Here is a 72,089-nt window from a genome sequence, read left to right on the forward strand (position 1 = left end):
ACGGATTATGGTCGAAAACTGAGGTATCGCTGTATATAATTCACTGTCAGACGTCCCAAGCAAAAAAACACAATACATTATTTTTTTTCTGAAAATGTTAATGTTGATGTGAAAATAAAACATATGTTTCTTTTTATAGGATTTTACAAATGCCGTGCTCTATTATTACATGTTTATCCAGTTTATCTTGTAAAATAGTTAAAAGGACTTTACAGAAGTTGTTTGGAACAGATTAAAAACGTTTACATTGATTATAATGGAAAGTGCTGTTTCAGTTTTCGAACACGTCGGTTTTCGAATAGGTTTTTGGAACGGATTATGGTCGAAAACTGAGGTATCACTGTATATAATTCACTGTCAGACGTCCCAAGCAGAAAACACAATAGCAATAATGCAATGGAGGTAACAACGAAAAATGTATTTTCTTTCAGTGTCCACTTAATGGCCAGAAATTAAAGCAGAAATATTGCTTCCAATAGCTTTTAAAATCATGCGGATGATACTTATGGGAAGAGTGAGTGGGGCGTTGCCACGGCAACCGTGGATCACCCGCTTTCGGGGACTATAATGATACTCGGTCAAGTCGGAATGGGATATGTATGTTAACATACATATGTTAAGGAATGATAAGTTGGAGTGTTCTATTAAATGTTTTATGGAATGTGGGAGGAAAACCGGAGTACCTGGAGAAAACCCACGTGGGCACATGAAGAACATGCAAACTTCACACGGGAAAGCCGGGATCGAACCTCGCGCTGCTGCAACGTGAAGTCAACCAGTTGCCCACCGTGCCACCTAAAATTGTTTAGTCTGCAGAAAAACGTTATAAAAGTGGCTTTAACAACAGTGCATGAAAAGATTGGAAACGTTTGGACAAAATGTACATAGTCAAACCTCAGTTTTCGAACGTCTTGGTTCTTGTACAATTGAGTTTTAAACCAAAAATGTCGGTTTTTTTATGCCCTGGTATACAAACGACTACAGTCCGCTTCCTTATCCGTCACATCCTCGTGTTGTTCTAATGTTAAAATTGGTGCAAATAAAACATATTACACTTTCTTTTTATAGTATTTTACAAATTACCTGCTCTATTATTACATATTTATCCAATTTATCTTGTAAAATAGTTAAAAAGTGCTTGAAAAAGAATGTTTGGAACGGATTAAAAATGGTTACATTGATTATAATGGAAAGTGCTGTTTTGGTTTTCAAAGAAATCCGTTTTTGAACCGGTTTCTGGAACGGATTATGGTCGAAAACCGAGTTATCACTGTATAATATATAAAAAACGAAAAAATCTTCCATTTTTACACCAGGAGTGATGCCATTTTAATTATTTATTTTTGCTGTGTCCCATTAACAGAAAGCAACGATGGTATGAACCTTTTTTTTAACTAAGTTGGTAACTGAAACAAACACATTTGCAAAGATAGCATAATGCAAACATTGTTCCCTTCATTAAAGCCTTGAAACCAAAACATGATTATTCTTCCACATTTGACCTATCCAAACTGTTTTTTTAACCCCCCCCCATCCCCCTATTTGTTTCTTTCGCCTTCTTCCTTTTCAATTCTGTCATAACATTAGACAGAACTCCCATTAACGAAAAACGAGACCATGAAAGCGCTTTACAAAGGCGAATAAAACACGCCATCATACAGCACACAAAATGTTTCAAAGAGTTACTTATGAAAACAAAACAAAAATACATAAAATGATGACAACTGATTATACATCACTCAATACATTAAGGCACCTGAAACAAACGAAAAAAAAGGTTTTGTAATGGGCTTAGAAACGGTTCGTGTAGCGCCTGTAAACCATTTTTAAGGCTGCCATGTTGGGTCAAATCATAACAGAAAAAACATATGGAAAAAAAGACAATAAAATAATCAGTTTTAAACGTTAAATTGGAATAAATTAACATGAGTCATTCGACCAAGCAAAATACAGCACAGGATGGGACATTCCGAGATGACAAAACTGCAACGATTTGGCCTGACATTCAATAATTATTCGCCGCGTTTCAGCGCAAAAAAAAACAAAAAAGGATCGAGCACTTTTAAATTAAAAAAAAAGTAAAAATCCAGAGGAAAAGGTCACGTCAAAAGCAAAAGTTCCCTGCAACAATCCTTTTTTAAATTTTTCTTTTTTTTTTTTTACACCCCTTCAAAAAGTCCTTCATCACTGGTACCTCGTTGTTAAAGGTGTTTGACTCTGAATATGACATCTTATAAAACCTGCCGATTTGGACTGGCATAAATAAAAGGAATGGCGTTGTAAAAAAAAAACAAAAAAGCGACAAAATTATTAAAAATAATATTAACAATAATAATAATAATAAAAATGTGTGTCTTATCTTAACTTACTTCAAATATACACAGCGACTTTTTTTTCTTTTTTCTTTTTTTTAGTATTTACATAATATGTACAGAGTTAGCATTTCTATTTGGATCATTGAATGGCGTTGCTGATGAAAAGGGAACTATTTCGCCGCAACACGCGTCGACTTTTTTTTTGTTTGACGTTAAAAAAAAAAAAAAAAAAAAGAAAGGTCAAACTGGGGCAGCGTGACCCGAGAAGTCCCGCCCCGGTTAGGAGCGAGCTCGCAGAAAGGCACTTGCTACCAACTCACCAATACTGCAAAAGAAATCCTCAAATGAAAATAAAATAAAATAAAATAAAATAAAATAAAATAAAATAAAATAAAATAAAGTCTCGTTATATCGATATCCAAGGGAGTCCGAAAAAATATAGATATAACCGGGACTATCGATATATCCGATATCGATATAACGAGACTTTACTGTAAAATAAAATAAAATAAAATAAAATAAAAAAATACATAATAGTAAAATAAAATAAAGCAAAATAAAATACAGTAAAATTAAAAAAACTTCAATTAAAGCAAAATAAAAAAAAATCAAAATAAAACAAAACAAAAATAAACTAAAATTAAATAAAATATAAAATAAAACATAAAATAATAAAACAAAACAACAAAATATAAAATAAAATAAAACAAAATATAATATAATATAAAATAAAACAAAACAACAAAACAAAATATAATATAAAATAAAATATAGTGAAATTAAAAAAAAATGGCATTAAAACAAAATAAAATAAAACAAAATGTAATATAAAAGAAAACAAAATAAAAAAAAACACAACAAAATATAATGTAATATAAAATAAAATACAGTAAAATAAAAAAAAATAACAACAACAAAAAAAATATATATATAAAACTAAACAAAATAAAACAAAATATAAAATAAACAAAACAAAAACAATAAATAAAATAAAATAAGAGCTTTCAGCCAAGACAATTGAGAAACAAACAAAATTAGTCAAGGCCACATTGTAGGCACTGGGGTTTCTGTACCCCCCCCCCAAAAAAAAAAAAAGGCTGGCGTGTGATGGCCCTTAGGGATGTTCTACAGTAGAACCGAAAAGGTTGTTACGGCCCAATTCTTTGAAATTTACACCCCCCCTCCCCGTCCCCTGCACGCCATGGACGCCTACGTCTGTAAAAATAAGCAAATTACACAGACCCCTCCCTCCTTCCCTTGAATTTTCTGTATTTCTTAAACTGTATTTTTTCTTCTTTAATCAACAGAAAGTGCAGCAGGTTTCTATCACCTCCTGAAAACGCATCCATTTTTCACTACGGCAGATCATAAAGAACAAAAAAAAATAATCAAAAACGGCTGACAAATATATATATAATATATACGATCGCAAAAGCAAATGATGGCTTATTGAAATAAAAAGCCGTTTTTTTCCTCTTCCTAAAGGTAGTCAGTCCCCCCTAAAAAACTGAAATAAAAAAAGGGGACGTTAGCAGAGGGGGGGGGGGTGCGCTGCCTCCTCGCCACGTCGCAGCATCTCGCTTCCCCCTCAAGCAAGTCTTTGATTGAAATGTCTTATACACAATGATCTCGGACGTCTTTCTGGCCCGTCGTGACGGCGCTGACGTTTTTCCAGCGGTTGTCTTTGGGACTGTAGCCTGGGGTCCGGTGAGGCGCCTTCAGGGGCGGACTTGAAGTGCGCGTGGTGCAGACGACCACTCCGCCCGACGACACCGCGCCCTTTGAGTACTTATAAACCGGGTGTTTTCCCGCCTGCGCCCGGCAAAGCTCTTCCTCCAGCTCCAGCTCGCCTTCCGTCTCCTCGTCGCCGTCCTCTTCGTCCCTTGTCCGATAGGACGAAGGCGCCATGAGCTTTTTGCGCTCCTGCTCGGCCTCCCGGTTGCTTTCTTTCAGCTGCTGCTGTTGCTGCTGCTGCTGCTGCTGCTGACGTCCCGTCACCAGCCGGAGTGGATTCCAATGGTTGTTGACGCTGTCGTCGGACGCTACGTTCCTTTCGCGCTCTTTTCTCCGTTTGCGCGTCCACCAGACGGAGACGACGATGCAGAAGAGGCAGAGTAAACCGAAGAGGACGCAGAGGACGGGGACCAGGTAATCTGAAGGACGGACCACGGATGTTTTAGAATCGCCAGGACTGTGTCTCGGTCAAAAAACATGTCGCCGGGTACTCACCCGAAGAACGGGATGTGACCTGCGTTTCTACTTTGACCTCGATGACGGCCAACATGATGCTGCTGTTGTTCCTCTTGGACAAGGCGCTCACGACGGTGTTGGCCGTCTCCTGTATCAGGCTGTTATCTGCCAGATCTTCGGGTTGGAAGGACTACGAAAAAAAGAAGGAATATTTTGTGAGTCCCCCCCCCAAAAACTGCAGTTACAACATTCAATTTTGGTCCACCATTTTCAGACGAATAAGCTCCTGTTTGCGACGCCATTTTGAGCTCACTTGACTTAAAATGGCCGTTTATCCATAAGTGATTGTCTTTAAAGAGCTTGCTTTTCAATAAGGGAGCGTAGAATATCGTTAATGTAATGAAAGCGACATTTGAACTGCCAAATTTTCTGGTGTATAAGCCGCACTCCAATAAATGGTGTATTTTCAAACAATTTCCATATATAAGGCGCACCAATGTATAAGCCGCACTATAATAAATGGTGTGCTTTCAAACTGTTTCCATATATAAGACGCACCGGCGTATAAGGCGCATCGGAGTATAAGCCAATGAATGGTGTATTTTCAAACTTTTTCCATATATACGCCGATGTATACGCATCGGAGTATAAGGCGCACCACAATAAACTGCATTTTCAAACTTTTTCCATATAAAAGGCGCACCGGAGTATAAGCCGCACTCCAATGAATGGTGTATTTTCGAACTTTTTCCACACATAAGGCGCACCGGAGTATAAGCCGCACTTCAATTGTGTATTTTCAAAACCTTTTTCCATATACAAGGTGCACCAGTGTATAAGGCGCACCGGAGTATAAGCCGCACTCCAATAAATGGTGTATTTTCAAACAATTTCCATATATAAGGCGCACCAATGTATAAGCCGCACTACAATCAATATATGGTGTGCTTTCAAACTGTTTCCATATATAAGACGCACCGGCGTATAAGGCGCATCGGAGTATAAGCCAATGAATGGTGTATTTTCAAACTTTTTCCATATATACGCCAATGTATACGCACCGGAGTATAAGGCGCACCAGTGTATAAGGTGCATCGGTGTATAAGGCGCACCACAATAAACTCTGCATTTTCACACTTTTTCCATACATAAGGGGCACCAGAGTATAAGCCGCACTTCAATTGTGTATTTTCAAAACCTTTTTCCATATACAAGGTGCACCAGTGTATAAGGCGCACCGGAGTATAAGGCGCACCAGTGTATAAGGCGCACCACAATAAACTCTGCATTTTCACACTTTTTCCATACATAAGGGGCACCGGAGTATAAGCCGCACTCCAATAAATAGTGTATTTTCAAACTTTTTTCATATATAAGGCGCACCTTTCAACGAATGAAAGATGTTATCCAAAAATAATATCTAAATCTATAAAGTTTTTTCAAACCACAAGCACCACATTATACGGTGCTGCAGTAGAAGCTGGGGGTACGCGATACCTCTTCTACTAAGGAAAATGGAGTCGTGGTGGCTGACAGGAGTTGCGAGACCCGTTGTGGCTCAATATGACTTCACAGAAAAGTCACATAAGGCGCAGGCTCATCATCTTTTGAAGAAAATCAAGGCTTTTGGGTGCGCCTTATACGGTGGAAAATACGTGACTTGCAAGCATAGAATTGGTATTTTGACTAGGGTAGTGAATGAAGTGCTGTATTCGCAAGTGAAAATGCCAACTTTTTTTCCAATCTTGTTATTTCTTCCCTCTTGTGTGTTTTAAATGTATTTTTTTTATCGTCTACAGTCCAGTAGACATGCTGAAAATTTGGTTTGAGAGATACAGCGTTATAATTAATAATAAAAAAAAACACCTTATATGATGATGAGTGATTAGGATTCATTGACTTACAATGGCCACTTCCACGGCGTCCTGAGTGGAGTGGGACAAGTCACAAAGCAGGACGAGGGTGTGGTCTTTCGCCAAAGTTCGGGTGGCAGGAAGATACCTCAGCTCAAAGCAGATGTTCTCCACCGTGGTTCCCTGAGAGCAAAGAAATAAATCGTATGAAAAAATACGCAATTTTCAGACATGAAAATGAAACTCACCGGTGGGACTTTGCCTTTGTTAAAAACCAACGTGATGCGGCCGCAGTTGTTATCCAGATGGCCGCCGTTTGGTTGACATTTGGTGCTTTTCTGCGTGAGGGCTTGAGAACAAACCCCCCACTGATGACAAGGAGGTGAAAAACACGTGAGGTATCTGTGTGCTTCACATTCACGTCCGGCGGGGCATGATTGACTTCCGGGATCCTGGCCCGAAACCGGCAGGCGGCACGGACGTCGACCACACTGAACCTACGGTCCCCAAAAACAAAAAGCGCGGAGGACATTTTGGGTCAAATATCCGACATTTTGGAACGTCGCCTCAGATGCTGATTGACATGTGTGTGTGTGGTGGTTTGGGGGGAGGGGTCACCTTTGTGCAGTTCACTTTTCCGTCGCCGCAGTAACAGCTGTTACATTCGTCCTCCCATCGACTGCCGTGAGGAAATTGAAGCCCGGCGTAGTGACACGATGTGCCGATGCCTATGACTTAACACAAAATGGCCGCCGTGAACATCCCAGATGCACGAATGAGGGCTAGCAAATCAATATCGCTGCAAATAAACAAGGGTGGGGGTGGGCGGATCTCTATTTACATTCTTGACATCGGACTCCTGTTCTGCCCAGCGGACAGACGCAGCGGAAACCGTTGATTTCGTCCACGCAAGTGGCGCCGTACGCACACGGCGAAGACTGGCATTCGTTGATGTCTGTGGGATGAAAAACACCATTGATGACCTCGGCGGCCATTTTTTTTTCATATGACTGTAAGCAAATTTTATTGACTCGTTTATTGCCATTTCTGAATTTGTTCGGGTTTTGGTTTTTCTTGCGGAGGAAGGGGGGGGTGCCGATAAAGCGCTGGTCGGACCTCTGGCAATGTTTTTTCCCTCCCACGAAGGGGTAGCTTGTGTACAACCACTCCCATTTCAAGCTTATATAACTCCAGACACATATAAGTTAGGAATTAACTTTTTTCCTGATGAAAGAAGAGAGTTTAAGGTTTCTAACGCTGCATTGGATGTTTATGTAGTGCAGTGGTGTCAGTCATTTTTTGTGCTCATGGTTTCCTCACAAGGGCCGTTATGAATTTGGGACATAATAACAATAATAATAATAATAATAATAATAATAATAATACATTTTATTTATACGCGCCTTTCAAAACTCTCAAGGTCACTTCACAGTCAATGTCACTCAGTGGGTGAGCAGTGGCAGCTACATGCGCCAGCATTCACTCAACCCGGAAGTAACTCACAAAGATAGAAAGCGAGCTAGCTAGCTAAACCATTAGAATGTTTAATCCCCTCATTACATATAGAGCGCACAAAAATTAATGAATAACTAGTTTTCAAATCTAAAGTCAAGAATAATGACTGTTATTGTGATTTACATCCAAAAATATGAAATTGTGGTTAGGATTTTAGCAAGCATCGTGGAATTTGGATTGGATTGGCCTTTATTTGTCACGCAGTGGAGAACTTTACATTTCACAGCAGCAAAGTTATGAAAGCTTAAGTTGCTTTCGCGGGCCATATAAAATGAAGTGGCGGGCCAGATTTGGCCCCCGGGCCTTGACTTTGACACCTGTGATGTAGTCCTAAAACTCAGTCTGTGGGCACTGCAATTAGAGTCAAAATGACAAAAACCCTGGCACTGGAGTGGACACTTTTTTTGACACATCGTCTGGAAGTATATGAGTTATAAGGCAATAAATTGTATCTCTCTTTTGCATAGCTAAAAAAAATGTTAAAATAAAAAACATCTTATTCCCCGTTTCCCGCAGTTGGCGAGAACATCGGCCATTGTCATTTGAGATCCACAAAAAAAAAAACAGAGTGAGAAATCTCAAATTGAAGCTGGACAGAAAAGGTGGACACTTTCCGTCCATAACAAAAGAGGATAGAAGGAAGAATTTCAGGGTCACTGGTTAATTTGTCTTATGTGGGCATTTGTGTAGCTGTGTGAATATAGAGGAGGGGTCGACCTCTGACCCCCGCAGGCATTCGGGAAACAAAGAACAAGCCGAGAGGGCGCCATACGGGGAAGGGGGGGGGGGGGGGGGGTTGGATTTTTAGTGATGATGTGACCCCGCTATAGTTTCAGGTTTGAACTGCATTGATGACTCGCGTCGAGTACTTACTGATTCTGCAGTCGGGCCCGGTGAAACCGGGGGCGCACTCGCAGCGGAACCAGTTGACCCCGTCCACGCAGATGCCGCCGTTGTAACTAAAATGAAGGTGGATATTACATAAATTATGATTAGATATGAGTTTACAAAATCCACATCTTTTCCATTTGCGACAAAGGGCATCGTTTGTGTGTGTGCGTGTGGCGATTGAGGGGGGGGGTTTACAAAGCTCAATTCAACTCATCAATACAAGCTTACACCTTTCAGATGCTAATAGGCGTGTCCAGTCCCCTCCCCGCCTCTCTTCTCATCATGCCACTCTTCCATTGCTCCTCAAAGACCAACCCAGCACAACCCCCCCCCCCCAAAAATCCCCTCCAGGTCGCACAAGAAAGAAAAGGAGACATGTGCGCCACCCTCCTCCACCGCTTTCCCACCCCCCACCTGCTTTCACCAGGGGGTAGTTGGTACGACTCCACCTCTCCCTTGTCCCTATTCAATTCCCAAAGCTCTTCGCTTAGTGAGATGGACCCTTTGAGGCTTGATTTGAGGACACCTTCCGCTGCTTTTTGGGACCCCCCCCCCACCTCATCACCCTTAGAGCCTTGTGTGAAGTGCAGAGAGGGGTTTGGGGGCAGGGGGTAAATGGAAAGGGAGGATGGGCGGGGTAGCTTTGACGACACCACAGGAGTGTGCGAGGCAGGAAATGATACATACCATGGATGAGGGTTGCAGTCGTTGATATCTGTGGAAGGAGGACAAAAGACGTTTAGTGGACTTTTTTTTTTTTGAAGTGTGACATCCATGGCAGATTTTTTTAACTCATTCACTGCCATTCTTGAATTTATTTGGGAATAAATGACTTTTTTTTTTTTTTTTTTTTTAACGGGGTGACGATAAAGCGCTGGCCAGACCTCTGGCAATGTTTTTTTTTTCCTTCCACAAGGGGGCAGCATGGACATTTTTTTACCATGTTAGCGCTTTGTTCCAGTTTCAGCTTTTGTTGAACCTCAATATAAAGCACTGGTGTCAAAGTCAAGGCCCGGGGGACCAAATCCGGCCCGCTTATTTTTCGGCCCGCGAAAGCAAAAATCAAACTTGTGAAATTCAATAATGCTTGCTAAAATCCGAACCAAAATTTCATATTTTTGGATGTAAACCATAATAACAGTCATTATTCTTGATTTCAGATTTGAAAACGAGTTATTCATGAATTTGTTGTGCGCTGTATATGTAATATGTGAAGGGGACTAAATATTGCAATGGCTTCCCCAAATTCATAACAGCCTCCAAGAGGAAACCATAACTACAATGTGGCCCATGGCAAAAAAAATTACTAAGACACCCCTGATATAAAGGAATATATGTTTAGGTAATATCCGACTTACGACCGATTTCCGTTCCGACCAAACGGTCGTAAGTCAAATTCCATTCAAAATGTTGAATAGAGACTCGGAGGCTAAATGACTCGCATACTTCCCCCTCTGGTGCCGTCACACGGTCGATTGCTGTGCGAGAGTGAGATGCTGCCTGGCTGGCCAAAATTGTTGTACGCGTTGCCGAATTAACATTTTTAAAATAGGGTCTGGAGGGCATGGTCGTAAGTACGGGTGGTCGTAAGTCGGATGTTACCTGTATTGCATTGTATTTTGTACATCCGCCCCCATTTCAACCTCATATAACTCCAGACTCATATAATTTAGGAATTAACTCTTTTTTTCTGATATAAGAACAGAACCTAAGGTTTCTAACGCCGTCTTAAATGTTTATGTAGTCCTAAAACTCAATATTCTGAGAGTCCTGGAATTTCAGTGAAAAAACCCTGGCACTGAAGTGGACGCATTTTTACACATCGTCTGGCAGTGAATGAGTTAATGACATTGTGGAGACTTCAAACACGGGTTTTGTTGATGCGAGTGATACATAAAAAAAGCCTACTTTGGCCGCAAGTGGGTCCTTCCCAGCCATCTTTGCAGATGCAAGTAAAGGTGTCGATCCCTCCCATGCAGGTTCCACCATTCATGCAAGGACTTGGAGCGCATGTGCTCTTTTTGGCTGTCGAAAGATTCAGGTCAAAAAAATATGAGATCATGGAGGCATTTGGTGAACGTGAATTGATGTGTTCAACCCCTCCTCAAACACTTTTTTTATGATCCTTGATGAGTTCACTGTGCTTAAACGTGTTTTTTTTTAATTCATAAACATTATTTATGAAAGCACGTCTCCAGTATACATCTACATAATAATAAAATGGCATCTTGGTTTTAAAGGGCAACCGACGCCTCCGGACAAGTTGTGTCTATAATTTGTACAATCACTTCAAATGACTTCTACTCAGCATATTTTACCAAGATTCCACCGCATATAGCTATATTTTACGTTTTAAGACTCGCGCTGAATATTCAGGAAGTCTTGTTTTCGAGTTGGTGACGATCCCCACGTGACGCCACGGAAGGAACGCCCCTGTCCGAGAAAGCGACACAATGCATTTTGCGGTACTTTTTTTGATCTGAAAACTTTGTATGATGGCAAAATTAGAAGGAAAACATATAAATAACGCGATGGTGAATCGTTGTGTGTTGCGCCAAGACAACTATTTGATATTCGCTGACACAAATTCCCAGCAGACAAATCAGCCCATTTTCAACGGAGCTTGGGCGCCATCTTGTGCATTTTCTGGGACGCTACATTGGAATATTGACAGCTCGAATTGATATGGGAGGACTCCTTTAATCGATTGCAAAGATTTATGCTTTCCTCTTCAGAACTATTTGAATCATATTCATAACTGGATGAGTAACAAGAAAGCATCTTCTCCGAATCTGAAGCCATTGTTTTGATTCTAGAGCAAGGCAAGACGTCCTGGCGTGACGTCACGAACAAGGGGGCGGGACCTTCTGAAACTCGGCATCGCCGAGGTCATTTTGAAGTACTTTTGGGACACTTTAAGTCATTTTTATTGGTGCATTTGACTAAAAATATCAGCCTGCGTGTTTTGGGTATTTTAGATGCTATAAAACGTTTTTTCTGATGTCAGTTAGGAAACAAAAAAGTGATGTCGGTTGTCCTTTAAGGGGAAAACATTAAAAATGCAGCTGGATGTCCGCTCAAAGACAATTTGCAACTGCTCGTCTAAAACAGCTTCAGCCATTAGTACAATCTCGGTATGGTTCATTATTCGACCACAGATCTGGTGCCGTAAATGCTTTAGTGGCAAATGATCCACTCAATGCGCGTCTGCGGGATTATTTACAAATTTTGAAGAACTATGTGGACAGAGACAAGCCATTTTCAGTGTTGACTGCTAAAAGCCTCGCACTGACGGGCAATGTGTGCACAAGCTAAATTAAATAGAAGCTACTAGTTAGTTTGGAGTTAATTAGCAAGAAAAGTCAATTTAGCATCAGCATAGCAAACACCGAGCAGGCTTTTAGCAACAACATACAAAGGACTACAACAATCCAACATGGTTTCCCTTTCTATAACATTACGCCGTGTTTTTATTTTTGCTTATTTGCTTGATACTAAAATCTGATTTTAGTATAAAAAATGAAATACAGTAAAGTCTCGTTATATCGATATTCAAGGGAGTCCGAAAAAAATATCGATATAAACGGGACTATCGATATATCCGACCCTGTTTGCATGTAATTTTCTCCGTGCGCGCATAGAAATAGTATCGATATAACCGGGACTATCGATATATCCGATATCGATATAACGAGACTTTACTGTAGTAATGGCGTCATACCTGTGTTGCACGTAATTCCTCCCCAGCCAGGTGGGCAGGCACAGCGAAAGGCGTCCCCGTGGTCATAGCACGTGCCGCCATTACTGCAGGTGGTCGGGTCGCATTGGCTTTCACCTGTCCGCAAACACATTTTATGTCACGCCTCCTACTAACTATTTGAATCATATTCATAACTGGATGAGTAACAAGAAAGCATCTTCTTCGAATCTGAAGCCATTGTTTTGATTCTAGAGCAAGGTGAAGACGTCCTTGCGTGACGTCACGAACAAGGGGGCGGGACCTTCTGAAACTCGCCATTTCCAGGGTCATTTTTAAGTAGTTTTGGGACACTAAGTCATTTTTATTGGTGTTTTGCATTTGACTAAAAATATCAGCCTGCGTGTTTTGGGTATTTTAGATGCTATAAAACGTTTTTCTGATGTCTGACTTTTGGGCAGTGAAAAGTGTGAAAAAAAAAAAACTTCAGACTTACGCGAATGGCAGGTCTTGCCCTTCCAGTTGTCGCCACACTCGCAGTAGAAGTCGTTGACGAGGTCGACGCAACGACCGCCATTTTTACACGGGGTGTGTTCGCATTCGTTGACATCTGAGGAGATAGGCGAAAAACAACTTTTACCATGTTGGATGGGTTTTCGCGAGTACAAAAACTGTTATTTTGCTCATGTAAAAAAAAAAAAAAAGTGGAAATGTGCTCATAAGCGCACTGTTTACATTCTAGCATCTGGTTTAGTCACAAGAAGGAGTCATGCCATATGCCAAAACTGCATTGTCATCACATTGGGGTAATTTAAGCGCACAGTGACAATTACCACAGTGCAATCAATCAGTGAACAAGCACTGTAGTGTTCACGATTGACGATCTCGGTAAATAAAATATTCAATTCAGAATATTACTTTTGACACGCCCACAAAAAAATCAATTTGAGTGAACATCAATTTTCTGTCACAAATCGTCAGTCACGAACTTACTGCGGTCACAGAGTTGGTCATCCCAGCCGTCGGGACAGAAGCACTGAAAGGAATTGATGCCATCAATACAGGTCCCACCGTTTCGGCACGGGCTACTCAGGCAGTCGTTTATATCTGGAACGCGGGGAGGGGTCAAAGGTTAGGTTGGTTGGAACAAAAAAAAAGTTGTGGGAGGGCAACGTGTCAAAATGGAATTTTTCATGGTGGTGTACAGCCAGGATCTGTTTTTTTTTTTAACATCTGCTAACATTGTGCAGCTTTGTCCGACATTTTACTTGTTTTTTTTTGAGTGATTATTACTGATAAAGAAGCAAATTAAGACAAGCAGAGCGTTGATGCATATGTGGAACGGTCGCGGCTTGGAATTGACGCGGATTTACGTGGGACAGGAAATGAGACGATCTCTTTTCGCCAATGGATGCTACAGCTTCGCGTTTGATTTCGACATTGAGTTTGTAGCAGACGTGTACATTTCATCATGACGTCTCTGATCCACTAGTGAAATGGAGGCTTTGTTCCTCTCTACTTTCATCTAGAACTGCTTCATACAACAAAGAGGGTGCAGAAAGTGCGTAATATTGAATGACTCTTTGTGATTTAATATTTTTTGTTTTTTTCTTTACTTCAAAATGGAGTGACTGCCTTTCCAGCAGCTCCTGTGTTTTGTATTTTGTTTTTCTACTTCTTTCTTCCCTTTCCTCTTCCTTTCATAACTTTGCTGCTGCGTGCTGGCGCGAATGGCTGTCGCTGCTCACCCCCACAAAAAAAAGTCCTTATCCCGTGACTAAAGTGTCCTTGAGAGTTTTGGAAGGCGCTTAGAAATAAAATGTATTCTCATTATTATAGTAGTAGAAGTAGTAGTAGTAGTAGTAGTAGTAGTAGTAGTAGTAGTGTCTGTGTGTTGTCACATTTTTTGTTATTTAGTTTTTTTTGTTGTTGTTTTGACCGCAAGATGGCGCCCACGCGAGTGGCTGCCTTTGCAGCAGCTCCTGTATTCTGTTTTTCTACTTCTTCCTTTCCTTTCCTCTTCCTTTCATCACTTCGCTGCTGTGAAATGTCAATTTCTCCACTGCCAGACTCATAAAAGCTAATCCAATATCCGAGTCGCCACATACTTTCGTGACAGTAGATGCCGCTAAATCCCGGTTCGCAGATGCAAGTGAAGTTGCCGGCCAGCCCGCTCACGCAGCGCCCCCGAGGTCCACAGACGTTCGAGGATACGCGGCGCACTTCGCTGGAGTCGTTGGTCGCTATGGCAACAGTGCAGCTGTCGATAACTGGAAGCAGATAAAGCATATCAAATAAACGGTACGGTAACTTCCTCTATTTGTGTCAGAACGCAGTTTAAACAATGGGAGATCGTAAAAAAAAAAAAAAAAAAAGGAGGCTTTGGTCACACGCCGTTATAATTTCATTTTAAGATTTATGGTCACCTTGACAAGGGGTGATTTCGCAGTCCACCTTTGTTTGCTCGCAGGTTTTCCCCTCAAAACCCTCTGGACATGCACAGTAGAAATCCTGGACCATACTGTGACACCTAGCCTGGTTCTCACATGGGTTTGGATCGCATGGATCCAAAGGGGAGGAGATCTACATATGCAAAGAAACAATTTGAAGATGTCAAAATAAAACCAAGATGGGAGTTGCTTTGCTTTCCTGATGCAAGTCACGCATATGAAGATGAGCAAAAGGCCCGCCTTATGCGTGACCAAAGTGGCATGTTTAACCTTTTTTCTTTCTTTCTTTTTTAATTTCCAGTGATACCTCAGCTTACGAACGCTTTATCTTACAAACTTTTCGTCTTACGAACGTTAAATTCACGAGAATATAATCTTGGCATACGAACTAGTTTTCAGGAAACACACGGAGCGCCACAATGGCTGGCGGACTAGTTTTCCACACCCACTTTCTTTCAGTGAGTGCATTCAGTGTAGACATGGTTTGTTATCGAGTGGTGTACTTTTGCTTTTTTGGGACAGAAAAAGACCCCACCACAGGCTAGTGTTCAGCCGAAGAGGACATAAAACAAAATGACGGTCGAGCAGAAGAAGGAGATCATCGAGAAACACGAACGTTTGTGTAATTTAGCATCCCACTACCAGTATGCTAAATCGACTGTTGCTACGTGTGGCTAAGGGTGTTTCTGTGTTGTCTCAGGCAAGAGGTTGAAAAACTTGTTGATTTGGATTAACAAAACGCAGCTAGCAGGGGACATTGTGAGTGAGGGTATTATCGGCGATAAAGCACGGCAACTTCACTCGGATATCATCAAGAAGCAACATGGAAGTTCGTCATCCATTGACAACTACCATCACAAAGGTAAATAAAACAACTTTATTAGACAGTAGTTTATTTCTTTAATTACAATACAATAGCACATTTATTATACATAAAATAAGGTATATTTTGTGTAGTTTTAAGGCTTATTTCACAGAAAAATCATGTTTGATGGGGACCTGGGAACGGATTATTCATTTTTAATGGTTTCTTATGAGAAATAAATGTTTGGCAGACAAACCTTTCGACTTACACACACTTTCTGTGAACCAATTAAGTTTGTAAGATGAGGTATCACTGTACACACTTTAATATGGAGGTAAGAGGGGAAAAATCTCCACGTTTTTGTAAACATCACTATTGTGCATAAACGCAGGGCTGCACCCGTTGCCATTTAAGGTGCTGAACCAGGAGAGTTTGAGCGGGTCAGCAGAGTGGGTGAAGCCTGTGGTCACACGTAGTTTATTTTAACCCAAGTGTCATGTGTACGTACCAATTTTCTTTAGTATTTGGATGTGTGTGTGTGGTCAAAGGCAGGAACAGTAAAGCATGACATTTTAGTGGTTTTCGGAGCATTGAGATCATTTTGGAGGGCATTATAGCTTTTTTTTTTTGCATCCGATCCAGTATTATGACATGCTTATGAGAGCCGCATAAATACGATCAGTCATGTTTTCTAATTAGTACCACGGGTTAACTATTATTTTGAAAAAAAAAAAAAAAAAAGTCACGGTAGTCGTATTTTTATGGACTTCGGTAATGGAAATAAGTATGTAAACGTGCTGCTTATAAAAGCCCATTTTTAGCGGGCAACGGAGGCAGCGCCACAGGCGACCGACACGGGTGTTTAGTAGTAAGCGGGCAGCAACCCAGCGCCACCTCATGTATAGAGTGGAGCAGCTAAATCAGGATTGGCTCCTCACCAGCAATGTCCTCCATTCAGGCCCCAAGAGAAGTCGAAGAGAATCAGTTTCCTCACAGCTAACCTACATTTGGCTTCAAACGGACACTAAATATAAACGATTACGGCGGCGAGACAGAGACTTCATGTGATAGCGGCTCGGGACAACCGGGACAGGTGGCGGGACTGTGGACGACTCTTGTTTTGGTCACCGTTGTTGTGAAGTCGTTTCGGGAACTTTGGTTAGGAAAAGTAGAAGAGCGCACCGTAAGTGGCTAACAGGGCGCATATGGGGAACTGTCGTGGCTTGGAATTGAAGCGGATTTACATGGGACGGGAGATATGAGAGATTGTTTTTCTACTTTTTTCTTTCCTTTCATAATTTTGCTGCTGTGAAATGTACATTTGTCCACGGCAAGACTAATAAAGGCCATTCCAATCTCATATACTAATTAATTAATTACTGGGGTGATTAACTCATTCACTGCCATTCGCGAATTTATTTGGGAATTAAAAATATGACATAGAGCGCCATTCCCGAATTATTTAGGATTTGTGTTTTTTTTGGGTGCCGATAAAGCGCTGGCCATGGCCCCTGGCAATGTTTTCACCTTTCCACAAGGGGGAAGCATTTCCCTTTTTCCCATGTTAGCGCTTTGTTCCACCTTCAGCTGTTGTTAAAGCGCTATATAAACCAATATGTATGTATTGTCTAATAGATAGCTGACAGCTAGCCAGTCAGACAGCTTACAATCAGCGAGACAGCTAATAGCTAGCGAGCTAACTTATGGATAGTAAATAAATAGCAAATATAGATAGCCAGATAGCCAACAGCTAGCCAGGCAGACAGCTTACAGTCAGCTAGACAGTTAATAGCTAGCTATCTAGCTAATGGATAGCAAATAAATAGTGAATATAGATAGCCAGATAGCCGACAGCTAGCCAGTCAGACAGCTTACAATCAGCGAGACAGCTAATAGTTAGCTAGCTAACTTATGGATAGTAAATAAATAGCAAATATAGATAGCCAGATAGCCAACAGCTAGCCAGGCAGACAGCTTACAGTCAGCTAGACAGTTAATAGCTAGCTATCTAGCTAATGGATAGCAAATAAATAGTGAATATAGATAGACAGATAGCCAACAGCTAGCCAGCTTACAATCAGCGAGACAGCTAATAGCTAGCTAGCTAACTTATGGATAGTAAATAAATAGCAAATATAGATAGCCATCTGGCTATCTATATTTGCTATTTATTTACTATTATTATTATTTACTAGCCAACAGCTAGCCAGGCAGACAGCTTACAGTCAGCTAGACAGTTAATAGCTAGCTATCTAGCTAATGGATAGCAAATAAATAGTGAATATAGATAGCCAGATAGCCAAGAGCGAGCCAGCTAGACTATAGGCATTTATTGCATTGTATTTTGTACAGCCGCCCTCATTTCAAGCACATATAACTCCAAACCTATATAATTTAGGAATTAACTCCTTTTTACTGATGAAAGAAGAAAGTCTAAGGTTTCTAATGCTGCATTGAATATTGACATAGGCCTAAAACTCAATATTCTGTGGGTCCTGGAATTCAAGTGACAATGACAAAAACCCTGGCGCTGGAGTGGACATATTTTTCGTCTAGCAGTCAATGAGTTAATTTAATTCACTTCATTAAATTCATTCATGTATTCATTTTTTTGTGGTTTTAACATCACATTCAACACTTGCAAGGATGAAATGTCACCACCTACATCGATGATGGCGATGAAAGTGTGACCCGGACACAAATTAATTCAATTCCGAAAGGGAAGAAAACTAATTGGAGGGTGACATACATCCCACAGTATCTCTTGTGTAATTTCCTATTAAATGAGTACAAAGATAGAAGTTTGTCTGTGCGTACCTCACACAATTTTCCCGCAAAGTCCACCGGGCACTGGCACACAAAGCCACCTAACACGGCGTGGCATTGTCCTCCATTCAGACAAGGTCTGCTGTCACATTTATTGCGTTGGATTTCACAGCGAGAGCCCACAAAACCTGGCGGGCACTGGCACTGGTAACCGCGTGGGCTATCCTGATGAAGACAGGAGAGATTGCATCATCAATAATAATAATAGTAATAATAATGATACATTACATTTTAAGCGCTTTTCAAAGTTGTGTCCATAATTTGTAAAATGGCTTCAAATGACTTCTACTGAGCGTATTTTACAAAGATTCCACCGCATCTAGCTATATTTTTCGTTTTAAGACTCGCGCTGAATATTCCGGAAGTCTGGTGACGAGTCCTCACGTTACGTCACTGAAGGAACGCCCTTGACCGAAAAAAAGGACACATTGTAGCAGTTCTTCCATCACGTCAATGCATTTTGCTGTACTTGTTTGGTCTGAAAACTTGCACCAAAAAAAGGCAGAAGAGGGCGACAAAGCTCCGTGTAAGGAATTAATCAGCCTGTGGAAGCGGGCTGATTAATTCCTTACACAGAGCTTTGTCGCCATTTTCTGCCTCTTTTCTGGGACGCTACATTGCAGTCCAGATGGCTCAAAATGACATGTAAGGACTCCTGTAATCGATTGCAAACATGTATGCTTTCCTCTTCAGAACTATTTGAATCATATTAATAACTGGACGAGTAACAAGAAAGCATATTCTCCGAATCTGAAGCCATTGTTTTGATTCTCCAGCAAGGCAAGACGTTTTCGGGTGACATCACGAACAAGGGGGCGGGACCTTCTGAAACGGGCTACTTATAAGTTCATTTTTTTGCAGATTTTGGACACTAAGTCATTTTTATTGGTGTTTTGCATTTGACTAAAAATATCATACTGCATATTTTGGGTATTTTAGATGCTATAAAACACAGGTGTCAAAGTCAAGGCCAGCGGGCCAAATCCGGCCCGCCACATCATTTTTTTTTCGGCCCGCGAAAGCAAATCAAACTTGTTAAATTCCATGATGATTGCTAAAATCTGAGCCAAAATTTCATATTTTTGGATGTCAACCACAATAAAAGTCATTATTCTTGACTTCAGATTTGAAAATGAGTTATTCATTAATTTGCTGTGTGCTCTATATGTACTATTTGAAGGGATTTAAACATTCTAATGGCTTCCCCAAATTCATAACGGCCCTCGAGAGGAAACCATAACTACAATGTGGCCCGCGGCAAAAAATGACTTTGACACCCTTGCTATAAAACGTTTTTCTGATGTCAGTTAGGAGACAAACAAAGTGATGTCGGTTGTCCTTTAAATGGGAAAGTGACCAACCTTGCACGTCGCTCCATTCAGGCATTGATGGTGGCAGCCGCTCATACCTGATAAGCAAATAGCAGATGTTAGCGTAGATTCTAAAAACAAAACAAAACAAAAAAAAAAAAAACGTGTGGAATGTTTAGAGGGAAAGTGAGGTTGCGTAAAAAAAAAAAAATATACGAGTGAAACTGAGAATCTGTTCATGCACTGAATCCAAAGTGGGCATGCAACTGTTTTTTTTTTTGTGAGGGCAAACAGGGAGCGCTTGATTGCCAAGACAAGAGAAGAACAAGTTACCGCATGTGACTGAATGAGTAAGCCTAAACTACACTGATGTTGTGAGTCCGGAGAAGGTGAGAGAAGGCCTTTAAAAATGTAAACATTGTTTTATTTTTTCTCTTTAGGAACAACAGCTCAAAGAAAGAAACTACCCTGAGTTGAGAAATCAGAGGAACGAACATTCCAAAGTGACTAAAGATGTAAGAAAATACTGACTGATGTGACAGTTTTGTCCGGACCATCCCCGAAAACAGTTGCAGTGATATCCACCAATCAAATTTTTGCAAGAGTTAGCGTTCACACACGGCTTTCTTGCACACTCATTAGCATCTGTGAAAGCAGGAAGTAAAAAAAGGGGACTCTGCGTCCATAAATGGAAACAAAGCTAAAGGGGGGGGGGGGGAGATACATGGAAGAGCCGCAACCGCTAAACTATTTCTTGCAATGATAAGATTTATCATCTATTCATAGCTCGGATTTAAAAAAATGGAGCGATGATAATAATAATACATTTCATTTACAAGCGCCATTCACTTTACAGTCACAAGATGGGTTTTTCTGCGGGTGAGCAGCGGCAGCCACACACGCCAGCGTTCACTCAACCCGGAAGTAACTCAAATAGAATAGTAAGACAAATAGATAGTGAGCTAGCTAGCAAGCCAATAGATAGCTAATAGCTAACCAGCATGATAGTTAGCCAGCCAGCCAGATAGCTATTGTACAGTAGAAAAAACAAAGAGAATAGACTTAGCACAATATTTCTTACTAATGTCTACATAAACAAAAGTCAAAAGAACAAAAATAATAATAATTATATGGCTATCTAACTAGTTAGCTAATTGTCTAGCTGTCTATCTATTAGCAATCTGTTAGCTAGCTAGCTAGCTTTCAATCTGAGTTACTTCCGGGTTGAGTGAACGCCGGCACATGTGGCTTCCGCTCACTCAACCCGGAAGTAACTCAAATAGATAGAAAGCTAGCTAATATATAGCTAATGGCTAGATAATTAGCCAGATAGATAGCTAATATCTAGCTAGATAGCTAATATATAGCCAGCTAGACAGCTAATAGATAGCAAATAGATAGCTGGCTAGGTAGCCAGCTAGATAACAATAAGTCACATTGATTAGCGATCAAGCGACTTTTAACGTAGCTCACGGAGAGACCATTTTGGGTTTTTTGATAATGCATCTACACACACAAAAAAAAAAAAAAACACTGCTAGCGCTGAAATGAGATGCAAATAAACGCCCATCACCCCTCACGGACATCTAAAGTGTTACAACAAAGCACTGCGGCTCAAATATCGAAAGGCGTGGTGAAAAGGGGGGGGGGGGGGGTTCGCAGTCCACAAGGGGGTCTTTCTGCACACACACACACACACACACACACACGCATACACACACACACACCTGTCTTCTGTGTGAAACCTTACCCCCCCCCCCCTAACACATTCGCACGCTCAACGGCAGGTAAGACTGGAAGCCGATTGGCGTTTGTAAACCGAGCTGGTAAATTGAGACAAGCTCCTGGGATCGTTTTTCAGGGCTTGTATCTCCCACCCCCCCTTTCACACACTCATCTCCACCCCTCTACACACACACACACACACACACACACACACACACACACACACACACACACACACACACACACACACACACACACACACACACACACACACACACACACACACACACTCGACTTTATTTACAAGTTGTAAATTTCCTGGCTTTACGCCTGTCAGAAAATAAAAAAATAAAAAGCAAGCAGCTGCCATTTTAACAGAATATTGATAATATATTTTCAGGGGGAGGGCTTGGTGGTCATAATTCTGCTTGTGGATTGAATTATTTGTTTAATTTTTAATCTCTAAATCGTAGTCTTTCTTCTTCCTGGAAGATCACACTACTCACCGATCTGGCATGTCTTTCCCTCCCACTCGGGTGGGCAAACACACTCAAAGCCGTCTTCCCGGTCGATGCAGGTTCCACCGTGGGCACAAGGGTTGGAAGCACAGTTGTGTACATCTGAGAACATACACATTTTTGATTTTTTTTTGGGAATTTTTGAAGGGTATCAGACAGGTATTCGTTATGGCGGTTATTAACTCATTCACTGCCAGTGATGAAATGACTGTCCTTTCGGACCCAGCGGTGCAAGGCACTTATAATGACTTTAACAAACATAATAAACACGAAAACGGCAATTTTTCCGGGAGAGAGGGGAGCCGCTGCGTGTTCACGTGGCGCCATCTTGGGAAAAAAATTAATACATAATAATAATATGACAACGCAAATTCACAAATTTATTCAGGAATTGAATATATGATATAAAGCGCCATTCCTGAATTTGTTCGGGTTTTGTTTTTTTCATGCTTGGGTGCCGATAAAGCGCTGGCCATGGCCTCTGGCAATGTTAGCGCTTTGTTCCAGCTTCAGCTGCTGTTCAAGCGCTATATAAACCAATATGTAATATATATTAATGTATAATACATTTTCTAACCTGCATTTAAACCCCCGTAACAGAAAGCGTTGAGTGAAATATTCTATTTTAGTTTATTTTATATATTTTTTTCATTTCTCTGTCTTTGTTTTCATTTTATTATATCATAAAAATGGTTACACAGTTGTATTATTGAGTATATTACATGTTTTGTATGACTCACCTAGTTTTGGTTATTTTAAGACGGAACTACTCCAGAGTACTAATGGATGTTGAAGTGAGTTGAATGTTTTTTGTCTTTTCATGGACTGTATGGATATGTGACATAATAATAATAAACTTTAAATTGAAAAAAAAAAACAACAATATGTATGTATTGCATTGTATTTTGGACAGCCGCCCTCATTTCAAGCTCATATAACTCCAGACCCATATCATTTAAGAATTAACTCTTTTTTTTCTCGTGAAATTAGAGAATCTAAGGTTTCTTATGCTTGCATTGAATGTTTATGTCGTCCTAAAACTCAATATTCTGTGGGTCCTGGAATTCGAGTGGACACCTTTTTGCTTGTCTGGCAGTGAATGAGTTAATTAAAATGGTGCAAGCTGTGTTTAGATTGAAATCATGATTCAGTGACAAAAATGACAAATGGATTTTGTTCAGTTCAAAAAACTAAAGTGGGAGGGACATGTTTTAGTTTTCTTTGAGAAAAAAAAAACACCAATGAATTATTTCTGCATTTAAATTAATGTGCAAGGTGGGGTTAAAGACGCACACACATATATACACACCCACACGTGTATGTAAACTCACTTTTTGCACAGGTTGGTCCTTCCCAGCCCGGCGTACACTGGCACTCGAAGTCTGAAGAATTCTCACGGCACGTACCGCCATTTGCACAAGGATTGGAAACACAGGCGTGCTCAGCTGACGGGAGCAGCCAATCATAAAAAAAAAAAGAAAAACGTTACTTGGATCATAACTCAAGTTGGATAAATGTTGGGGTGGAGCGGCCATCTTTGCTGAACACTCACCGATCTCACACGTCGTGCCCGAGTAGTCTTCCGGACAGGCGCAGTAGTACAGACCAGGCTCGGTGTTCAGGCACGTGCCCCCGTTGAGACACGGTTGATGCCGACCGCAGTAATTGAGATCTGGGGTGCACAACCACAACAACAGACACATCAAACAAACCAGTGGTGGACAGTCCGTCAAGGCCTGCAAGGCCTTCTCTGCTGGCCTAAAAATATCTGAATCACGGATTGATGTTAATTATATTTTTGCTAGTGACGAGTCAATCATAGCTTGCGAAAACTGCTCTTATCACTTCTGATAGTGACAAGCGCATACTGGCCAGAGCTAGCACACTGTATCTGTAGCATAAGAAAATATTGTTGTGTTTTGTTTTTTTTTTTTAATTCCAGCTAGCTATCTGGCTGGCTACCTAGCTAGCTACCTATTAACTATATAACTAGCAAGCTAGCTATTAATGATCTCTTTGGATTTGCCTTTATTAGTCTCGCAGTGGACAAATTTACATTTCACAGCAGCAAAATGATAAAAGGAATTAAAGTAGAAAAACAAAATACACGCGCTAGCTATTAGCTAGCTAGCTAACTTTCGATCTATTTGAGTTACTCCGGGTTGAGTGAACGAAGATTTACTATTAAAGCCATTTTAAAGATGGACTTTAAGAAAAAAATGGACATCATTAATAAAGATCAATCAGTTATTTCCAGGCTAATGGTACCCTCTAGTGGACTTGTAGTAAATCACACCACATTTTTTTTCAGTCTGCATTGATCAAGACAATAACAATAATAATACATTTAATTTCTAAGCGCCTTTCAAAACTCTCAAGGACACTTTACAATCACGGGATGACATAAATAATAATAATAATAATAATAATAATAATAATACATTTGATATTTGATTTCCAAGCGTTGTTCAAAGCTCTCAAGGTCACTTTACAGTCACAGGTGCACACAGCAGCAGCCACACGTGCTATCATTCACTCAACCCGGAATAACTCAAATGGATAGAAAGTTAGCGAGCTAGCTGATAGCTAATAGATATCTATCTAAATAGCCAGTTAGACAGATAGCCAGCTAGATAGCTAGCCAGCTAATTGATAGCCAGATAGCTAATACATAGCAAATAGATAGACGTAGCACTACTGAAGGCCTAGGAGGAAATCCACGGCCCATCACTGCATCAAACAAACCATTTCAAGACAAATAAAGCGGAAACCATCGACTTCCTGTCATTTTAAAGAATAAAATGCTTTATGAAGCACAAAGCTTGCAAGCTCGTCGGGAGTCGTGGCTCAGTATAGAGCACCAGCTGTTATTTTATTTCTTTATTTTTTGACGGGAAGCACTCCCGAACACTCTGCGGTGGTCACAGGATGCACTCAAGGAGTTAGAAACCCCTCTTTGTTTAATTATTCATCATTCGTTTGAATCGCGATTATTTCTGAGAAATTTTACCCTCAGCTTGTTTCGTTCTTTTGTGTTTTTTTACCCCACTACCACACAGGAAACCTACGCCGACTTAACCTATTTAATCCTTGCCAAACGGTCTTAGCCTAAAAGAGGGGAGGTCACGCGAAAGGTTGTTCAATAAATGAACAGCGACGAGTCCTCCGCTGGGGATCTTTGGCCGCACTCTCATCCACCAAAGTGCACTCAAGTGACGAAGAGGATGTGGGGGTGGGGTGGGATCAAATATCCCCCGATGGTGCTCCAATCACATGAGCGGTAAAACAATACAGCTGCTGTTTTCCGGTCAACGTTTGGGGAAAGACGTTTGCGACTCGGCAAAGGTAGCGTGACACCCGCACGTCAAAAAAAATATAATAATTCTACAATTGCTCTTGTCTTGATTTGATTTGAGGTAATTTTTCACTGCTAAACAAAGACCAAGATGGCGCCCGAGCCTTGCTTTTTTTTTTTTGGGAGGAGCGTCAATGCGTATGTGGACTTGTCGCGGCTTGGAATTGAAGCGGATTGACGTGGAGAAGGAGATGTGACACTCGCTTTTCGTCAATGGATGCTACAACTTTGTGTTGGCTTTCATCATTAACTTGTGGCAGACGTGCATATTTCATGTGCATTTCATGACACCATTGGTGAAAAGGATGCTTTGATCTTCTCCTCTTTCATTTAGAACTGCTTAATGTAACAAAGAGGGTGCAGAAAGTGCTTAATAATAATAATAATAATATTTTTCATTTATAAGCGCCTTTCAAAACTCTCAAGGTCACTTTACAGCCACAGGATATTTTTTTCTGTGGGTGAGCAGCGGCAGCCACACGTGCCAGCGTTCACGCAACCCAGAATAACTCAAATAGATAGAAAGCTAGTGAGCTAATAGGTAGCTAATAGCTGGCTAGCCAGCTATGTAGCTAATAGTTCGCTAGCTATATAGCTAACGAGCGGACAGATAGCTCATAGATAGGTAGTGTAGTGGGCATACGCTCGAAAACAGGGAAAATTCATGAGTTTTTGTGTGATAAATTCATCTGAGTATGATACAGTAAAGTCTCGTTATATCGATATCGGATATATCGATAGTCCCGGTTATATCGATACTATTTCTATGCACGCACGGAGAAAATTACATGCAAACAGGGTCGGATATATCGATAGTCCCGGTTATATCGATATTTTTTCGGACTCCCTTGAATATCGATATAACGAGACTTTACTGTATTTCTAAATTGCAAATGAAAACCCATTATTTGACTAAAATCTATTTTCCTAAGATATCAACAAACAATTTTAATTCAAGTCAAAGAATTCATTGATACATCAACATTTTCCATTTTCTTGGAAAACGTTACTACACAATCAATCCTGTGCTGTTTTGATATGCGACGGTTTTACAGAGAAGACAAAGACAACATACTTAGCACAATATTTCTTACTCGCGTCGATTTAAGCTAATTTCTTTGTTTAAGATTGAAGGACTATGTCTTTGTGTTGTCATATTATTTTGTGTGTTTTTTTTTTGTTCTTTTGACTTCAAGATGGCGCCGCGTGAGTGGCTGCCTTTATAGGATTTTCTTTTTCTACTTCCTCTTACTTTCATGTCAATTCCTCTTACTTTCATGTCAATTTCTCCACTGACAGACTAAACAAATATATCGTGTTGATAAACTATTTCTTGAAAAGAACACATGGCTCGAGGGTAACCTGCGGGAGGACAGCGTGCCAATTTGGTAAGCGTGGGAGGTGACGACAAAAGGGCTTTTTGGCTTACCTTTATTGCACCACATGCCACCCCAATCCCTTTCGCATTTGCACTCCCAGGGGATGTTGCAAGTGCCGTGCATGCAGCCGGGGTACAACCTGCACTCGTCGCAGAATTGACCCTCCCAGCCGTAGTTACACCTTAGCAGAGAAAAAAAAAGAAATAAATATTAAGACAGTGTCACAACATAAGTGCAACAAGATCATATTTTAACACGTCCAAATCTACTGAAATAATCTACTCGATGATGATTGCTTATGACCACGACAATAAGCAAGCAGATTAATATTTAGCTAGCTATCTATTAGCCATCTATCTATCTAGCTTGCTATCGATTGGCTATATAGCTAGCTACTTAGCTATTTGAGTAAGGAAACATGTTAGCTAGCGAGCTAGCTAGCTATCTATTATCTATCTAGCGTGCTATCTATTAGCTAAAGACTATCTATTTGCTATCTGACTGGCTAGCTATGTAGCTGGCTATTTATCTGTTTGCTATCTGTCTGGCTAGCTATGTAGCTGGCTATCCGTTTGCTATCTACTTGCTATCTGTCTAACTAGCTAGTTATGTAGCTGGCTATTTATCCATTTGCTATCTATTTGCTATCTGTCTAACTAGCTAGTTATGTAGATGGCTATTTATCCAGTTGCCATCTATTTGTTATCTGTCTAGCTAGCTATATAGCTGGCTATTTCTCCATTTGCTATCTGTCTAGCTAGCTATGTAGCTGGCTATTTATAAATTTGCCATCTGTCCAGCTAGCTAGCTATGTAACTGGCTATTTATCCATTTGCTATCTATTTGATATCTGTCTAGCTAGCTAGCTATGTAGCTGGCTATTTATTAACTATATGGCTGTCTAGCTAGTTAGCTAACTGTCTATCTGGCTATCTATTGGCTAGCGTTCTATGTATTTGAGTTACTTCCGGGTTGAGTGAACGCTGGCGCATGTGGCTGCCACTGCTCACCCTCAGAAAAACGATTTTGTGACTGTAAAGTGACCTTGAGAGTTTTGAAAGGCGCTTCGAAATGAAATGTATTATTATTATTATTATTTCAGATTTACAGCAAAAGAGGAAATTATATTTTAACAATTATTTCAAGAAATTCCAACATTTCCTGAACGTACAAACACACCCGCATCCCATTGAAATGTGCAAGTCAACCAGAACAAAAATAAACCCTGGCTTAAAATATTTGTGTTGAGAAATACCAACATGTCGCTGCTTGAAAGGAGCCTTGTGACAGTCTGATGAAAATGTGAATTTTCTAAATTATGAGCTACCTCAAAATGTGCGTGATGCTGCTTCAACGTTGCCCCAATTATATTTTTTTTTTTTTGGGGGGTGCACAATATTCACTTCCTGTTTACTATGCAGCCAATGTAGGAGCCAACTAGGTGCGGGTGAATTAAACCACTCCTCTGCTGGTTGCTACCAAGGCAAACTTCCACTATTCATACTATTAACTCATTCACTGCCAAACGTGTGCAAAAATGTGCCCACTCCAGTGCCAGGGTTTTTGTCATTGTCACTTGAATTCCAGGACCCATAGAATAGTGAGTTTTAGGACTACATAAACATTCCATGCAGCGTAAGAAAGCTTAGACTGTCTTCTTTCATCAGAAAAACAGAGTTAATTCCTAAATTATACGAGTCTGGAGTTATATGAGGTTGAAATGGGGGGTGGCTGTACAAAATACAATGCAATACTTGCATATAGTCTAGCTGGCTAGCTGTTGTTTATCTGGCTATCCATATTCACTATTTATTTGCTATCCATTAGCTAGCTAGCTAGCTATTAGCTGTCTAGCTGACTGTAAGCTGTCTGGCTGGCTATCTATATTTGCCATTTATTTTCTATCCATTAGCTAGCTAGCTTTCGATCTATTTGAGTTACTTCTGGGATGAGTCAACGCTGATGCGTGTGGCTGCCGCTGCACACCCACAGAAAAACGTATCCTGTGACTGTAAAGTGACCGTGAGAGTTTTGAAAGGCGCTTATAAATCAAATGTATTATTATGAATTATTGGTTTGTATAGCACTTTGACAACAGTTAAAGCTGGAACAAAGCGCTAACGTGAAAAAAGGGAAATGCTGCCCCCTTGTGAAAGGGGAAAAAACATTGCCAGAGGTCTTACCAGCACGTTATCAGCACTCAAGCATGAAAAAAACAATTCCCGAATAAATTCGTGAATGGCAGTGTAAAAATATGTATTTATTATTATTAGCTAGTTAGCTAGCTTTCTAGCTATTTAAGTTACTTGTGGGTTGTGTGAACGCTGGGGTGTGGGTGCCGCTGCTCACCCACACAAACACTTATCCTGTGACTGTAAAGTGAACTTGAGCGATTTGAAGCAAATTCGGGAATGCCGCTCTACATCCTATTTTCAATTCAGAATCAGAATCAGAATCATCTTTATTGCCAAGTATGTAGAACATACAAGGAATTTGTTTCCGGTAGAACACGCTGCACTAGTATCGTCGTCAAAAAAACTGCTAAGTGGCACTATACAGTTCCATTTTAGCTACTGTTGAAAGAGTTCAAAGAGTTAATGGCTTGGGGGAAGAAGCTGTTTAAAATGTCTGCTGGATTTGGTGCGCATGGATCGGTAGCGCCTGCCTGAGGGGAGTAGTTGGAAAAGGTGGTGGGCAGGGTGCGGAGGGTCCAGTAGGATTTTCCGAATAAATTTGTGAATGGCAGTGAATGGGTTAAAAAAAAAGGAGCATTTCAAACACTCGCAAACATTATTGTATCATGTCTTGGGTCAAACCATCCCAAAGACCCCCTGACTGGCTAATCTTTGAGATGGGTGACATTCCGGGGCAAGAGGGGTTAAGAATACATTCAGCAGGCTCCTGTTTGAGGGGTCGGGGAGGATGGTGGGGGTCTGTAGACCTAAAGATGACGGCGCTCGGCGGCTTCTGAGAGCGTCTGGAGACGGCCGTGTGTTTACAGAGGCTGCGCACGCCGCGCGCCTGCCGCTTCATGACAACACCCGGGCTATTCCGAGAGGCTGTGGTGTCGTCGAGCCAGCTGTCTTGTCAATTGGGTTTTCTATTTTCAGACGCTGCTCCTGCAGACGTGCGGCACCGCTGCCAATGTGAGAAACAAGGTCTTTGAACGTCTCTTAGTTGGGGGGGGTGGGGGAGGCGCTATCTAAGAATACTTTGACATGCTTCATGCTACTTTATTTACCGCAATTTATGAGTTTTTAAAGTCACAATTAGTTTATTTGTTGGTTTTGTGTTGTAAGCAAGCTGCGAGAGGGGGAGGGAGATGGGGGGGTGGAGGGTCTTCAAACTACCCATGTCGCATCTACGCACACACAACAGTTGTCCCGACTTTACACTTGATATATCCAGTCTGCTTCTTCTTATTCTCGTCAATTATGTTTTATAACACACGCCGTGCTATTTTTTATCATTCGGGCTCTGCGAGGGATTAAGGGCTTGATTTAATTTGGGAAGAGTGAAATAAAATACCATTAGATTAAGTCTGGAATGAATTACCGTATTTTCCGATGTATAAGGCACACCGGCGTATAAGACGAATGAATGGTGTATTTTCAAACCTTTTCCATATACAGTGATACCTTGGTTTACGAACTTAATTGGTTCCCAGAGTGTGTAAGGCGAAAAGTGTGTATCCCAAAAATTAATTTCCCATAGGAAACCATTAAAATGAGAATAATCCGTTCCCAGGTCCCGATAAAACATAGTTTTCTACTAAATGAGCTTTAGAACTACACAAAATATACCTTATTCTATGTATAATAAATGTGCTATGGTATTACGATTAAAGAAATAAACAGTCCGGAAAAGACGGTAATATCTAAATTAATCTCCTAAATTAATGCAATCTGATTAATGCGATCAGCGGACGGCAACGATTGTTTTCAACAGACTGAGTCGTTTATGTTGTGTCACATTATTTGTTATTTTGGGTTATTGTTTGTTTCCTTGTGACTTCAAGATAGCGCCGCGAGAGTGGCTGCCTTTACAGCAGCTCCTGTATTTTGTTTTTGCTGCTGTGAAATGTAAACGTCTCCACTGTGAGAGAAATAAAGGCTCATCGAATCTAATCTAATCTAACATTTTGTGTTTCTACTTCTTTCACTCCTTTCATAACTTTGCTGCTGTGAAATGTAAATTTCTCCACTGGGAGACTAATAAAGGTAAATCTAATCCAATAACGGATTTGACTTTGTCCACCATTGCACCCCTAACACTGAAATAAAGGCAGAAATAAGTTTCTACCGGCGGTGTCAAAGTGGTTTATGGTGGTGGGTCTCGACAGGCTTCTCGGGATCAAATCGAGGCGGCGTTGGAACTGTTACTCATGTGCAAGTAAGCGCGGGTCGGTTTCCACGCTCACGTGTGGAAAAAAAGTGGTGAAATCCAGTTTTTTTTCTGCAAGACCTCACTTCAACCGTTTTTTTGTTGTTTATTTTTGCATTGCCACATTACGTCACTTTACATATGACACTACATGGTGAGTATAGTTTTTGCTTTTTTGAATGTTGTTGTGCCGATGACCATTTTGTGTTTGGGCGCCTTTTAACTGAGCGAGTTGCTTGTTTTATAGCCACAAAGAGACACAAGTCTTCTTGTGCCGGTCCCAAGCCCGGATAAATACAGAGGGTTGTGTCAGTAAGGGCATCTGACATAAAAGCTTGGCCAAAACAAACATGTGGATCAAACCTCTCAAGACACTGATTTGCTGTGGCGACCCCATGAAGGGAAAAGCCAAAAGGAAAAGAAGACTATCTCACTAAACATACGACAATACTTCACTTTACATTCAGAAATGACATGTATTATCTGTTTTGTACAATTGTATGTCTTTTTTAGCCACATTATTAAGTGCCTTGCACGCTGGGTCCGCGAGGACATTCATTTGTGCTGTACGTCATGCATATTAGCATATTTGACAATAAAGTTGACTTTGACTACATATCATAGCCACATATGGAGGAACAACCAAATCCCCCTGGCTAATAAAAATAAAATAAAACGAACACAACTAGGGAAAACCTCAAAAATGGATGGAATCAAAAGAATAAAAGGGACATCATGCATGCTTTCTGTGACCCAGAGGCTTCATTAAATTCATGCCAGAGAAGGGAGAATCTTTTCCTGTCTGCTGGGACCTGACATTTCAGGAGAAGAAGATGCCTCGCTCACCGCTCTCCGCCCGCTAACTAGAGTGAGGAGGGTCAAGCCTCTTCTTAATCATCATTTCGGCTAAGAATATCACAAAGCAGGTGTTGATTTATTAGGACGATATTCACGCCGCGTTCTACAACTTTTAAATGTGCATTTTTAGGCCTTTTCATACGCGAAGGATCTTTTCTACCCTTTAGCCTAAAAAAAGCAGCGCATTGCAGAAGAATGGCGATTCCCGGCACGTTTACTGCGCTCACACTACCAACCGCCCCCCCGCAACTTCCCCCATCTTGGAGCGCGAGTGGTGGAGAAGAAGAAGAAAAAAAAAAAAAACAGGATGAGATGCTTGGTATTCTGTGTGGGATTTGGGCAACCTAAAAATATAACACGTCAGAGGCAAAGCGTTGCCCGAGCTAAACTGAGATGGAAGGAAGTAGACGGGAAGGCATGGCTGAAACGTACTCTGAGAAAATAAAATGTAAAAGACGATCATGAGCGTAAGTGAGAATCATCTCGTCTTACTTGCATTGCCCTGGAATGGTGCAGCCGCCGTGTGTCAGGTTGCAACCATGCCTGCAGATTGCTAAAAAGAGGCGGGGGGGGAGAAAAAAAAGATAAAATCGATTACATAAAAAAGATGCAGCTTTTATTCTGAAAAGCTAATTTACAGAAAAGAGTAAAGAATCATTTCAGTGGGCACGTGGGTGGAAAAGGGATAGTTAGTCTTGAAGCGGGCGCAACAGAAGATGATTGTTTCCTTAGGCAGGGTTAAAGGTTAAAGGGGGTGACGTTTTCGAACCTGCATGTACAACAACAACTCGGCTAAAAGAAAAAAAAACAAGCCATCTAACACCGACACCATAGTGAATTTTAAGGCGGCACTGGAAATCAGCACTGTTTTTGATTGGGAGGAATGTCAGTGCCATTTGACTGTCGTCGCTGGACAGCTCTGAGGCGATTAAGCTTTTTTTTTTTCACCTGTAATGGTCAGCGTAGAAATCGGTGCTGATGCATAGGTGGAATTGTCGCGGCTTGGAATTGAAGCGGATTTACGCGGGGGGGAGGAGATTTGAGACCATCTCTTTTCGTCAATGGATGCTACAGCTTTGTGTTTGCTTTCAACATTTAGCTTGTAGCAGATGTGCACATTATACCATGACGTCCCTGATCCACTGGTGAAAAAGAGGGTATGATCCTCTACTCTTTCATCTAGAACATACAACAAAAATAGAAAGTCTTAAGATTGAATGACTGTCTATTATTTTGTTATTTTGTTTTTGGTCTTTTGACTTCAAGATGGCACCGCAAGAGTGGTTGCCTTTACAGCAGTGGTCCACAACCTTTTTTTGCGCCACGGACCGGTTTAATGTCAGACAATATTTTCACGGACCGGCGGATAAATACAACAAAATAAAATGATACCTACGTGACCTAGACAAGCGTTTTGACATGCGTCAAGAGTAAGTCATAGACGGATGTAATTCAGTAATTTTTTCATTTTTCAAAATAAAACAGTTCGGACACAGATAATAAATAAAATGGAAATTATGTAAATTATTTATTCTTTCTGCGCGGCCCGGTACTAAATGACCCACGGCCCGGGAGTTGGGGACCTCTGCTTTACAGCAGCTCCTGTATTTTGTTTTTCTACTTCTTCCTTTCCTTTCCTGTGAAATGTCAATGTTTCCACTGTGAGACGAATAAAGGCTAATCCAACGCAATCCAATCCAATGTGAATTGTGACAAAATACCAATCGCAAGTCCAACATCCGCCATGTTCGTGACTGTCAAGGTATGCGGCATAAGCATATTTTCACGCCTATGTCAGCTTTGTCTCACGATCGCATTTGCCAAACCAGGATTAAACACCTAATCAACACGTCCGGAATCTGTAACAACAGGTCTGATGAACATCGCTAAAAACCCACGAGTGGTGTCAGAAATGCTCCAGGGCAGCCGTCATTAAAAAAAAAAAAAAAAATGTCCAAACCAAAATGACAAGGTACAGGTTTTCCCCGTCACTGCGGGCGAGACAATCAGTAAACGGGTGTAGAAAAAGATCACGAGGCATAACCAGCGCTCAACAAGAGGCTCACCTGTATTACAGTTGGGACCCGTCCAACCATCCAGGCAAACCTGAGTGCCCGCCTGGTCGCAGCGATAATGGCCAAAGTAGTCGTTGCGAGGAACGCACAGTTTGTTGCACTTGTTGCCGTAATAGTTCTGGTTGCAGCGCACCCGGGTGCGGTAGGTGATGCGAGCCACGGGCCCGTCGTAAGGGACCGTATTCCAGGGACCGCCCGGGTTGGCCATGCCGGTGTGAGCGCTGCGCTCAATCAGGTGCTCGTCATCATCTGAAATGAACATTAGGGGGGAATAAATAAATATTTAGAGAGAGAGAAAGAGATAGAAATATAGATAAAAATAGATAGAGAGATAGAAATACAGATAACAATAGAGTAGGTAAAATAGATTTTGAGGTCGAAATATAGGTAAAAATACATAGGAATATAGATAAAAATAGAGACATAGATAAAAATAGAGAGATAGAAATATAGATAAAAATCAATAGAGAGAAAGAAAATAGTTAAAAATTGAGATACAAATATAGATGAAAATAGATAGAGATAGAAACATAGATAAAATAGAGGTAAAAATATAGATAAAATAGATAGAGATATGGATAAAAATAGATAGATATAGGAATGTAGATAAAATAGAGAGATAGAAATAAAAGATGAAAACAGATAAGAGCTAGAAATGTAGATAAAAATAGATAGAGATAAAAATACGGATAAAATAGAGATAGAGAGATAAAAATATAGATACAAATAGATAGAGATAGAGAGATGGATAGAGGTGAGAGAGAGAAAGATAGAAATATAGATAAAAATAGATAGATAGAAATATAGATAAAAATAGATAGATAGAAATATAGATAAAAATAGAGAGATAGATAGAAATATTGTTAAAAATAGATAGAAATCTAGATAAAAATAGATAGAGATAGATAGAAATATTGTTAAAAATAGATAGATAGAAATCTAGATAAAAATAGATATTTAGAAATATAGGTAAAAATAGATAGATAGAAATGTAGATAAAATAGATACAGAGGTAGAAATACAGATGAAAATAGAGATATTGAAATATAGATAGATAAAAATATGGATAAAAATAGATAGAGAGATAGAAATATAGATACAAATAGATAAAGATAGATAGATAAAGATGTATAGATAGAGAGAGAGACAAATAAATAAATGCATCCCATTAAAACAATGGTTAACTGATGACAACCCCCCCCCCCCCCCCGAACATGCTACCATGTAATCGCGCTCAAGTTAGTCTCGCGGCGGGGGTCTTGTGATAGCGGCACAGTTGCCCGCCACAAGAAAATCATAAATCAGAGTGTGATTGCGGTTCGTCAACAACCTCCCGTGGAAGTGGAAGGCCTGTGATTTCCTTTCCTGCATAGCTCCGGGTTGGACTGCACTTGAGTACTTTTTTGTTTTTTGAAGGGAGCAAACACACACAAAACCACACACACACACACACACACACACACACACACACACACACACACACACACACACACACACACACACACACACACACACACACACACACACACACACACACCCGCTTTCCTCTGCCGGGGTCTGACACAATGTCAGACAGAATTAAGCAACAATAACAAATAGAAGCTCCGGCGGTTGCCAGATAGAGAACAATGGGCTCCGGGCCCAAGCGGGCTCGGCTACCTCGGTGTCTAAACACTCAGGCCCGGCAGCCCAGTCCGCTCCACTTCCTGTTCGATAAACACAAGGAAAACAGCCGACTGCCTTTCCTGAGGACGTAGGAGGCGTGCATGTGCACGGAAGGGGGGGTGCGAGGATGTGATGCTGGAAGAGAGGAATCTCACTGACATTCTGGAAGGTCCTTACGTAGGACAAGACGGGAGGCGGATGCTGACTCAGACCAGGATTCTCCCCTGATGTCTCACAAACGGAGAATGTGCTTGCTCGATTAAAGGACAACCGACATCACTTTTTTGTTGTCTAACCAACATCAGAAAAACGTTTTATAGCATCTAAAATACCCAAAACACGCAGTATGATATTTTTAGTCAAATGCAAAACACCAATAAAAATGACTGAAAGTGTCCAAAATCTGCAAAAAAAAAAAATGAACCCGGAAGTGGCCAGTTTCAGAAGGTCCCGCCCCCTTGTTCGTGACATCACACCAAGACGTCTTGCCTTGCTGGAGAATCAAAACAATGCCTTCAGATTCGGAGAATATGCTTTCCTGTTACTCATACAGTTATGAATATGATTCCAATAGTTCTGAAGAGGAAAGCGTACATGTTTGCAATCGATTAAAGAATTTATTCCGTGCCATTTTGTGGCAATAGGGGGGGGGGGGTGTAGCACCAAAAAAAGAGGCAGAAAAGGGTGACAGAGCTCAGTGTAAGGAATTAATCAGCCCGTTTCCACAGGCTGATCAATTCCTTACACGGAGCTTTGTCGCCCTCTTCTGTCTCTTTTTGGTGCAACACGATGTTTTCAGACCAAACAAGTACAGCAAAATGCATGGACGTGATGGAAGGACTGCTACAATGTGTCCTTTTTTCCAGTCAGGGGCGTTCCTTCAGTGACGTAACGTGAGGATTATATATATATATATATATATATATATATATATATATATATATATATATATATATATATATATATATATATATATATATATATATATATATATATCCCTACTGTCCAGACGTGGCAGTGCCGGACTCTGCTGTGATAGGTCCCTGCTTGCTCTCAGGTTGGGGGTAGCAGAGGACTACTTCACATCGTCTAGCAGTGAATGAGTTAATACAGTAAAGTCTCGTTATATCGATATCGGATATATCGATAGTCCCGGTTATATCGATATTATTTCTATGCACGCACGGAGAAAATTACATGCAAACGGTCGGATATATCGATAGTCCCGGTTATATCGATATTTTTTCGGACTCCCTTGAATATCGATATAACGAGACTTTACTGTATATTTATTTTGTGCGATTTGTTGACGCCACAAGCCCTTTAAAAAAAAAAAAAAAAACGAAAGTAGGAATTTGCGGTCACAGATATGGACTTGTGAACCCATGACATGAGCAATTCCTGTCAGCTGACGTGAGTGACGCAAGGCCACACCACGGCGCAAACTATGCAACAAAGCTCGGTTATAACATTTAGCATGACAAGATGGAGGATCGTAGAATTCATATTTTTGAGGAAACGATCGCAATGGTTTTTTATCTGGAAGACGACATCTCATCTCAATGCCGAACTGGGGGGTGCTTTTTGTATTTTACATTTTCAACTCAACTTTTATTTCTGCAGCACTTAAACAACCACAGCTATTTCAAATTGTAGGTAGAACATTCAGCAATAATTGAAAGAGTCATACATGACTAAATAAAGCTATCTATTTGCTATCTATTAGCTATATAGCTAGGTATAAATTAGCGATATAACTGTTATATCAAAGTAGAGAAAGCAATGGTTACAATTGACTTTAGTGGGCTTTTAATGAATACACAGCTAGCTATCTAGCGAGCTATCTATTAGCGAACGAGTTAGCTTTCTATCTATTTGAGTGAACACTGGCGCGTGTCGCTGCCACTGCTCGCCCACAGAAAAACTTATCCTGTGACTGTAAAGTGGCCTTGAGTTTTGAAAGACGCTTATAAATTAAATGTATTATTATTATTATTATTATTATTATTATTATTATTAGGCATTCGCAAAAATGACTGAAAAAGTGGAATGAGGCGGCAGAAGGGAAAAAAAAAGCCCCCGACTTATACAAAATTATATTTAAAGCACCGACATTAGACCAGAATTTGAATATAATGCTCCCATTTGCAATAACATAATACAATACAGTAAAGTCTCGTTATATCGATATTCAAGGAAGTCCGAAAAAATATCGATATAACCGGGACTATCGATATATCCGACCCTGTTTGCATGTAATTTTCTCCGTGCGTGCATAGAAATAGTATCGATATAACCGGGACTATCGATATATCCGATATCGATATAACGAGACTTTACTGTATTGAATATTTCATTTTAAAACTTCGTCGTAGAAATAGCCGCAAAATGGCCGCCGATCAACGCATTTCCTGGTGGCCCCCCTCCTGAGAAAACGGAAACGACGTCAGGAAAGCGGCTAATCGTAGCTATGATGTCAACTTCTATTTCTTCTCCATTGTCTGCATTCGCAAGTACGTTTGATGTCACTGGACTCAACAGGATGCGATGGGGGGGGGGGGCACTCCATTTTTTGTAACCAATCAGGCAGACAAAAGAAGACGCTGCTGTATGGAAATGCATCCGTACGCCTACATTTCCATTTTGACACTGGTGAAGAAAAAAATGTCAAGGGATCAGAGCTCGCGCAACATTTATAGTCCTCAAAAGATTCCTCCCTGACCGGGAAAAAAAAGGAGGGGTGATAGAGGGGGGGGGGGGGGGTGTACAGGAGTCGAGCCGCAACGGACATTTCCGAAAGAAAACAGGATACAGCTGCTCAAGCACTGACGGCCGACATAGTTGCTTGTATTGTATAGAGGGTGTCTTCGGAGACCAATACATGCAATTTTCTACCCAAAGAAAAATGTGGCACATGTAAAAAAGAATGAAAAAAAAACAACAAAAACAACGTTATCTTGCCAAAACACCTTCCGACAACTTGTCCAATACTTGCTAACTTATCTTGGAGGTACAGTAAAGTCTCATTATATCGATAGTACTGCTTATTACGATACTATTTCTATGAACGCAAGGAGAAAATTTACATGCCACAGGATCGGATATATCGATAGTCCGGTTATATCGATATTTTTTCCGACTCCCGAGAATATCGATATAACAAGACTTTACTGTATTAGCACCGTGAGATCGCGTCACTTACTGTTGCGGGTGGTGTTGTCCCAATCCCAGGCTTCCACGATTAAGGTAAACGTTCGCTGAAAAGAAGAAAAAAAACACACAAAAAGACGTTATTAGAGTATGTTGACACTGCCATCATGTTTATAAATATGTTGGAAAAAAATATACCTACCGACTTACATATACAGGGAACATCCGACTTACGACCAGCTCGACTTACAACCACCCGTTCTTTATACATTCAAAGCTATGCTGTGATGGCACCAGAGGAGGGGGGGGGGGGGGGTTTACGAGTCATTTAGCCTTCGAGTCTCTATTCAACATTTGGAATGGATTTCAATGTACGACCGTTTTGACTTACGACCGATTGATCGGAACGGAACTTGGTCGTAAGTCGGATGTTACGTGTACACACATGTATACATATACACATAAACATATATACTGTATTTTCCGGTTTATAAGGCGCACCCAAAAGCCTTGATTTTCTTCAAAAGATGACCAGGTTTCGCAACTACTGTCACCAGACACTGACTGCACAGCATCTATTGTAGTGCCGTATATTTGGAAAACTTTTATACATTTATATATTATATTCGAAAAACGTTTTTCATTCATTGAAGGTGCGCCTTATAGTCCAGTGCGCCTTATATATGGAATAAAATTGAAAATACACCATTCATTAAGGGTGCGCCTTATTCACCGGATAATACAGTACACATATATACATATATATACACATACATACGTATTGTATATATATTATATTCATTTTCCAGTCCGAGTCACATGATCGTCAGCATTAATTGACTTTTATGACTCACATCCGTTCACAATCGTGAAAAGATTTTGCAACAAAACATATAAAGGTCATGACGGCATACAAGACAGTATATCCCGTGTCTTCTATTGTGTACCGAGGAAGCCTTTTTTTTTGTATTTACCCCCGCCTAGAAAAGCTCAACTTACTAGTAACCATACAATACATAGCCAGGAGGGAAAAAAAATGGAGTCAATTCCCATGACGGATTGCAAATAAATAATAATAATAAATCAACTGCCCGTGAAGTGTAAACAAGTGTCACAAGACCTCCGAAGAGTGTTATTGACATGCTTGTTAAATTTTAATGAGGTGCATAGTAAATTTTTGAGGAAAAAAAGTAGCGCAGAAAGCACAAGCAATGAATCAAAATCTCTTCAAAGCTCCATGTGGCGCTCAAAAAAAATCAACTCAAGGCTTGCCAGCGTGCCAGATGTGAATTGTCTTTTCTTGGATTGAAGTTTTGATACGTTTTCTCACAAAGCATAAAAATAAACGCTTGACAAAACCGAATGTGCGAGAGTCAATGAGCACAAGTAAGCCCCGAAGTCAAACGCTCACCCCATGTCGATTTATCCTTTAGGTTTAGTTTATCCATTAGCTATCTAGCTAACTTGATCTTGCGCGTCGTCTCGTGGAAAAAAAATGGGTCCCCATTGAGGGCTAGCTAGCTACTTATCTATTTGTGATCTATTAGCCATCTAACTAGCTAGCGAGCTATCTATTTACAATCTATTAGCCGTCTAACTAGCTAGCTAGCTAGCTATTATTTATCTATTAGCTAGCTAACTTGACCTATTTGAGTTATTCCCGGTTGAGTGAACGCCGGCGCATGTAGCTGCCGCTGCTCACCCACAGAAAAACGAATCTTGTGACTGTAAAGTAACCTTGAGTGTTTTTTGAAAGGCGCTGATAAATGAAATTACTTAAAAAAACGAACCGCACATGCTTCAAGGTGAAACTTGGTCTCACCGAATATGCGTTCCAATAAAGGTGACTTTGCCAATATTAGCGACAGTTATAAGCGCCATATTGACTTTGTCCTTGCATGTCAGACACGGAGATTCAATAAATAAGCAGCGAATGAGATTATCCGCTTTCGGTTATGCTTTTGCTCTTAACACAATGGTTACGATGGGGTTGAATACAAACACTCCCGGCGTGTTTGTTAATGTCATGTGAGATGCGCTGAGCGAGGGATGAGGAAAGAGAGTGCGCCCGATGAAGTCAAAAATTGAAAGAAATGATGGGGGTTTGTTATGTAATAAGGGAAAGAAAAAAACTATTTAATTCATTTTTTTAAGCATAAAAAATCTCATTTAATAATAATAATATATTTTATTTCTAAGCGCCTTTCAAAAGGGATAAGAACTTTTTATTTTCTTTTTTGTGTGCGGGTGAGCAGCGGCAGCCATTCGCGCTAGCGTTCACTCTACCCAGAAATAATAAATACATTTAATACAACATAAATTTTAAAGCCTTTAAGTGGATCATCTGCATAGTCAAGTAAACAAATAGACTGTACCAAAACTTGTATTAATTTATTATTAATTATTTTTAATTAAATCATTTGCTGCCATTCTAGAATTTATTCAGGAATTGAAAAATGTGACACGGAGCGCCATTGCCAAATTATTTCCGTTGTTTTTTTTTTTTGGCAAGGGTTGCCGATAAAGCGCTGGTCAGACCTCCGGCAGTGTTTCCCCCTTCCAAAAGGGGGCAGCATTTGCCTTTTGTCCATGTTAGCGCTTTGGTACAGCTTCAGCTGTTTTTAAAGCACTATATAAATCAATATGCATGTATTGTATTTTGTACAGATGCCCCCATTTCAAGATCAGATAACTTCAGACCCATCTAACTTAGGAATTAGCTATTTTTTTCTGATGAAAGAAGAGAGTCTAAGGTTTCTTATGCTGCATTGAATGTTTATGGAGTCAGAATACTGAATATTCTGTGGGTCCTGCAATTTGAGTCACAATGACAAAAACCCTGGCACTGCAGTGGATTCATTTTTGCACATCGTCTGGCAGTGAAGGAGTTACATTTTTTTTTTGCGCTGCGATCAATAAAGAAATACAGCATAGGCATGGCAACATAGTCAAACTAAAAATGGAGGGTAGGTGGGCGGTTTGTGGGGGTGTCATGTACCTCACCCCTCCGTACAGTATCAGTTATCTAATTAAACATTCAGCAGGGCGGCATTCACCTCGGCGAGCAAGTTTGTCGCTCATTTTGCACCTCACGGGATTATGTTGACATGAGGTAGTTGCTAGGCAACCGTGAAGTTTGCAGTGACGGAGCAAAATGCAGAAAATTACGCTCGCCGTCAATGGCCCGAGCTAGCTAGCGTGGGGCACACGCACGCTCCGTAAATCTACGTAATCTAGCTAAGCAACCATCTGACCTAAATAGCAATCGTTACGTCACCATTGGAGACAGTTGTAGTAGCCACAATGTGACCTCTAGTGTCATGTCACTGACGGGACTTTGGACACAAGAAGACTTTAGAGGGGTATAATACCAGTATTAGAATTTGTCGTGTGTACGTTTGTGTCTGTTGTTGATCTGGGGGAGGTGGGAGAGAGATAGGGGGGGGGGGGCAACAAGCTGGTAGGCTGGTTGCTGCTGGGCTGCAGGATTAAGTTGGCTTGTCTGGCAATGGGCGCTAGCGGGAGGAAGGGGACTGGAAGGGGGTTATTGTGGAGACGCTCGAGTGGACGGGAGAAAAGAGGATGAAAGAGAATATGGCAGTTGAAGGCGGAGAAGGATAGTTTGAGAGGCGCCTTGATTTTTCATCTGGCATTGAAGGTTTGCCAAGATTTCAGCAGTGAAGACGTGAAGGGGTTACGGTGGACCGTATGTCTACGTATAAGCACTCCCGAGTCCAGAACCGAGGCGAGCGCAGACGCACAACAGATGCGGCCTGAGCGATGGATTATTTGACATGAACGTGGATCATGGAGCTCGGCTTCTGACCTTTCCAACTACCCCTCCCCCCCAACCGCCATCGTCTAGTCTAAACGCCAATACCCAGCGAGCAGGTGTCCCATCCGCACCGACGCACCTTCCGCGACACTTTTTGACACACGCTCGCCTCATGTCGTCAATGCCTGGAAAAACAGTCAAAACGCAGAGTGCCTTGGGCTCGCGCAAAGCTACCGACTTGTCTGGTTTCCCACAGACCATCCCAGTCTGTGATTAGCTGGATTAAGTGACAGCTGCCCAAATGCTCGGAACAAGATAGACGATGGGCAGATAAAAAGGGGGGGGTTGGGAAGAGAGGGCGTTACTGAACAAAGACCCTTGTTCCAATCCCGTAACTCACCCCCACTCTGTCCTAATCGAAACCATTGTCCATCTTGAGACACAGTAGGCCCAGGGACAATTAGCAATCAGCGTTTGCACCGGCGAGCTGGCCAAGATTAGTTGTCAAAAAGACGCAGATTGCTAGTATATCAACTCATCAAGACAAGAGGGTCGAAAAAATCCTACTGGACCCTCCGCACCCTGCCCACCACCTTTTCCAACGACTCCTCTCACAGATCCATACAGATACTAGCGCAGCGTGTTCTACCGGAGACAAATTCCTTGTGTGTTCAACATAGTTGACCAATAAGGATGATTCCAAACGACCGTCATTAACCCCAAAAGGACGTTTTTCGCTCCCCTTTTGAATCTTCAAGGGCTAAAATACTGCATCCGGGAGAACCAAGAAGCTTCTGTCTGTCCAATCCACCCCCCCCCCCCCCAAAATACCCCGCCTGCCCTCCTCCGAGTGGATTAGAGGATTTACAAGGAGAAATCCGAATTTTTCAAGTGAGGAAGGGCAGCTATTCACTTCCTTTTCCGAAATGGTCCTAAATGTCGCGTTTGTGAGCCTAAATTTCCTTCGCCAGATGAGTCGTGGACGCAGGGTGGGGGGGTTGGATAGGAGCCTTTCAGATTCATTTCATGTGTTAATAATAATAATAATAATAATAATAATACGTTTCATTTATAAGCGCCTTTCAAAACTCTCAAGGTCACTTTACAGTCACAGGATCAGTTTTTCTGTGGCTGAGCATCGGCAGCCACATGCGCCAGCGTTCACTCAACCCGGAGTAACTCAAATAGATGGAAAGTTAGCTAGCTAGCTAATAGATAACTAATAGATAGCTAGCTAGTTAGATAGCTAATAGATAGCAAGCTAGGTAGGTAGCTAGGGTTAAGGCAATTCGCTATACGAACACATTTTAAACAGATCGGCAGCATGCCATGAAGATTTGATTTTTGTAGCGAATGACATGACTTTAATTAGAGATTGTTTCCATTTTGGTTGTTTTATTTTGTAATTTTCTTTTTCTTCCTCTTCCTATTCAGCTACACCGATGTTGGATATGTTCGTTAGGGCGGATATGTTAAGGCAATTCGCCTAACGAACACATTTTAAACATCTGTTCCATTTACTTTCGAATTGTTTTGTTTTCTTGGACTTCCTGTCATGTCACACCCTGCCCACCTTGACATGATGTCACATCCTGTCCGTCTTTTAAAAGCTCTCCCAACAAGCCCCATCTTTCTCTTTCCTCTTGGCCCTTCTCCCCTGGGCAGTTACAATTTGTGCCGTCCCTAAATTAAAGAATCTTTTTGTTTGTACTTTTGATTCCAGCTTCATTAATAATGACTTTAACAGTTAGATAGTTAGCGAGATAGCTAGCTTGATTTAAATTTAAAATTAAAAAAACAGCCGGGAAACGGAGGGGGTCAGCGGTGGAAAGTGGAAGACGGGGCAGGTTGGGGGTCACTGAGCATGGGGGGCGGGCGATGTGCGTGTTTGACTCGTTTGGGGTTTCTGGGGAAATTTAGCTTTTTTTTTTACGATTTCGATATGTCAGCAACTTATTTGGGACCCACGCCATCATAAAAATACATAATAAAAAATCTGAACCGGTCATATTTGCTTTCAAGATACCTCAAACGGGCAACATTCCAGCCCGTCCGTGCAGTGTCACTGTCATCTTCTGATTTATTGCCTTCTGATGGTACGCAAAGTCATCACGATTCATCCCGTGGACAGTAATCGCCGCGTGTAATCTTCATTAATCTGTGATGTCAATCCCAGCTTTTAGTTTTACTAGGGCTGAGTCTACGCTATCTCGGGGAGGGCCAAGCGCCATGCCCCGTCCGTCCGTCTCTGCTGGATCTGAAGACCAGTGTGTTTTTTTTCGTGGGATCTCTTTAGGCACTTTTTGGGTGATTCGCTCCGAATGGAGAGAAATCATCACAGTGTTTTTGCATGATGGAAACAGTGGCGTCATTATTTTACATTTAGCTATTACGATTCACTTATGACAAGGGTGTGTAATTTTTTTTGCCCGATTTGTAGTTATGGTTTACATATAAAGCGCACACAAAAATGACTAACTCAAATTTCAAGTAAAAAATAACTGTTAATGTGGTTTACATGGGACAATTTGACATTATCTGAGTTACTTCCAGGTTGAGTGAATGCTGGCGCGTGTGGCTGCCGCTGCTCACCCACAGAGAAAAAATATCCTGTGACTGTAACGTGAGCTTGACAGTTTTGAAAGGCGCTTAAAAATGAAATGTATTATTATTATTATTATTTTGGTTCCGACTTTAGCAAGCATCATGGAACTCGACAATGCTTGATTTGCTTTCATGGGCCAAATAAAATGATGTAGTGGGCCAGATTTGGTCCGCGGGCCTTTACTTTGACACCTGTGATTTATGGTGACTAGATTTAACAATGTAAATGGATGTGTCATATTTTGAGCTCTTTTTACGACTTTATAACAAGACCGTTGATGCAAAAAAAAAAAAAAAACTGCCTCAACTCAACCCGTCTCCATTTTGGGATCGACGTTGCAAATTAGTGGCGATAATTACCCATTTCCATGTAACTTAAAAGCATAAGCAAGCTTTCTTTATGTCAGACAATCAGGCGGTGAAAAGCCACGAAAAGAAAAGCTAAAATGGGAGAGGCATGACTGAAGAATTCCCTTCCTTTACATAATGGTAGAAAATGAATGGCATTTGCGGTCACAGGTTGCTTTGCTAGAGTGCCAAGAAAGGTGAGAGGGAAGGCAAGGCATTTGGCTGGCGAGCGTACGTAAACCGGCTGTGCGCGTGCACCCGCGCACGCTAATACGCCAGGACGCATGGCCCATTGAGCAGCGTGCTATGATGCCAGCAGGGTCATTAGCCATGCACTTCCAATTCAACACACTCTGGTGCTAATTAGCCGGCGGGATCAAGCGCCAATGCAACATGAAGCGCAAAAACGGCGCACGGGATCCGTAAGCGACCATCGTTTGAATTTAAAACCGTTTGTAAGATTTTCCCGAGAAAGGATAGATGAAGATTGCGCCATTTTCTAGGGTAGCACATAAATAAATTATGGTCACATTAGCTTTGCGCTGTGTGTTCTCGGCTATTGGACCGTGACTGACTCCCTTGTAGGTGGCTGGTTTGCCTGAAGGCATTGAAGAGTTGCCACAGCAATGGGCATGCTCTGCAAACATTACCAAGATAATTCATGAGGCATAGTAACGGCGCAGGGGGGAGCGAGGGGGTGTTAGCTTGAGCGCAATGTCGCGGCGCTTCCATTCAAAAGCCATTAGCATTTCAAACGGGTTTAGCAGTACAGTGACGAGTTAACTGCCCATGTAATGACAAGGCACCTGGACACCAGTTAGCAAGCGGCCAACGGGGTCGCGCTAACGCATTCGGAAGGCGTCGACAATAAACATCAGGGAAACGTTTTACAACAACATACAAAGAAGCAAAAAAATAATAATCAGAAGCTAACGTAGCATCGTGCAGAACGGTCGCATGTCACAACCCTGGTAGCGACGCTTTAATAGCTCCACAAAAGGCAGCCGGCGGGTTGACAAAAAAAGCAAACTGTCGACTTGCTCTGGCCGGTAAGCCCCGCCCACCCAGCTTAGGAAGTTTATTTCTGTTGTACAAGTTTCCATGACAGCTCGTAACCACTTTGAATGGTGGTTTACACATTCAAAACAAAGGCAAGCTGAGTGGTGGTCAGGCAGCGACCTGGCCAGGTTGGATTTCCAGACGACGATGCTCTTGGATAGTCAACAACTATTTTATTTTTGAATCGCTGCTTGAGAGCACGCAGATATCGGAGTGGGGGGGCGCTTCCATGAATTGATGTATAATTAGATGCTGACATTTCATGAAAAGCCTCGACTGGTGATGGATGGATTGGCCGTGATGGATGTGAATACACACGATGGTCACTAAAGTCCAAATTAATATGGGAACTATTTCAATTAAAAAAAAAAAAAAAAAACGTTAACATATTTATTAGAAATAAAGACTCAACACAAATGCCACTTTTTGACCACAATCAAATACAGGGTGACCCAAAATGATGCATACCCATAAAAATGTCAATTGTGACTTTGATTAAAAAGCTATTTATTTCAAATTACAACCACTCATTTTTCAGTTTATGGAAGACCATTCACCAGAGTTTCAGCTATTTCTGTCAATTTTTAGTCAATTTATGGCTTTCCCAAGATGTGTTCCAAATGTCCACCATTTTGTTGCAAGCAAACCTGTACTCGTATGACAAAGTTGTCAATCACTTTGACACACTCCTCTTTCGGGAGGGTGACCCAAAAAATGTCAATTATGACTTTGATTAAAAAGCTATTTATTTCAAATTACAACCACTCATTTTTCAGTTTATGGAAGACCATTCACCAGAGTTTCAGCTATTTCTGTCAATTTTTAGTCAATTTATGGCTTTCCCAAGATGTGTTCCAAATGTCCACCATTTTGTTGCAAGCAAACCTGTACTCGTATGACAAAGTTGTCAATCACTTTTACACACTCCTCTTTCGGGAGGGTGACCCAAAAAATGTCAATTATGACTGATTAAAAAGCTATTTATTTCAAATTACAACCACTCATTTTTCAGTTTATGAAAGATCATTCACCAGAGTTTCAGCTATTTCTGTCAATTTGTAGTCAATTTATGGCTTTCCCAAGATGTGTTCTAAATATCCACCATTTTGTTGCAAGCAAACCTGTACTCATCTGACAAAGTTGTCAATCACACTTCTCTTTCGGGAGAAAACATTGCTGCAGTGAGGGACTCAGTAGGACGCATCTTTTTTGGTCACCCTCCCGAAAGAGGAGTGTGTAAAAGTGATTGACAACTTTGTCAGATGAAGTACAGGTTTGCTTGCAACGAAATGGTGGATATTTGGAACACATTATGGGAAAGCCATAAATTGACTAAAAATTGATAGAAATAGCTGAAACTCTGGTGAATGGTCTTCTATAAACTGAATAATATGTGGTTGTAATTTGAAATAAATAGCTTTTAAATCAAAGCCACAATTGACATTTCCATGGGTACGCATCTTTTTGGGTCACACTGTATTACATGACCCCCCCCAAACCCTCTTTTTTCTGTTTCCAAGCATATACTAATCAAACTTCTTTGAACGGTGGAAAAAAAAAATAATGCGCTATGTATAAAATCATATTTGTTGCAAAAAGAGAGAGAAGAAAGCGTAGTAGAAGCCATTTTGGTGGCCCAAAAGGAGGTTAACAATGTTGAGTAACTGTCCTGGGTCATAATGTCGGAAAGGAATATTAGTTGTTATTGCAGAGGATAAAGAATATGCACAAAAGGATTGTGTAATCTTTTTGTATAATTGCATCATTTGTGATGACATTTCCTTCGCTTAAAAATGTTCTAAAACCGCGACATCAACACCAAGAGTCGTTTTTGTGAGCGCGCAAGCTTTTGCGAAGCCACGCGGTTGTTTTAAAATGCCAAGTATGTCATTCTCTTTGTTTGATGTTTGCTTTGACATTTCTAACTTCCAACCGGGAGTGGCATTATACCACTCAGAGCGTGTTTTTCGATTAATTGTTCAATAACGACTGCTTATTGTGAATTCGCTTCCATCCCATAATGCAACGATCGAGTCAAAGATAAACTGAAATAAAAGGCCAGTGGATCTGCATACAATAGCCCTTGGACCAAAATGGACGATTTGGGTGGAGGGTGCATCGCAGTGAGCAAAGATAATTGTTTACCGCAGGCCTATGTCGCCGTCGCCTAGCAACAGCTTTTGACAAGCGTCGCTGCGTCAGGTGTGGTTGAACCACGGCCGTCTGCGCGTCGCGTCAGTCGGCGCGTTCATCAACGCGCTCGACAGGCCAGCGCCGGTGACTTTCAGCACTAATCCAACTTCTGCGCCTTGGTTAAAAACGCTAAGGTGCATTCTCGCTATGCGTGTAAGAGAAAGCGTTTTATCTTCTTCAAATTTCTAGTCCCTCTCGTTCTCTCAGATCCTCTTTGTCCCTCTACCTCTGTGTGCCCCCCACTGCCCGTCTCAGCACGATGGGGGACAGGGCTTTCAGCTGCTTTGCTTCCAAACTCTGGAACTTACTCACTTCCTCCCAACATTCGTAACATCGATTCTCTTCCCACCATCACAAAACTATTTAAAATTGCATTTTCTGTGTAGCTCTTTTTCTCTCTTGTTTCTATTTATAATTGTATTTTATTTATTATATTCTATTTGTGATTGTATTTTATTGATTATAGTACATATGCTTGTCTGTGACTGTAAAGTGTCCTTGAGAGATTTGAAAGGCGCTTAAAATGAATTGCATTATTATTTATTATTATTATTATTATTTATTATTATTATTATTATCATCTCAAAAACAGTAAATGACGAGAAAGCACACCCGCAACCTTATTAATCTTTATATTTTAATTAAATACAGTATTTTACGGTGTATAAAGCGCACTCAAAAGCATTCGTTTTCTACAAAAGATGACCCTGTGCCTTATATGTGAAGTAATAATGAACCACAACTGGAAAACGTTTATATAATTTATATATTATACAGTAAAGTCTCGTTATATCGATATCAGATATATCGATAGTCCCGGTTATATCGATACTATTTCTATGCACGCACAGGGAAAATTACATGCAAACAGGGTCGGATATATCGATAGTCCCGGTTATATCGATATTTTTTCGGACTCCCTTGAATATCGATATAACGAGACTTTACTGTATTTGGAAAACTTTTTTCATTCATAGAAGGTGCGCCATATATATGGAAAAAACTTTGAAAATACACCATTCAGTGGAGGTGTGCCTTATACACCAGAAAATACGGTAAATAATGGGGGGGTGAGAATCACAAATATGATATAATAAAAAATAAAAAAATATAATAATCCAAAATGTCCACCAATTGGACCCGACGAATAGATTTCATAGCGGCCGCAGATTTTTCAGATGAAAGGCCAGAAGAAGATACCGTATTTTCCGGTGTATAAGGCGCATCCAAAAGCCTTGATTTTCTTCAAAAGATGGCCCTGCGCCTTATACGCAGGTGCGCCTTATATTTGGAAAACTTTTATCTATTTATATATTCTATTTGACAACTTTTTTTCATTCATTGAAGTTGCGCCTTATAATTCGGTGCACCTTATATAAAAAAAGTGAGAAAATACACTATTCGGTGGATGTGAGCCTTATACTTCAGTGCCATCTGTACACTTGATGCAAAAAGCTATCAACCCAGCTAAACAGAGCACAATTGATGAGGAACTAGATAAAATTATCACAGAGAAAAAACCTACAAGGGATCATTCCTCAAGATGGTGAAAGAAGAAGGCTACGTTCCTCATCAAGTGTTTAATGCTGATGAAACCGGCCACTCCATTCCATCAAGCCATCGACCATCACAAAGGTCAATAAAACGACTTTATTATTATACAGTACAGTTTATTGATTTAATTATAATACCATAGCACATGTATTATACCTGAAATAAGGTATATTTTGTATAGTGTTAAGGCTTAGAAAATTTGAAAGTACAAAATTATGTTTTATGGGGACCTGGGAACGGATTATTCTCATTTGAAGAACGGATTATTCTCATTTGAATGGTTTCCTATGGGAAATTAATTTTTGGGATACACATTTCGCCTTACACACTCTGTGTGGGAACCAATTGAGTTCGTAAGCCAAGGTATCACTGTATATGGAAAAAGTTTGAAAATACACCACTCATTGGGGTGCGCCTTATACTGCAGTGTACTTTATACACGGTACTTTGGGTATGTGAGTTGTATAAAAACAGTTAAGAGAATTCCAACATCGCCATGCGGATTTTGAGCAAGTAATCTAAAGTTTCCTCTGCCTTTTCCACAGATCCCACTTTAAAAACCACACGCGCGGCCGGCTGCACTTGACTGCATCTGCTTGAAAGTGCACGCCGCATGCATTTGACGGACGCGTGGCTGGAGGAGGGAGCCAAAGCCATTCAAATAGTTTGGGTTGACTCCAGTAAAAGGCCGTCTCACACAGGTCGGCGCAGATTAGCACATGGTTTTCATACACGGCGGCGCTTCCTCTTTTGACACGGTCACGTTCGCCAATCCAAAGTTCTCATCCAGGTTCAAACGCGAGATGAAACGGTGAACTGCGTCTCGATGGCGGACAATCGCTTCAACCGGCTGCGTGTTTAACAATCTACACGCAGGCGCAAAATCCATACTGTGTAAAAAAACCTTCACATACTGTATTTTCCGGTGTATAAGGTGCAGCGGAGTATAAGGCGCAACTCCATTGAATGGTGTATTTTCAAACGATTTAATAATAATAATAATAATAATAATAAAAATACATTTCATTTCTAAGCGCCTTTCAAAACTCTCAAGGTCACTTTACAGTCACAGGATCAGTTTTTCTGCGGGTGAGCAGCAGCAGCCCCATGAGCCAGCGTTCACTCAATGGAGGATGACTGGCGATATTCCAAAACATGACGGCGGTCACTATATCAAAACAAAGCGATGATATTTCATCACGGAAACAAGTAGCTCTTAGCAAAAATGCACCATGCCATGCAATATTCCAAGCTGACGTTAGCAAATGTTAGCCCTGTCTAGGCACTCTAAGGTAAGCTATTATTATTTTATATATTATTTAGCTAAATGTGACTGACAAAGTAGTTCTGAATTTTGCTGAATTGCAAAGTCAATGTACTATTAGCAGCAGTGGCGGGCCGTGTATATCAATCCTAGGCCTTCAGTAGTGCTCCGTCTGAATCAATCCACAGCTGCTAGTCCATCTATTCTTGAAAAGGCCGTCTTAAAAATGTATTTTACAGTATATCTGCAACCATATACATTTTTTCTCCTCCTTCAGCCATTGTCAGGTGACGAAATCACTATTCAATCAACACAAAAATGTATTTGCTCATGCAGCTCGCTACCGATACGGTGTGCTAGCACTCGCCAGTATGCGCTTATCACCTAGCGGCGAGTGATACTATGATTGGCGAGTGACTAGCCAATCATAATTTGCGAAAACTCGCCTTCGAGCAGATCTTGGGTTGCCAACTTGAACTCTAAAGCACAGGTGTCAAAGTCGAGGCCCGCGGGCCAAATCCGGCCCGCCACATCATTTTTTTCGGCCCGTGAAGGCAAATCAAACTTGTTAAATTCCATGATGATTGCTAAAATATGAGCCAAAATTTCATATTTTTGGATGTCAACCACAATAAAAATCATTATTCTTGACTTCAGATTTGAAAACGAGTTATTCATTAATTTGCTGTGTGCTCTATATGTAATATTTGAAGGGATTTAAACATTCTAATGGGTTCCCCAAATTCATAACGGCCCTCGAGAGGAAACCATAACTACAATGTGGCCCGCGGCAAAAAAATGACTTTGACACCCCTGGTTTAAAGCAACAGTTTCATCGACACTTATTTTATGCTACAGGGCCTGCAGAACTGATTGTGAAGGCCTACAGGTCGATTTCTAACCCTGGTAACAAATGATGGCTGAAATGTGATTGGAATTATTTGATAAGAATTCATGGATGAAATATAATTCACATTAGTCTGTGATTTAGATATTTTTAGGCCAGCAGAGAAGGCCTTGCAGGCCTACCACTGATATACTGTATTCAATGTACCAGTTCGACTAGGAAAATGTTTACAAAGTGCCAATGCTGCATATTAAAGTGTAAATATGGTGACGTATTGCTGTAAAACACAAAATATGTGGGCTGTATATACTGTATTTTTATGTCATGGCGGCGGCGGCGGCGAGCTGTCTCCCGCTAGCTTAAACCCGGAAACGGATTCTTGTCTATGTAAAAGCTTCTGTGCATTTGACGCTCTGTAATTTGCCACTTTACCACATCATCTAGCGCGCCGCAAAAATCAGTGAGCGGACTCTTACGGCAGAACCCGAATATGGTGAGGACGGTGGAGACTACACAGTTGAGTTGACCCAAAGCCAATCCCACCCAATTTGATTGGCGCCTGTTTGGAATGGCGAAGGAAACGGAGGCCGGGCCAGGACAAGCAAGGCCAGCCAGTTATGGAAACTATCATAGGAATGTATTTTTTTTGTTTATTTTTTTGGTGACGAGCATAACTCGGTGCCACTTTCAAGCATCAGCCAGACAACATTGTCTGAAATGCTGTCATGAAATAGACAACAGGTAAGCAAAGCTGCAATGAGGATAGCAGGCTAACATCGATTCTCTTCACACCTTCAAATCCCATCTCAAAAGCCACCTATTTAGAATCGCATTTTCTGTGTAGCTCTTGTTTCTATTTAGAACTGTATTTTATTCATTGAATTCTATTTTTGATTGTATTTTATTTATTATCGCACCTAGGCTTGTCTGTGACTGTAAAGTGTCCTTGAGAGCTTTGAAAGGCGCTTAAAATGAAATGTATTATTTATTATTATTAATAGCTGGCTATCTGTTAGCTAGCTGGCTGTCTGTTGGCTATTTATCCAGCTGGCTAGCTATCTATTCGCTGGCTACCTGGCTGGCTGGCTGTCTATTAGCTATCTAGTAGCTAGCTGGCTATCTGTTAGCTAGCTGGCTGGCGGGATGGCCATCTGTTAGCTATCTAGTATCAAGCTTTTTATCTATTTGAGTTACTTGCGGGTTGAGTGAACGCTGGCGCATGTGGCTGCCGCTGCTCACCCACAGAAAAACAGATCCAGTGACTGTAAAGTGACCTTGAGAGAGGCGCTTAAAAATGAAATGTATTATTATGATTATTATTATCATTATTTATTGGCTGCGAAGATTAGCACGAGTTAACATTAGCTTCTGATAAACGGCACAATCTTTGTTAGTTTTTATGTTGTTGGTTTGACTTCAAGATGGCGCCGCGAGAGTGGCTGCCTTTACAGCAGCTACTGTATTTTGTTTTTCTACTTCTTCCTTTCCTTTCCTCTTCCTTTTACCATTTTGCTGTGGTGAAATGAAAATGTCTCCACCGCGAGACTATTAAACGCTAATACAATCCAATCCAAAGCGGATTTATTAACACAAAAAAAGGAACATCTACCTTAACATCTCCCCGTGTAGCTTCGTGGATGTGGACCTCCTCCCCCCGCAATAGCCTCAAAAAGTGGGGAAGTCACTGGGATAATTAAAGCACGCACACCTCACTCGCCTCACCCAACCAACCATCAATAGTGGGACAATCTTAATTGCCTTGGAGGGGCCACCTGGCACCCACAGCGGGGGAGGAAGCGGCGGGATCCATAAGGGGGGAGGGAAACTCCAAACCAAGACCCCCCCATTTACTCACTCACAACATCATCATATTGTCATCTCGAGTCACATTCGCGGACAGAAAACCGCACCAGACCTCGGCAGGAAGTTGCTCAAGACGCAGACAGTGTTAGACAACCACAATCGAGGACGCCGGCTATCCTCCAATTGTTTTCAAAATGCTATGCTGCGCGTAGAGGGATCATAAAAAGTTGTTTGACAAAGACAAAAAAAAAAAAATGGAGTCAGCTTAAAAGGAAAAAAACATCAGCGTAGCCATTCGCCACAGCGGCGTCATCTTCGGGGTGCGCATATTAAAACGCAGGACTCCCCGTCCAATTAGCCCCGGGTTAGCTAGCTGCTTCGTGGCGCGCTGAAATCAAGCCAAACCTCAGACAGTATATCAAAGCCGCTCTCTAAAGCGACAACCCAGGTGACATTACGGAGCGCCGTGTCTGCGACGGGATTCTTGGAAGGCGTTTCGCTAAATTGCGCACGTTACAAAAGCACAGCTGATGAAGGTCACCCAAACTAAACAAACAAACAAAAGACAAACAAAACAGTGATCTTAAGCTGTTTACACACATATCTATTTGAGTCAGGAAACATATTAGCTATCTAGCTGGCTAGCTAGCTAGCTATCTATTAGCTGTTTAGCTATCAATTAGCTAGCCAGCTTTCCATCTTTTTGAGTTATTCCGTATCGAGTGCACGCTGGCGCGTGTGGCTGCCGCTGCTCACCCACAGAGGAACTTCTCCTGTGATTGTGGGGTGACCTTGAGAGTTTTGAAGCGCGCTTGGAAATGAAATGTATTATTATTTCTATTTCATATTAGCTATCTATATAGCTTGCAATCCATTAGCTATATAGCTAGCTACCTAGCAATTTGAGTCAGGAAACATTATATATTATTATTATTTCTATTTCATATTAGCTATCTAGCTACCTTGCTATCTATTAGCTATATGGCTAGCTACCTAGCAATTTGAGTCAGGAAACATATTATTTCATATTGGCTATCTATTATTATTATTATTATTATCTAGCTAGCTTGCAATCTATTAGCTTTATAGCCAGATAATTAGCTATTTGAGTCAGGAAACATATTAGCTATCTAGCTAGCTATCTATCTATTAGCTGTCGAGCTATCTAGCGCTCTTTCTATCTTTTCGAGTTATTCCGGGTTGAGTGAACGCTAGCGCGTGTGGCTGCCGCTGCTCACCCACAGAAAAACTTATCCTGTGACTGTAAAGTGACCTTGACAGTATTGAAAGGCGCTTATAAATGACATTATTATTATATCAATACACGTTTATCCCCGATTAATCAAAGGCGTCAAATGCTCGATGACAACATGTCACGATAATTAGCAATATTGCTAGCTGAAAAGCTAAGCAAGCAAGTACTATTTATTCTTCCGCAATTCATACAATGACTGCATTTACGACAACGATCACATTTGGATTTTATTTTACGGCGGTTTTTACGAACACGTGGCACAATGCTGCCCCTCACATGTCAGTTTTGGTACTGCAACAGAGCTCAAGTCAATCCCAGTGGAGGAGACATAATACTAATTACTAATACTACTAATGCTAATGCTAATACTAATGCTACTAATAATACTACTAACACTAATACTAATAATTGGATTGGATTTGCCTTTATTAGTCTCGCAGTGGAGAAATGTACATTATAATAATACTACTAACACTAATACTACTACTACTACTACTAATAATAATAATAATAATAATAATACATTCCTAAGCGCCTTTCAAAACTCTCACGGTCACTTTACAGTCACCGGATAAGTTTTTCTGTGGGTGAGCAGCGGCAGCCACACAGCGTTCACTCAATCCGTAATAACTCAAAAAGATAGAAAGCTAGCTAGCTAAATACTAGATAGCTAATAGATAGCTAGCTAGCAAGATAGCTAATATGTTTCCTGAATCAAATATAACTAATAGATAGCTAGCTAGATAGCAAATAGATAGCGAGCGAGGTAGAGAACTAATAGATAGCAACACGAGCCAGCGTTCACTCAACCCGGAATTAACTCACATAGATAGAAAGCTACCTAGCTAGCTAATAGATAGCTCTGTGCAACGTGCTGGTCCCCACAATATTTTTCCCCCGTATCACGTGTTGGGTGGCCGATATAATTTTTTTAAACTGATAGCCGGCATTCTGGGTCAAGACGTCGGCTATATGCAAAATGGGCGAAAGAATTTGATGAGAAAAATATTGATTAGCTCCGGGCACGAAGCTTGCCACTGCAAAGCCAGTTTTCTCCAATGCCACATTAACTATTAACTTTCATTTTCATAATTGCCGCTGTAGCGGTGTGCAAGAATGCTGGCGCGCTGACAGGACGAATTCAAGGACACGAACTTGAAGCATTCCATATCGTGAATCATCTTTCCAGACAGGAAGTAGACATGTTAACCTGCAGGCTAAACTGGAGCCAAATCAATGACTTACCGGCCATGCGAATTGGAACGGGATGACAATCTTGCCGGCGTCGTCGATTTTGTTCTTTGCGCTTTGAAAGTTCAACATATTCCCACCGAGAACGTGCGTCGATCCAGCTCCAAAGGTGCAGGTCCCCCCGATGGTGATGTCCACTTGATACTCCTTGAGGCACACCTTGAAGTAAGTGTCACACTCATCCTCCACGCAGCGCAGATCCTCAGGGGAGCTCCTGGAGCCGTCGCAACACTCGCCGCTCGCCAACTCGCCGTTCACATTCTCGACGGAGATCAGCTGGAGCTCAAAATAGCCTGTTGACTGCGACGCCTGGAAACAACGTTTCACAAATGCCCACAATTACATGAGAGCTTACACTCCGCTACGCTAAAAAGTACGCTAAAACTCTAGCTAGCTTTACATTGCATAGATCAAATCACACAAATCTGAACGGAAATTAATTCAAGAAAAATAACGTGCGAGACATCTTTCTTTAAAATGCATTTAAACATGAAGGGGGGGGGGGCTGTTTACTTTTTTATCAGTGCCCAGTATTGTAGTCATTTACATGCAATGTGTGTATCTGGATGTTTTTTTAGGTTTTGCAGAAAAAAATCTATCTATTTAGCTATCTGTCAGCTAGCTAGCAATTTAGCTATCTGTCAGCTAGCTAGCTAGCAATCTATCTGTCAGCTAGCAATCTATCTGTCAGATAGCTAGCTAGCTAGCAATCTATCTGTCAGTTAGCGATTCATCTATCAGTCATCTATCCATCATGTGGAAAAAAATATTAAATTGGGAGATATATATATATATATATATATATATATATATATATATATATATGTGTGTGTGTGTGTGTGTGTGTGTGTGTGTGCGTGTGAAAAAAGCACTAAATTGCAAAAATATATTTTTTAATGTGGGGGAAAAAGCATTAAATTGGGAAAAAAATATTTTTATGTAAAAAAAAAAACATTACATTGGAAAAATATTGTTTTCATGTGGGGGAAAAAAAGCACTACGTTGAAATAATACATCTTTTTATGTGAAAAAAAAAACATTGAATTTATATATATTTTTGGAATGTGGAGAAAATAACACATTTGAGCCTGCAACGTGAATGCAGCCTTGATAAGTTACATCACAATCCCCCCCCCCAAAAAAAAAAACAAAAAAAATAAATAAAAATAAAATCATGCTCCTCAATTTGGTGGCTTGCATTTCCAAACCACAAAATTGACACGAAAAAGCCATCATGCGCCTTTTTGTAATCTTTGACGTGGGGGGTGACAGGGATGAGAATGACAAATGAGAAAAAAGTCTGTAAAAAAAAGCAGGGGGTGCACACACACACACACACACACACACAAATGGTGTTTTCTTTCTATCTATCCATCAATGTTTTCAACAAAATGTCCGAATGTATTATTATACATAACTTTGTGATAATAGTCACCATTATCTGAATGGTTTTCTGTTCCTAATGATTGGTAAAAATCCAGCCAAACTAGCAGAATAAAAGTCAACTTGCCGGGTACATATGCAAGGTTACTGCTAGCTACCCTGCACATTAGCTTGCACCCTTGCTTTCTGCTACTAGTAGTATATAGATGCTAACGTTAGCATGAGGCTTGTCATAGTGCGACTGACATTCGACGGCATTGTTTCATTGCGAATTAGAATCAAATTCTCTCCACAAAAGTGAATCAATCTATTTTTTTTTACTCTTCGGCTCATTTAAAAGGGGGCGTTTACCTGTTTCGACTTCAACGCACCTAAGTCAGTATCATCCAATCAAAATTGCGCTTTCCGCCAAGACAAGCCGAATCCGGAAATGAACAGCGAAAAAGCAAATACATATTTAGTTTTATCTGGTCATTTGGTCTGAAAAAGTCGGAAATCCGCCAATCGGGTGGAAGGGGGGGGGGGGGGGTAGCAGACTTGTAAACGTCACATTACGAAAGTTAATCAGGGGGTGGGTTGTAAAATGAACACAGCATCGCCCTCTCGAAATTCACGTTTACCGTGCATCTATCTACACACAGACGTCAATGTCAAAAAATAAACATGCAATTATGTTTTTTTCTCTCGTCCAAATATGCAAATATTTACATGCAAATGCAACATCACGATCATTGACGATCATTGTCACGATATTGTGCAAGAGGGTCACAATGCTTTTGCACCTTCATGATCAGGCAAAAAAAAAAGTGGGACGAGCACGATTTTAGGGGGCGTTTCCTGCTACAAATTGATTTTCTGCAGCGGCCAATTGGGGTGATTTTAAAGTAGCGCCACCGAAAGAGAAACAAAAACAACGACGGCTGCTAATTGAGCAATAAAGGGTCAGGGTGAGGTTAAGGGGGACGAGTATTTAATATCTGCAACGTGAATCCCGTACAGGTGGCGTGATGTTGATGTTTTTTTACTCGCCTCCTAACGACTTTAACCTAATTGAATTCTAGATTGAAGGCACTCCAGACCCGCCCCCATGTCCAACAACTTTTCACCAAGGTTGATTTAAAAGCCTTTGATTTGTCTCGCGCGTGCGTAGACGCTAAATGGCCTATTTTATTGTTCTAAAGCAGTGGTTCTTAATCTTGTTGGAGGCACCGAACCCCACCAATTTCATAAACTCATTCACCGAACTCTTTTTTAATTAATACATTAAACTCGGTGTTTTTACTAGTGCACGAAATGAAGCGTGCATTAATATCACTTTGTTCAAAAAACAAAACCAATCACTTTCAATGACTGTATCCACTAACTGCAAACGAGACGGAGGGGTGGACCTATGCGGCGAAGGATCTAGGATCCCTAAGGTTCGATCGAACCCAGTTTAAAAAACCCACTGTTCTAAAGCAAGCGGAGAAGCGTCTTACCTTGGCCCAGAACGTCAACAGCAGGCACACTATTAGGAAGCGATGTCTAATCCTGGTGCGAGTCCACATGCCTCCGATTAATTAGAGTCCCAATGGAGGCGGGAGGGGTGGGGGGGTGGTCGCTCAACGCAGACAAACAGCCGCAGAGCCGGCGACCATCAGCTCCGACCCTCCAGACATCCAACAATAACAAAAACAAGCCCCTTAGAAAAATGGAATAAAAAAAATCTCTCCTCCGCTCTAAAAAAAAAAAAAATGAAGAAAAAAAAAAAGAATCACAGGCGTGACTCGGTCACACTGCGCCGGGCGTATTACGCGTGCGCACGGGGCGGGAAGGCTGCAGCGCGCTGGTGATGGTCCACGCACAACGTTCACGCGAGTGGGCTCCGTTTCCCCCTCCGTCTGAGCTTCTCCACAAGGCGAACTGACTGACTGAGACGTCTGTCGGAGCCGCAAACCGGAGGAGAGGACGTCGGCTTTGAGTGACAGCTGCGTCAACCTCTCAGGGATCGGCCACGGGGAGTCCTGACAGCCAACCGGATTAGTGGGCGGACATGAGCGGGGAATAACCGCCCCCCCCCCCCACCCCGATCCCCGCAGATCACCCACCCCATCACACCCACGTCTCTACCGCCCCCACTTGTATCAACCTACCACCATTTCTACTCTTCCTCCCCCCACTCAAAACGTGATTTTTTAAGAGGTTCCCATTAAGCCTCCTGAGAACAAAAACAAGTGTTTCCATCTCTAGTTTGGATCTAAGTGGGTTTTTTTTTCAAAGAAAAAACATTAATTTCACCCTTTCATACTGTCTGCTGTCAATGTTGTGTTATAAACACTAATAATATATATTTTTTTAATTTCAGGTTCAAAGTAAGCATGAATGCTTTTTTTTCGTGGATATCATAGATAGGCCAAATAATTATTTTACACATTTGCTATTATATGCATGACAAATATCGTACCTTAACGATTGAACAATTTTAAGCTTAAAAAAATTTATTAAAAAAAGGTAATTTTTGATTTGGGGAAAAAAAATGCATAAATTTGGTTTGTTGTTTCATAGTTTTGTGCCATCCATGAATGGGTTGTTTTTGTATCAGGCAGATTTTTGCCCAAAAAAAATATATTTATATTAAGGAGTGAAGCAAAAAATATATATATTTTTGAACATTTTTCATACTGAATGCGTTTTTGGTCATTTTAGGAAGAGGCTTCTCAATGTAAAAAAATTATTTGTTCTTATCCTGCTAGTAAAGTGTCCTTGATAGCTTTGAAAGGCACTTATAAATATATGATACCGATCCATGTTAAGTGCTCTGTTGCAGCTACAACTGTTGTTAAAGCGCTATATGAATCAATATGTATTGTATTGCTAGCTAGCTACGTAGTTTTCTATCGATATGGCCATACGGCAATCTAGGTAGGTAGCTAACTATCTAGCTGGCTATCTATTAGCTATCTAGCTAGCTACCTAGCTGGCTGTCCATTTGCTATCTACAGTATTTGCTATTTATTAGCTATCTGACTAGTTAACTAGCTAGCTATGTAGCAGGTATCTAGCTAGCTACCTCGCTGGATATCCATTTACTATCTATTTGCTATCTATTAGCTATCTGGCTATCTATTAGCTATATGGATATCTAGCTAGTTAGCTAACTGTCTAGCTGGCTATCTATTAGCTAGCTAGCTAGCTTTCTATCTATGTGAGTTACTTCTGGGTTAAGTGAACGTTGGTCCATGTGGCCACTGTAAAGTGACCTTGAGAGTTTTGAAAGGCGCTTATAAATGAAATGTATTATTATTATTGTTGTACTGGAAATAAACTATTATTATTAATCAGCTAGTTATGTTAACACGGACATGGGTCTGCAAATAAATGATGATTTTATGTTTTTAAAAAAACTGCCTTTCATTAATTCTTGCTTTTGTTTTACAATAAATTATTTTTATTTGATATTACAGCAAACACGTTGCTATCGCTATGATATTTTTTCCATTATACGTTTCCATAACGACCACCAAAATACAGCTTTAGCATAACGCCTAAAATATCAATGAAAAAAAAACTAAATATTAATAGAAACGCCTGGTAGTTATTATTATTATTATTATTATTATTATTATTATTATTATACAATTTTTAGGGAGTTCCTCCCCTCAAGCCAAGCCTCGATTGCATCAGTTTTAGAGCGCCCTCTACTGTTTGCAACAAACCGCGTTCAAGCCTCAGAATGTGATATGAATCATAACATCCCCGTATGAGAAATTTATATCTGGCATTATGCCGTTTGCAACACGTTAAAATCAATCTCATATCCATACATAAAATCATATCGGTGATAACTCGCGTTAACGTGTTTATACGGTATGGATGAGAATAATCTAACGAATGTGTTTGGTCATGTGACATATGTAAATCTTTTGTTTTTGTATATGTATGTGTGTTTTTTTAAGGATATTTGCATTGACATCCTGTCCAGAAGGGGCGTAACTCAAGGGATTTTGCAATGGAATTTAGCTTGAATACTTACAAGGGTTCGCCACAGCCAATCAGTGTCCTCAATCTTGAAAGGTTTGATCCGCTTGTTTGTTTTGGCCACAAACCTCTGTATTTACCCGGGATTGGTACCGGCACAAGAAGACTTATGACCCTTTGTGGTAACAGAACAAGCAAATCGCTCAGTAAAAGGCTCCCAAACTACAAATGGTGGCAATAATAATAAATAATAATAATAATAATAATAATAATAATAATAATAGGGTTGAGTGAACGTGCCAGCGTTCACTCAACGCAGAATAATTCAAATAGATAGAAAGCTAGCTAGCTAATAGATAGCTACCTAGATAGCCACCTAGCTAGATAGCTAAGGATAGCTAGCTAGATAGCCAGCCAGTTAGCTCAATAGCTAATAATAATAATAATACATTTTATTTCTAAAATTGTCCCGGAATAAGAACGGCGCTCTTCTTAAGACGAGTTGGCCTACTTGAGGTGCGGAGTCATCACCTTCGATTTGACGCTATGATGAATCAAAAAATAATAATAATAATTCATATTTAATGGGAAGGTGACATTGGAATATTTTAAAACCGACGCATCCTTGAATCGTATGGAACAAGATACGTACAGAATTGTCTATTGTGGAGAGATGCAAGTTCGTATAGGTCAAAGTTCATTGACAATTCCCTCATCCTCTCATTTAAAAATACACCACACATTTGGATTAATACACACACTGGTCCATTGGTATTCTGATTCTATATTATATATTTGTCTAAAAACACTTTTCCACCATGAAAAAAAAAATCAATGAAAAGGAAAAAAAAAAAAGAATTCTGTGGTAAGTGAGCATGCCTTTTTTGGCCACATGATGACATATTCTCATGCCACCGCGTAAACTAGTTTGCTGCATACTGTTGCTAACCTCAAAACGGCATGTGCCAGGACCGCCTGAAAATATCTCAGAGCCGGCATTCCAACACAGCAAAAATTCATTTCACGGCAATTATTTTTGATACCAGAGAGAAAATGCGCAGTGGGCGCATAGCAAACGTCAAAAGACAAAATGTTTCGTTTAGTAGAGTGACGGCACATTGGCCAATGATGCCACGTATGCTTGTGCGGATTTAAATTAATGTCCACAAACAGGATTTTTATTTGTGTTTGTTTGTTTGTTTTTTGTTTTTACCGGATGAGTCACTTGAGCATTGAAGCCACCCGTGCAGAAGCCCATTGGCACGTCCCATCTTTCCAACATCGTTTGGGAACCAGGAAGTGGCCTGCAAACAAACGAGGGAGTCAATGAAACGCAGAAACACAACAGAAAAGTCACTTTTGCTAAGTTTGACGTAGTAAGTGGACAGTCTAAAAAAGCCGCCACTCAAAAAAGTTATAAAATGGAAGTACAGTGATACATTGGGCTTACGAATTTAATTGATTCCTAGACAGAGTGTGTAAGGCGAAAAGTGTGTATCCCAAAAAATTATTTCCCATAGGAAACCATTAAAATGAGAATAATCCGTTCCCAGGGCCCCATAAAACATAATTTTCTACTTTCTTTTAGCAGTAAAAAGAGTTAATTCATAAATTATATGGGTCTGGAGTTATCTGAGTTTGAAATGAGGGTGGATGTCCAAAATACAACGCAATACAGTACATACATATTGATTTATATAGCGCTTTAACAACAGATGAAGCTGGAACAAAGCGCTAACATGGAAAAAAGGTAAATGTGGACCGTTGTGGAAGGGAAAAACATTGGAAGAGGTTTGACCAGTATCGGCATGAATAAATTCAGGAATGGCAGTGAAAGAGTTCATTGTGGGAATAAATCATCGGAATAAAATATTTGTGAGATTTTGGTGTCGGATCAGTTTTGGTGGAGAATACCAGTCAACTGAAAGCCCCCCCCTCACCCCCAAAAAAGACCGAAACGTGGCAAATTGTACACGAAAGGAGCTTATTCTCCCTGTGGGTGAATTCAACTTTGAATAATAAATGGCCTTGAGTGGTGACCTCAGGGTTGGAGGTTTCAGCATCATTGATATATGTTTCCTGGCTAACACCACCCTTCCCCTATTTAGTACAATAGCGGGGACGGCGAAACGCTGGTGTGAAAGAATGAAATCATAGAGTGGCTTTGTTTTGTAATTTCATGTTTTTTTTAACCTCTCCCCATTGACCCCTCATCCCCCTCCTTTCCTTCCGCTTGGCTGTATTGTTATATTGTTTCTTCTGTACTTTTTATTTTGTGAGGTGGTTAACACTTGACAATAAGGGGGGGGGGGTCTTTCTTAGGATGGGTTTTGAAAACGTCGATGGGTCACAACGGCGGCATTCGTTAGTGTAACAATAAAATAAATAGAGTCTTTCAATTTGGCTTTTGACTTTTTATCTTCTTTATCTTCGCATCGAGTTCACTTAAAATAATGTATCGGTGGATATGGATGGCAGTCTCTTCTGTATACAGGTTTTTTTAGAATGCATCTTCAGTGAATTGGAAGAAACGAGAGTATTTTATTTTGAGTTTCGCAACAAATCGACATGCAGACGTCTCTCTTAATAATAATAATAATAAATTATTCCAAAATATAAAATTATTAAAACAAAAATAAAAACATAAATAATTAAAAGTAACTCAAATACATAGAAAGCTATATAGCTAAAAGCTAGCCAGATAGATAATTAGCAAGATAGATACCTAATAGCTAGCTAGATCGCTAATATATAGCCAGCTAGACAGCTAATAGATAGCAAATAGCTAGCTAGCTAGCCAGCAAGATAGCAATAATAATAATAATAATAATAATACATTTCATTTATAAGTGCCTTTCAAAACTCTCAAGGACACTTTCTCAAGGATTTTTTCTGAGTGTGAGCAGCAGCAGCCACATACTCCAGCGTTCACTCAAGGAACAGAAAAGCGAACAATTTCATTTTGTATGATTTTTTGTAATTATCTAAAAAATACTAATACTAATAATACGTAATAATAAATTTCATTTATAAGCACCTTTCAAAACTCTTAAGGTCACTTTACAGTCACAGGATAAGTTTTTCTGCAGGTGAGCAGCGGCAGCAGCACGCGCCAGCGTTCCCTCAATCCGGAACTCAACAGAACGGATTATTCTCATTTTAATGGTTTCCTATGGGAAATTAATGTTGAGGATACACACTTTTCGCCTTACACACTCTGTCTGGGAACCAATTTAGTGCGTAAGCCAAGGTACAGCCATAGAAAGCTAGCTAACTAACTAATAGATAGCTAATAGATATAGCTAGCTAGATAATGGGATATCGGCCTGACTAATTTTTTCACATACCTTTCGTCTAATATGTACATAATGGTAATAAAAGCAACAAAATATAGTCAATCTCATGTATGCCAGTCTCATTTATTTTTGGGATCCCACCAGTGTCATCGCAAAGTACCCTATACTTTTCATTCATTCATTCATTTTTGGTTTGACATCATATTGCCTCATCCACCCACTTTGATCCCACCTAACCTTTATTGCTAACGTATTTGTTGCAATACAGTTGCAAATGAGGAACCCGGTGAAACACCGACTGATTTGACTAGCCTTTTCTTTCGGTTCCCATGGTTGACTGAGCTATCAAGTGTGTGGAAATGGCACTTCCGCTGAGATAAGAGCAGACATGCTAGTCATTGACACACACAACGGTATCTTTTTCATACCCTTATGTTCTGCTCCGCTGGTGGTACTGTATGCATTTGTTAGCCGTCATGCGGAAAGCTCACATTTCATTCAACGTCTAGCAGCCAGACAGTCAACCAGCAAGCTTGTGTGAAATGTCGCCGTTCAAAGAGGAAGACTTTCCCAAACAAACGGGAAATGCATATTTGCATGCTATTAACTTTGCAGCCCTACCCATAGACAAACATGTTAGCCAGTTAAGCAAGTAGATGACAATAATGCCATTGAAAATTTCTCGCATGATACAGCGGAACGGATTTCTCACACGAGATGGAGGATGACGGCAGGCATCTTTCTAGCGAGCCTTATAAACGAAGCAGATATTTGGAACACGTGCGGACCGTCAATTCCTGCAAAGCCTTCTCTGCTGGCCTAAAAATATCTGAATCAAGGACTGATGTGAATTATATTTTGTCCATTAATTCTCATTCTACCTTTCGTCGCCTTTCCCCTGCTGTGCTGCTTCCAGATGTGTGTTTTCGTATTTAAGCAACCACATTTTAGCCATCATCTGTTACCAGTGTCAGAAATCTACCTGGATGCCTTCACAATCAGTTCTGCAGGCTCTGGAGCATCAAAATCAATGTTGATGTCAGAGTTCAAGTTGGCAACCCAAGGCCTGCTTGAAGGCGCTGGTAACGGCTACGATTGGCTAGTCATAGCCGGTCGTAAGTCAAACTGTTCGTAAGTTGAAATCCATTCAAAATGTTCAATAGAGACTCGGAGGGTAAATGACTAGCAAAATCCCCCCTCTGGTGCCATCACACGGTTGATTGCTGTGCGAGTGTCGGCCTGCTAGCGCGTTGCAGTGCCAGGCGTAGAATTAAAATGTTAAAAATAGGGTCTGGTGGTCGTAAGTACGGGTGGTCCTCAGTCGGGTGTTACCTGTATATTATTGAGTCAATTTAATAGTGGTTTTGTCAACCTAAAATGGCTGAAGGAGGATAAGAAATTGATTTGGTTGCAGCTATTTTCAAGATGGAGTTGTCAAGAATAAATGGACACCATTAAGAATGGTCGGTCAGTTATTGCCTGGCTAATGCTACCCTCTAGTGGACTTGTAGTACATCGCACCATATTTTTTTTTCTGCCTGCATTGATTCAGACATAGCACTAATGAAGGCCTAGCGATAAAATCCACGGCCCGCCACTGCATTCACCGAATGTGATATGAGTGACAGAGCTAATATTTAGATCGTTTACGTTACATCGCAAGAAAAGCGATTCCAGCATGCCGCCGCACTTTTGTTCAATTTGTCGGAAACGATCCCTCCCACAGACGCCGTCATAAAACCTTTGGGAAATTATTTTGAATAAATTCGAAACTGTCACACAAGAGTTGAGATACGGTGATTGGTTGACTTTGTCCTGATTTTTTCAATTTTAGCCTCAACGATAAGATAACATGTCATCCATTTTGAATGTGGACGATGAGGAAGTACAGGACTTTGCCGAACTTTCCAGAAAGTCCAAACATGACTGATAAGAACATCGGTTTCCACATGTGCAGGCATGTAAACAGAAGACCCCGAAGCCCCGTGCGTTCAGCTACTTCAGGTAAGAGCTCAGGGACAACTCGTAAATAACCCGATAAGCCACGACGGACGCTGAACGCAACTTGCATACAAAAACTGGAGCAAAAACGTCAAACGGCAGTTCAGCTTTGGTCGTATTCAAAGCAGAAACGAGTCATCGGCGATCACCTTCATCCTTATCTCCGAAATGGACCACTCCTCAAAGCAAGATGCTAATCCTTAAGGTCACGACCCCCGCACCGCCTTCCTCCTGCAAGAGAAAAAAAGCATTTGGATGATGAGGTGGAGGAGATATGAAAATGTTGAATACGTAAATGGATTGTATAGAATGAGGAGAAAAAAAATGTGTATCAAAAACGTACCCGGAAACAAAGCTGAAAATGTCCCCGTGAGCTTGATTGGGATTCCCGGATGTTCCTCTTCCAACCGTTGGATCATAAAATTCTCATCAAAAGGTTGACAAGCTAAATATTAACAATCTCCTAAACAACTATGAATTCTTCCACAGTTTGTTTGACCTCAGGCGTGGCCGAACAATCGTCCTCATTGGCTACGCCTGAGTTGACCAATGCTTTTTAATGCACATCATTCAAATATACAGTGATACCTTGGCTTACAAACTTAATTGGTTAACAGAGTGTGTAAGGCGAAATGTGTGTATCCCAAATATTAATTTCCCATTGGAAATCAATAAAATAAGAATAATCCGTTCCCAGGTCCCCATAAAACCTAATTTTCTACTTTCTAATTTTCAACTTTCTAATTTTGTAAGCCTTAAAACTACACAACATATACCTTATTTTATGTATAATAAATGTGCTATGGTATTATAATTAAAGAAATAAACTATACTATGTAATAAAGTGGTTTTATTTACCTTTGTGATGGTCGTTGATGGCTTGATGGAATGGAGTGGCCGGTTTCATCAGAATTAAACACTTGATGAGGAACGTAGCCTTCTTCTTTCACCATCTTGAGGAATGATCCCTTGCAGGTGCTTTCTCTGCGATAATTTTACCTTGTTCCTCATCAATTGTGTTCTGTTTAGCTGAGTTGATAGCTTTTTGTGTGTACAAATGTGTGTGTACAAAGTGTACAAATGGCTTGTGCGGGTTATTTGTGGAGCCTGATTGAAGGGAATTTTAACCTTGCAGTCTACACTTTGCCTTTGAACTATCAAAGTTGAAACAAGTGCAAATGTCACTGTTTTCTATCCATTTTGTCGTCTGCCTGTCTCAGTATCAATGTACAGAAATATTCCACACCACCCGTCAATTTCCTCCGTTTTTTTCGCCGCATATTAGTCAGGAGTGACTTGGAGCCTATCCTAGTTGACTATAGGCGGGGTACACCCCGGACTGGTCGCCAATCGTCGCAGGCCACATATAAACAAACAACCATCTGTATAGTCTATAATTAACCACACACTCACACATGGCTTTGGAATGTGAGGAAGTTAGAATATGCAAGCACGTGGATAATATGCAAACTCCACGCGGAAATGCAAGATTCAAACACATACACACACATTTAACGATATTATTTTAAGTCAAAGTTCAGTTCTCACGCCAGAGTGAAAAACACACCTTCTATGCCCCCCGCCCACTCCTATAAGGCCTCATTAGCATAGAGTCTCCCAAGATATAAAGCGGGAGGTCAACAACAACGCCATCCTGAGAAATAGCCTGCCACAGGTGGTGCTACCACATTGCTACACGGCAGTCATCCAATCAATAATAATAATAATAATAATAATAATAATAATACATTCCATTTATAAGCACCTTTCAAAACTCCCGAGGTCACTATACAGTCACAGGATAAGTGTTTCGGTGGGTGAGCAGCGGCAGCCACAATATATAGCTAATAGCTAGCCAGATAGATAATTAGCCAGACAGATAGCTAATAGCTAGCTAGACAGCTAATATACAGCCAGGTAGACAGCTAATATATAGCCAGCAAGACAGCTAATAGATAGCAAATAGCTAGCTAGGTAGATGGCTACATAGCAATAATAATAATAATAATAATAATAATAATAATAATAATAATAATAATAATAATAATACATTCCATTTATAAGCGCCTTTCAAAACTCTCAAGGTCGTTCACTCAGTCCGGAAGTAACTCAAATAGATATAAAGCGCGCTAATATATAGCTAATAGGTAGCCAGATAGATAATTAGCCAGACAGATAGCTAATAGCTAGCTAGATAGCTAATATATAGCCAGCTAGACAGCTAATATATAGCCAGCTCGACAGCTAATATATAGCCAGCAAGACAGCTAATAGATAGCAAATAGCTAGCTAGGTAGACGGCTAGATAGCAATAATAGCAATAATAATAATAATAATAATAATAATAATAATAATACATTCCATTTATAATTTTCATTTCATTATAATTAACATTTCAAAACTCTCAAGGTCGTTCACTCAATCCAGAAGTAACTCAAATAGATAAAAAGCGCGCTAATATATAGCTAATAGGTAGCCAGATAGATAATTAGCCAGATAGATAGCTAATAGCTGTCTAGATAGCTAATATATAGCCAACTAGACAGCTAATAGATAGCAAATAGCTAGCTAACTAGGAAGCCACCTAGATATCAATAATAATAATACATTCCATTTATAAGCGCCTTTCAAAACTCTCAAGGTCGTTCACTCAACACCGGAAGTAACAAATAGAAAGCTCACCAATATATAGCTAATGGCTAGGCGGATAGATAATTAGCCTGATAGATAGCTAATAACTAGCTAGATAGCTAATATATAGCCAGCTAATAGATAGCAAATAGCTAGCTACGTAGCCAGATAGATAGCAATAAGTCGTATACCTGTTCTTCCATCAACAGAATCTTGTTAAATCATTGTAGCTCCACTAGTCACTTGAACCACTGTTTGCTTGACACTTTGCACATTGTCTTACAGTTGTTCCTGAAAAGTACCACAAAAAAAAACAAATAATAAATAAACAACCATTTTTACAATTTATTTTGGGGCATCCAACCCATTTTTAATTCAACTTAATGCAGTTTTTAAATGCATCACAGTAAGTGCACATGCAAAATATCCCCATTTAAAGGGCAACCGACGTCACTTTTTTGTTTTTTAACTGACGTCAGAAAAACGTTTTATAGCATCTAAAATACCCAAAACACGCAGTATGATATTTTTAGACAAATGCAAAACACCAACAAAAATGACTTAAAGTGTCAAAAATCTTCAAAAAATTGAGCAGCGAATTGGGATAATATGCTTTCTTGTTACACATCCAGATATGAATATGATTCAAATAGTTCTGAAGAGGAAAGCATACATGTTTGCAATCGATTAAAGAATTTATTCCGTGTCATTTTGAGGCAAACGGGTTGGGGGGCAATTTTTCACCCAAAAAGAGGCAAGAAAATGGCAACCGATTTGTGAAGAATGAATCAGCCCGTTTCCACAGGCTGATACATTCCTTCCATGGAGCTTGGACTCCCTCTGCTGGCGGCTTTTGTATGTAACACAAGGGTTAAAAAAAACAGTACAGCAAAATACATTGACGTGTTGGAAAGACGCTACAATGATACAAATATTTTTACGGTCAGGAGGCGGTCCTTTTCTGACGTCACGTGAGGACTCGTCACCAACTCAAAAACAAGACTTCCTGAATGTTCAGCGCGAGTCGTAAAACGTAAAATATAGCCATATGCGGTGGAATCTTATTAAAATACGGCCAGTAGAAGTCATTTGAAGCCATTTTACAAATTATGGACACAACATGTCCGGAGACGTCGGTTGTCCTTTAAATAAACACAAATGTGTCGATACCCAGAATCGTCTTTTAAAAGTATCACATATTCACATTTAACGTTATAAAACAAACAGATTTGGAACATGACAGAAAAAAAAACAACATCCACAAACACTTTTGATAAAAGTGTAAAATACGTCCGCGCGCGTCTTTGTGAAAATATTTATTTCTTTTCAAAATAAAAGAGCTTGAGCTGCAACTTCAGAAAGGAATTAAAAAAACATTTTTTTAAGTTCTTTGTGGTTAAAAAAAAAAGCATGATGAAACGTTTTCTAGCATCTCGTAAATCCAGCTTTGCTGTTAAATAAAAAAAGTGAGAAAAATTCCTTTCGGGTTGCTGATCGGGCTTAGCGAACGAACTGCAACACCCGCGTTTTAACTGCCAATTTAGCAGTACGCCACCTGTCTCACTTTAATGATGACTACACCCCCAAAAAAAAACCACAAAAAAACAGCAACTTAGAAAAAAATCACGTTAAGACAAAAGTAAAGCGTGGCGGCGGGGGGGGGGGGGGGGGTCCATAAACGGGAATCTGGCATGATCGTAATAAGTTTCGAAACGTCCGACGTGAAGACGAAAAAAAGTTTACATTTATCCGGCGTCTTTGTCGAAAGCAAAACAGGCACAAAAATCGTGGCGTTTTCATTGCCTGAAGTGACGGAGGTAGAAGTGCAACAACCGATGACGTAACCATCAACTTTGATGATCACGTGCCTTTAAGAGGCGGAGCTTATGGCTTTCAGAAGGGAAATGA

At 40.5% G+C, this 72,089-nt stretch overlaps 1 protein-coding gene across 2 annotated transcripts; it reads right to left on the reverse strand.

Moving 5' to 3' along the window:
* Positions 1–3,515: 3,515 nt before the first annotated feature.
* On the reverse strand, positions 3,516–60,260 carry jag2b (jagged canonical Notch ligand 2b). 2 transcript variants are annotated; one of them, XM_089022190.1, is made up of 26 exons: positions 59,775–60,260; positions 56,908–57,222; positions 39,013–39,067; positions 34,137–34,394; positions 32,563–32,623; positions 26,880–27,010; positions 23,648–23,767; positions 23,427–23,540; positions 22,084–22,197; positions 20,384–20,497; positions 19,904–19,950; positions 18,534–18,707; positions 14,888–15,044; positions 14,570–14,731; positions 13,455–13,568; positions 12,958–13,071; positions 12,486–12,599; positions 10,673–10,789; positions 9,452–9,479; positions 8,747–8,832; positions 7,200–7,313; positions 6,977–7,092; positions 6,607–6,855; positions 6,410–6,541; positions 4,545–4,695; positions 3,516–4,468 (listed from the first exon to the last, which is right to left on the reverse strand). In XM_089022190.1, exons 1-26 carry the CDS (start codon positions 59,841–59,843, stop codon positions 3,930–3,932), a joined length of 3,765 nt encoding a protein of 1,254 aa, XP_088878316.1. In that variant the 5' UTR covers positions 59,844–60,260; the 3' UTR covers positions 3,516–3,929. The 2 variants fall into 2 exon arrangements, with proteins under 2 accessions (XP_088878316.1, XP_088878317.1); XM_089022191.1 differs by lacking the exon at positions 20,384–20,497.
* Between the last annotated feature and the right edge of the window lie 11,829 nt (positions 60,261–72,089).

The sequence above is a fragment of the Hippocampus bargibanti genome, linkage group LG19 (assembly GCF_051943395.1).
Source record: "Hippocampus bargibanti isolate YZ-2025 linkage group LG19, ASM5194339v1, whole genome shotgun sequence".
Lineage (NCBI taxonomy): Eukaryota > Metazoa > Chordata > Actinopteri > Syngnathiformes > Syngnathidae > Hippocampus > Hippocampus bargibanti.

Excerpts from the sequence above, each read along its gene's own strand:
- jag2b (XM_089022190.1), bottom strand. The coding sequence starts at position 59,843 with ATGTGGACTCGCACCAGGATTAGACATCGCTTCCTAATAGTGTGCCTG. Across the intron at positions 32,624-34,136 it reads GGGTCCCAACTGTAATACAG|CAATCTGCAGGCATGGTTGC; the intron begins GTGAGCCTCTTG and ends GCCTCTTTTTAG. Across the intron at positions 7,093-7,199 it reads AGGAGTCCGATGTCAAGAAT|TCATAGGCATCGGCACATCG; the intron begins GTAAATAGAGAT and ends TTTTGTGTTAAG.